This window comes from Mytilus edulis, chromosome 10 (assembly GCF_963676685.1).
Source record: "Mytilus edulis chromosome 10, xbMytEdul2.2, whole genome shotgun sequence".
Taxonomy (NCBI): domain Eukaryota; kingdom Metazoa; phylum Mollusca; class Bivalvia; order Mytilida; family Mytilidae; genus Mytilus; species Mytilus edulis.
The window spans coordinates 67,080,380-67,152,468 of NC_092353.1; the positions used below are offsets into that span (position 1 = coordinate 67,080,380).

Consider the following 72,089-nt stretch of genomic DNA (forward strand, 5'->3'; position numbering starts at 1 on the left):
AAAATTTTGATCATGTTGATTTTAAACCAAAAGAACCTGTAAAACCACAAGAACCTATAAAACCTGAAGAGCCTAAAGAACCAAAAATAGATCCAATAAAAAAAATTGAACATGAAGATCATGAAGATAATAAACAAGCAATAATATTTGTAAGTATTGTAATAGGATTTACAGCACTTTATTTTTTCAAATAATCTCTAGCAGCAGTAAACAATAAACTAACAACTAAAATAAGCAATGCCCATAAGTTGTTTGCAAACCAATTTACTACGTCTTTTGTTGCAGACAATAACCAAGAAACAATAGAACCTATAATACCTGGTAATGCAGCTGCTAATTTTCCTGCAAGAAAAGATAATAATTTTCCAAGATTTTTTAATTGTTTTTTTATCCAGTCTTGTACACCACCACCTTTTGATGGAGGAGAAGGAGAAGGAGAAGGAGAACCAGTAAATGCCTCAACAATAACACCAATAATCATTCCAAAAGCAGTTAAAACACTAACTATTGTTATTCCTTGTTCTCTGAATAATGTTCTTATTCTTTCACCTAATGTTTTGTCTTCGTTTAACATTTTATGTATTGTTTGTTTAAATCTGTTCACTTGACTACGTAGTTTCTCTTTATTAATATTAATTACTTCTAGTCTTGCACTTCTCTCAGATTCTAACTCTCTTATTCGACTACTTATTCTATCTATTTGAAATTCATCATTGTCTTCTTTAGCTTGTTCTAATTTGGCATTTTCTTTTGCTAAGTCTTTATTTGTTTCATTCAGTTTTGTTAATTCATTTGCAATCTCTTCTTTTACTGATGTCATTGCACTGATTATACCATCCATCTCTCTTTTTGTCATATATGTTTGTGTTTCTTCATTTATGAAATATGTTCCTTGTTCAATAAATGAAGTTTCTATTTCTTTCACATGTGTTTCTTCATTACTTGCTATTTCTAATAATTCTTGTCCTTCTTGTTGTGTAGATATTTCTTGTAATGGAATTTCTATATTATCGAGTTCACGAATTGGTGCTTTTATCTTTTTTTGAAAATCTTGAAACACTGATCTACCTTCTTTTAAATAATCAGATATTTTATAATCATCTACACCTAAAATATCCCTGACAAAATTAACACCGTATTCTTTTTGAAGAGTACTAAATTTATAAAACTTTAATACTCCTTTTTTAAAATACGTTAATGCAATATTATTACCCTTTTCATCTTTTACATATAAGATTTGTCTTTCATTATGATCTTCCCTAACAAAAAAACCTACTTCATTACGTGTAGTTTCACCATTTTTTTTATAAAATTGTTTAATCATTTTTTTTGTAGTTTCTTTTTCACGAATTTTAGCTTCATTTTCTGATAAATCTCTTGATTTTTCAAATTCCTTATTTATATTATTTTGAAACTCTTCATCATCTTGAAAAGACGTTTCTTCTTCTTCTTCTTCATCATAATCATTATTTTTAAACTCAGGATTATCAAACTCATAACCTCCTTCAGCCATTTTATTCATCTAAAATATTAGATAATAAACAATAAAAAGAACCTGTTAAAAACAACTTAAGATAAAAATAATTAAATTTTTTATTTAACATTATTTTTACATTTTTTACTAATTTTTCTTTTGTTTCTTCATCCATTTATTTAATTAAAAATTGATTCATAGTTTGGTGGATTTCCCACGTTCACATAGTGGTGATTTTCAACTAAAGTTATTTTGTTTATAAAAATTATAGATTTTCCATTTTTTTTTTTATTTCATTTCTTACTCTATTTTCTGTTTCTTCTATAATTTTTTTTCTTTCATCTTCTGGTAAACTTTTTGAAGTTTTTAAATTTGCCATTTTTAAATTTTTTTTCATCTCATTAAATTTTTCTAGTTCTTCTAAAATAAGTTTAAATTCTTCTTCACTTATTTTATTGTCAGTTAAAGATCTAGAAATTAAATCTTTAATACTATTTAATTTACACTCTGCTAAAGTTTTTATTTCATAATGTTTTTTAGCTTTTGAAGTAAGCTTTCTTCTTATTAATTTTATTACACCCCCAACACTACCGCATGCGACTGCTGTAATCTGTAAAGGTAATAAAATAGGAATAGCAATACCTATACCTGCAGAAATAACTGATGCTGAAATTAAAGTTGTATCTATTCCATCTGTAAAGTTTACTCCTCTTTTATATTTTTTATATAAAGAATTTCTTTTGTCTCTTTCATTTTTTAAAGAATTTTCTATTTCTGAAATTTTTTGTAATCTATAGTTTTGTCCATCTTCTATAGGTAATTCTGGATATAAATCAGGAGCTGTAGGTTGTTTCATTTTTTAAAGTAAAAATTGATTTTTTTATTTTTCTCTTAAATCCCACAGAATTCTTTCTCTGCCTGTTATCCCGGGTTTTTTTTGGGAGTAAGAAAATTTGGTGTTTTTTGGGGTGTTTTTTTGCTTTTTTTTTTTTACTTTTTTTTTTATGAAAATTTAGGGCTCTTTTACTTGAAATGAGGGTAATTTTTTGGGGGTCAAATTTTTTTTTTTGGAGGGGGGTGCTGGAGTCGTTCAAGTACTATACTACTCCCCTTAGGGGAAAAAATGAGTTTTATAAAAAAAAACCAGGATTAAGGTTTTGGTGTGCTCTTTACAAAAAATTTTTTTTATTTTTTTTATGGGGGGTATAAATACAAAGTGTGTTTTTTTTCTTCTTAATTTTGAAGTTAAAAATCACACAAAAAATGTTGGTAAAATTTTTATTTTGGATGTAAAAAGGGTTTTTTTTCTTTAAAATGGGGGGGTCAAAAATTGAAGATAATTTTTTGTTTGTGGGGGGGGGCTAAAGGAGTGGTATATTGTGTGGCAATAGGGCAATAGGTCCGTTAACATGTTAACAACACCTCGATTTTGACAAAAACAGTTAACAACAAATGCAAAAATGCTGATAATAAAAGTGGGTGGAAAAAAGTTAACAGTTTAAATGTATCTCAGTAAGCAGTTAACAACGCCTTGAAAAAGGCCAACATAAAAAGGTATTGTCCCCACCCCCTTCTGTGTAATAGAAGCTGTCCGAAATGAAGGTCGGGGAATTTGGACTGCCACTGGAAAACCGATGGTAAATTAGATTTGTTCATTGTAAAAGGCCATCTACAGACCTCTAAGTTTGTCTTAAAGGCAACCATACCACACCTCCTTATTTCACATAATCATAAATAATCGGTCCATATGTAACTGTAAGTATAATTCACGGATACTGTAAGTAACAGGTCAACTGTATGTATATGATGATTGAGAGATGTCCATGGTAGGGATCATCGTTTAGTTTATGCAACAATTACAAGACACTGTTCATCTAAATTAAATCATGCTCATTAAAGCAGAAATGTTTCTACGAGAGCACTTTAGATTTAGTAAAGGAAATTTTGGTATCGATGAGTCTCTTTGTAATGCATGTATACAAAATTACCTGGAGATAAAGAACTGGAAATATTGTAGTTCTAGATTGCTCTGAAGGCTTAAAGTCGGTGTTTATTTAAAAAAAAAAATTGGGGGGGATTGGGTTGATCCATAGAGAAAACATTGAAATGCTGTAGACCATACATGGGGCAGTAAGTTCATGTTTCAAAACTTAATAAACCTAGCAGATTAATAGCAATATTACTTCACAGAAAATGGAGTGTTGAGCAGAATGCACCAATTTTGTTTTGTCATTTATGCTACTCAAAAGGTGAATAAAATGTAAACTTTTGGAGAACAAATAAATAAGGGAATGCATGTTTTTTTTAAATTTGAGTTCATTATATGCTTTTGAGTTTAGTATGACGTCCATTTACACTAAACTAGTACACATTTTTGTTTAGGGGCCAGCTGAAGTTTGCCTCCAGGTGCAATATTTTCTTGCTGTGTTTAAGACCGGTTGCCGGCCTTTAGTAGTTGTTTTTTTAAATTTGTTAACTCTTTAGTGGGATGTGTCCCTTTGACACATTCTCAATTTTATGTTGTAAAGTTATACTGTGTGACAAAGGATCTTTATCAATTAAGAGACAGCATCTTGCTGCCACAAGTTTGGAAAGGCAGTTTGCATATTAATATTTAGTTGAATTGCATTCTTCTGGCATGCCTCCCATCAGACCTCTATTTTTTCTCCGCCTTCTTGCTCTAATAGACAACAGTTCTTTTTTATTCATGTTTCTAAGAACAAAGACAGAGACTTAATTGCAAGTAGTTTAATATAAATGTTGCAGTTACCTGTGATAGAAAGTGCATGACCAAAACAGTGGCGGATCCAGAAAATTTCATAAGTGGGGGACCACTGACTGCCTAAGAGGGGCCCCGATTTCGTCACGCTTTAGTGATTCCCTATATAAGCAACCATTTTTTTTCTTAAAATAGGGGGGGGGGGGGCCTGCCCCCCCCCCCTAAATCTGCCTCTGCAAAGAAGCAGAGTTACAAAATATTATACATTATCTTACCTCTTATACATTTCTAGGAATATGATTGGTTAAAATCGACCCCGTGGAGACCGTGTATATTCAATATTAGGTTAGTAGGGAGGCGGGGCTTAATTCAATACACAGTAAGTAGTGAATTTACGACTTTGGCACTGTTTGATTATTTAAAAGTATTGAAAGTTATGTTTAATATTGTTATATCACGGTTGTTGATAATAAATAGTTATTGTTTGCAATATTTTTTTAGTGCAGACCAATTAAAGAAGATTCTTAAAATTGAACACTTTAACACTTTAATATAGAAATAAGGAGATGTGTTATGATAGCAAATGAGACAACTCTAGTCTTAATTCAACAAATAAAGATAGTTGGTAAGATAAATTCGTTACATAGTGTGTTAGTGACCTAATATGATATATATGGGGTCAGTAAATTCCATATGGGGTGAGAGCGAAGCGAAGTTACTATGTAACTAATATTATGTGTTCACACTATCTGAATCACTCTACTCAGCTCTTCATAAAATTGCAAATAACAGCTTTGAGACATCAAATATGTTAACCCTGCCTAAATAACTATGACCTGGACATATCACCTACGTCATAAATGCTAAACCAACGTTGATAAATTTGACCTAAAGTTATAAAGTCCTCCTCTATTTTGTTGGTGAAATAAAGAAACACACTTATTTCTATCATGCAAAATACACAAATACAATACGATATATTGATTAATAGATTTTCATCATATTCATAATGTAATGAAGCTTTTTGAACTTGACAAAAAGCTTCTTTTTGAACTTGACAAAAGCTTCATTGTGACTCGTAACTGATATTTTACAGTATCAATATGCAGACAACCTGATAATCCATACATCATAAATAAGTCCAGTGGCAGATCCAGGGGGAGGGTTCCACCCCCCTTTTTTTTGGACAATCAATGCATTTGAATGGGGACATATAGTTGGAACCCCCCCTTTTAAAATGGCTGGATCTGACCCTGAAGTCTTGTATAAAGAAATTGCCAAAAATAATACTAGCCAACGTTTGAGAACTATTTTATTATTTAGTAAGTATTGATACGTCCTCTGAATGAATGATATTTTTACAATAACAAATACAGAATAACAATGATATTTTATTACAAAAATAGAGCTTAGCATCTTCTCTGACCATCACACTGGGCTGTAGTTCTTGCAGGAGGATACAATGTTTTCTTAATGCTTGTGGTATTATACTTAAGTATTAATGTGAGCTTAAAAATTATCATCTTCCGACTTCAATCAAATGATCAATGCAAGAAGAAATTCAGTGCTGTTCTAACTTGTTGAAACATCTCCATCATAAATTCTTAAAGTTGTTCATGTTATTTCCAATACTTACAAAACCTTATTTTTTTCTCTCTCCCTCTCAAAATGTTTTAAATACAGCATTTCAAAGTCATTTTCAATATTTAGCACATCAATCAAGAATAAATATTATTTTTATTTATATAATTTTATAACTTAATATACCAATTTAACCAGAGTTTTTCACAAAAACGCTTACTTTGCAAAACAATTCTCACTTTCTTATTCAATATCTCTTTATTTTTGCAGTATCTTCTTCCAGAAAAAAATCTGAAAATATTCCCCACATAAAAATATTGGCTGTGCCAAAAATATTGAGAAGAAAATTCATACACATTAGAGCTAACTTAACTGCCAGAATTAACAGAAAACTGGTTTCCAAAATTTATATAAACTTACAAAAGTATTACCTACATACTAAAAAGTCTATATATATTTTGCATACAGAACTTAGTTGGATTTCTTTTAAGTGTCAGGAAATTCTATCAAAAATAGTTACAGCATTTACCACTCCTCTATTCTTGGCAGTAACTTAAGTTTGTTTTTCTCGCTTAAAAACCAAAATACAGCACCGTGTGATGGGGAATCTACAGATACATGTACAAAAAACTATAAATACTAGACAGCACAAAATACACCTATAAATATTTTTTGTTCTATAAATCATATATGGGAGCCATTGTAACAAAAAAGCACTTAATATTAGCACTATATGATGCATGTAAGTAAAACAAATATACTAGTAACATTATGTAAGTTATCAAAAAACACGATTCAAAATAAAACTCAAGCGCCAAAAAATGTTTTTAGGATACAAGAGACAAAATGCATTTATATTAAAGATTCTAGAAGATAGGTTAAAGATACACAAAAAAATATAATAAATGCATCAAGTAAGTGAAAAAATACCAAACATCTTAATTGCAAACACACCTGAAATTATCTTCTCTTTTCATAAAACTTTTGTTTAAATCCGTATAATGAAGACATTTTCATTTTCCCACCAATATTATGCAAATGTTTTTAATACTATTGTCCATTCAAGATTTTTTTTGTTGGAAGCATTGGCCAAATATGTATTTCAACTGTCAGAAAACTTCTTTTTTTCTCTCACTTGAATGTTGTCATTTCCTTTTTACAAGATATATATTTTATAAAGAATGAAAATTGTATAAAAATACAATAGTTAGAAAAAAAAAAGAAAATCTTATCATATGCTAAGTGATCATTACTAATTCAAAAGCCCTGCTTAAGAGTTGTCTTAAATGTAATACATGTATGTGGAGAGAAAAAAATACGATCACTTGTGCTCAAATCAACTGATTCACTCTTGCAGGCTAGTCTTTCATACTTGACATAATGTATATCAATTCTCATCTGTACTTTCTTTCAATCATTGATCAAATCTTTTCAGATTCTATTCCTTTCACAGGAGCTATTTTAAGGAAGTAAAAGCTGATCAATCAAAAATGGCTGGCTAAAAATCAAATTAAATATTATGAAGTTGCCTAATTAGAATTTGGACAATAACAATGTAAATAGCTCTCAATATGACCTGATTAAATTGGATCAGCTGCTAGTTACTTTACAACCTATTTCCATACTTAAAATTAACTTTATAAAGCTGTTGTTAGACAAGCAATCTTCAATGTGACAAAACACTTTTTCAACCAAAAAAGGTTGTGGTTAAGTTTTTAAATTTCTAAAACAGTAGCAACTGATTTTTATTGTAAACAGCCTCCAATACACCATTAAGCTTCCTCTTGTACCTATGATCTTAAGAGACTAAACATTCAATAATTTAAAGATTTTCTTATATTTGTATGGCACAGTGAGTTACCTGACAAAGAACATCAGAGATAAAGGAAATAAGTAAATTAATAATGTGGAGTATGAGCTATGGTTGTAGGAAGTCTAACAGTCTATGTATGGTTTTTCACGGGTTTCAATAAGTTTCAACAAAAAAGAAAGCAAATACTTATTATTCTCTGTAAGGTGAGACCCCTTGCTCAGTTTCATTTTTCTAAATTTTGTCAAGATTTTATGAGAAACTAATGTCTTCCCATATCAAAAATGCTTTATCTCTTTCTAAAATTAAGACAATATTTTTATTACAGTAGTATGGTCGTTGGTGTGGCAAGGTTTAGAATACATGATTTAAATTAATCATTGCAATCATGAATATTCTAGGTTAGATGTACATTTTTTTTATTCTTGCCCTGGTTGGTAGTTTGTTTCATTAAGGTATCACTGAAGGATGACTGTAGCGGGTCTCCTCTTATGGCAGTCAGATGCCATCCCCACTCCACCCCACCCCTAATTAAAAGTTATGGATCTGGCACCGTCTATTATGACACTCTTAATCTGAGAAATTCTTACTTCAACTAAATTTCTTTTTTAAACAGCCCCTATAATAATACAATATGAAAATTATTGACCACTTGGTAAGAAGACTTCTATATTCTTAGAGTGTTGTCATAAAAGGTAAGTAATTCATTTTAATATCTTCACCAAAATACAAATAGCACTAATGTACATCAATGTTAACAACACACATTAAATGAAGGAATTCTGAGCAAATTGAAAACTGTTATTTATTATTACTTTGGCATAAATGGAAGTGAAGCTTATGTTGTAATACTATTATGGTATCACTCTTACCTCTCTAAAGTTATGCACTGTTAAAATAAGTCGAAACTCAAATATTTCATATCCATACAATTTGTGAGTTGTTTGTTATACATGGAATTTTAGACCTATTTATAACTATTATGCAAAAGAATTTTGATTAACAAGTCAAAACTGATTGGACACTATATTTGAAAACTGAAATGTAGATTTTCAGTATAAGCTGAAACTGAAAAAGACTTTTTTTTTATGTACAGAATTTATTTCCCCCCAAAAAAGAAAATTTTAAATATTTCTTCTATTACTGTTCATATTAAGATAGGATAAGTTGATTGTTGTTTCCAGTTATGTTCAGTGGCAAATGTTTCATGATTATTCAGGAAGATTGTAAGACTGTGTTGATTCATAATCTAATACAACATACTACATGAAATGCTTATAAAAAAATAACGGAAATCAGTCGGATAAAACAAGAATACAATTGTTTAAGATTTTAGGAGTCCTAAGCTTTCAAAAGATCTCAAATAATAGTTTCAAAAATCATTCCTTCTACATGTGTTTAATTAAAGTAACTAACAAATCCACTCACATCCAAACAGTATCATAGTGTATAAAATGGTAAAATACGGTAATACTAATGTGAAAACAATTTATAAAAAAATATGTATAACAAGCATTTGATAAACACATCAAAGTTGAATAACATTTGTTTAAATGCACACACACAAAAATTAAGTTAAATATTCCCCATTTCCATTCTGAATATTAATTTAAATGTTTTGAAATTATAAATAATTTAAGCTAACTGAAGTTTGTAGAGAAAAACATGAACATGTCGTCAGGTAATCTTTATGTTATTCATAAATGTTTAATACATTATCGTTGATATTTCTCGTCTAGACAACAAAATTTAAACAAGGGATATGTTGAAATGTCCTTTAAATTATCTCTCTCTCACCGGTACCACCTTACACTCAAACCATTCAGTCACAGAATAACTCTTAAATACAAAAATTAAACTTATATAATATAATATTCTTATATCTTTTAATTTACAATTAGTATTCAGGAATGCTACCTTTTATATTAACAGAAAAAGTATAGTGTTACAAAAAAGCTTAAAATATTGTTTTTGGAAATATAAAACTTTATTTAATATATTCATGATACTATTGAAATATCTTAAGGTCCTAGCGATAATCTTGCTTGTTAGTCTTTTGTTATATCATTAAAGGAAAAAACCTAATGGTACAAAAAATGTTCAGGCCTGTTCCTTGAAAAGATTTAAACACAGTGATGGTTTCAGAGGTATTTTCACTCAGTGTTTACCACGCAGAACGCTTGAATAAACCTAGTTATTAATTCATCATAACACATAGTTTAAATCTAACTGGTTATTATGCAAGTTGTATTTAGGATTAATCATATAAAATTAAAACAATGCAATTTACAATGCAAGTCAAATACTTCTATTTTTGTATAAGTAGTAAATCTACTAGTATCTGAGTAAATAATGCATGTAATATATGGCCATCACATGCTTGCTCCCTATACTGAATGGAGAGCTTAGTGAGGTATGGTTTCTTCAGAGTAGACAGCCATCAAGGTTATCATATCCGAGACCTGAAGTAGGCTTTTGCTCTCCTGTTGTGAATGATGTGCGTCATGAGGTATGATTTCGTCAGATAGTCATCAAGGCCATCGTAGCCAGAACCTAAAGCAATCTAGTTACAGTATTTCTATAGTATTATCTAATAAATAAATGTTATATAAATATGGAAGCATTTTATAATATAAAACAATGTGAAAAATTTCAAAAAAATTGACCATAAAATATAACAATTTTAGTGAGAAAAAAATCCTTATAACATATAAACAATAAAGTTGGAACAAATATTTGATCATATAACATGGGAGAAACTAACAAACTGTCATATTTCTATTTTGGTAGTAATTGAAATTTTAAAAGCCTAATTACAAATACAAACATACCAGAAATCAAATACTCCTGATTTTTATCAGGTACTTGAACAAGACATGTAGACCTTGGTAAGAATGGTTGCTTCAAAAATTTGGATAAAAATATAATCAACTTTTTGAAGAGAAAAAAAAGTTATGGAAATGTTTCAGTGAACAATGAATTTGAGACTTTAGTTAGCCTTATAATTGACATACTGTTCCTTTTCACCTACACATAGTACTATCCTGTATAATACATGGACATTTGCTTATCTAATTAAACATTAACACCTGATAAACAAATGTCCACGTTTTATTTCAGGGTTCAATATACACGATGCAAAGAAATGTCAGTCTGAGAAAAGTGGCACTATCTGTATTTACATTGTAACCTGTCTTTCCCTTTTTACTGAAATGGCTGATAAAGTACAGATTGTTGTTGATTTGGTCAACACACATCTGATCATGAGTCCTGAAGGTTAGTATGACCATGCTAGGAAGACAATCACACTGCTGTAGAACTGTTTGACCTATTCTTGCCTCGTCTTTGTGCTAAACGGGAGGCACCAACTGGTTCTAGAACAGGCTTTGGCGAATTGTTGAGAGCATTGAACATAGCCCTAACTTCACCCTGTAAATAGATAATGGTTCTGTATAATATGATCATTGCTAATTTAAATTAAAAAAAATAGTGACATTGTATTAAACTGTTTATTTCAGAATGTTCCTTGTAATAATAACTACATTATGATTATTCTGTAAATGGTAAAATTTTCACTTATTTACTTTTTTTGCAAAATGGAAAATGCACAAAAAACTTTTTACAAATTGAGTCTATACACATGAAAGGCACTTTTTAGTTTATTCATCTAATACTGATTTTCATTTGATTAAGTATAAATCATCTCTAGAAATAGACCTAACTTGTGACAATGTTGTTTATGATTTCAGCAGCAAATCACCCTTCAGTACTTCAATGAGAAGGTGACAATGGGATGGATTTGCTGCAAGTCTTACCTTAAGTGTAGGTCCATTTAATATCAATTGTTTATCTGACAAATCTTCTCGCTGAGCAATCCATGGATGATTGAGCACTTGGGTAGCAGAGAGACGCCTCGATGGATCAACATGTAACATTTTTTGTACCAAATCCTGAAATCACAAACATTTGTTCATCAGTTTCTCATGTATAAAGTTGTTGAATTTCAATATTTCCACTTAACTAAGAATACCTTTTCAGAATTTTACAGCTGGGAATATTTTTTCACATGTTGCAGAAATTTTATTTCAATTTGTTTACCTTCATGTGTTTAGGCACTAAAAATAAATGCTGGCAATGATATTATACGTGTGAAATTAATTTTCAATAGAAGTCACAAGAATTTTCAATTAAGGTGGTACCTAACACTACAAGGAGATAACTCTTGTAAAATCAGATAAACGTTTTAATTACGATGTGTTGTTTAGGGAATATTAAGCTTCTTGATGATCAAAATAAGTGTTTGTCGAACTGCTATATAACAGTGTATTTTTTCTAATAAAACGATTGGTTTAAATTTTTTGAAATTTTTATATTTTTGTCAAAGGGTCAAAGTAAATACTTTGTCAAAATTTTATGAAAATTAAACGAGCCAAATTAATTTTTGGTTAAGGTGTTGGGTACCATCTTAAGTTCAATGGCTATAAGAAGATGTGGTATGAGTGCCAATGAGGCAACTCGCTATCCAAGTCACAATTTGTAAATGTAAACCATTATAGGTCAAGGTAAGGTCTTCAACATGGAACCATGGCTCACACGGAACAGCATGCTATAGACGGACCCTACATTCATGTATCTAAAAAGATGATGCATTTTTCAGGAGATATTTATAGATTATTGTTGATAATCTCAAAGAGACCAATTTTCTCGCTTGAGCCGGTGCGGCAAAAGCGAGAAAAGCAATTGAGTTGAGATGACCAATGATCATCTGTTTATTGCTATTTTACCTATGACGCATGGTCAATTTCAAGTCAATTTCATTAGCAACGCAACATACTCTCTTAGTTCTATCGAAAAATTTTCAATTCACTCGACTCCGCTGAGAAAGGAAATTATCAGTCAGTAAGATCAAAGGGAAATTTCGTATAATAGCATCAATAAACATACCTTTGCTCCTTCTGATACACTATCCCAATTGCCACCACTAATTTTAAACTTTCCAACACCAATCCGGGACAAGATGTCATTGGGGGTGTCATTTGGACCATTTGCAAATGGAGTATGTCTGTAATGAACATAATCATACACCATAATAAAACAGCAGGTATAATTTTAACCGATTCCATTTTTATAGTTTCAAAGTGATTTGACATATTTCAATTACTAAAATGATTGAACTATGTATACATGGTATAGGGGACTGAACTCTGACCTGATGAACTTATACATCTGATTATGTAGTTCCTGATTGTTATATTATTGTTTTTCAAAGTTCAATCAAAATGAATAAAATTGAGAATGGAAACCAAGAATGATTGTTTGATGTCTTTTCCTCATACCTTTAATGGTTTTATCTTGATGTAAAAACTTTGTATGAATTATCAGGATAATTGAGAATGGAAACCAAGAATGATTGTTTGATGTCTTTTCCTCATACCTTTAATGGTTTTATCTTGATGTAAAAACTTTGTATGAATTATCAGGATAATTGAGAATGGAAACCAGGAATGATTGTTTGATGTCTTTTCCTCATACCTTTAATGGTTTTATCTTGATGTAAAAACTTTGTATGAATTATCAGGATAATTGAGAATGGAAACCAAGAATGATTGTTTGATGTCTTTTCCTCATACCTTTAATGGTTTTATCTTGATGTAAAAACTTTGTATGAATTATCAGGATAATTGAGAATGGAAACCAGGAATGATTGTTTGATGTCTTTTCCTCATACCTTTAATGGTTTTATCTTGATGTAAAAACTTTGTATGAATTATCAGGATAATTGAGAATGGAAACCAAGAATGATTGTTTGATGTCTTTTCCTCATACCTTTAATGGTTTTATCTTGATGTAAAAACTTTGTATGAATTATCAGGATAATTGAGAATGGAAACCAAGAATGATTGTTTGATGTCTTTTCCTCATACCTTTAATGGTTTTATCTTGATGTAAAAACTTTGTATGAATTATCAGGATAATTGAGAATGGAAACCAAGAATGATTGTTTGATGTCTTTTCCTCATACCTTTAATGGTTTTATCTTGATGTAAAAACTTTGTATGAATTATCAGGATAATTGAGAATGGAAACCAGGAATGATTGTTTGATGTCTTTTCCTCATACCTTTAATGGTTTTATCTTGATGTAAAAACTTTGTATGAATTATCAGGATAATTGAGAATGGAAACCAAGAATGATTGTTTGATGTCTTTTCCTCATACCTTTAATGGTTTTATCTTGATGTAAAAACTTTGTATGAATTATCAGGATAATTGAGAATGGAAACCAAGAATGATTGTTTGATGTCTTTTCCTCATACCTTTAATGGTTTTATCTTGATGTAAAAACTTTGTATGAATTATCAGGATAATTGAGAATGGAAACCAAGAATGATTGTTTGATGTCTTTTCCTCATACCTTTAATGGTTTTATCTTGATGTAAAAACTTTGTATGAATTATCAGGATAATTGAGAATGGAAACCAAGAATGATTGTTTGATGTCTTTTCCTCATACCTTTAATGGTTTTATCTTGATGTAAAAACTTTGTATGAATTATCAGGATAATTGAGAATAGAAACCAGGAACGATTGTTTGATGTCTTTTCCTCATACCTTTAATGGTTTTATCTTGATGTAAAAACTTTGTATGAATTATCAGGATAATTGAGAATGGAAACCAGGAATGATTGTTTGATGTGTTTTTCTCATACCTTTAATGGTTTTATCTTGATGTAAAAACTTTGTATGAATTATCAGGATAATTGAGAATGGAAACCAGGAATGATTGTTTGATGTCTTTTTCTCATACCTTTAATGGTTTTATCTTGATGTAAAAACTTTGTATGAATTATCAGGATAATTGAGAATGGAAACCAGGAATGATTGTTTGATGTCTTTTTCTCATACCTTTAATAGTTTTATCTTGATGTACAAACTTTGTATGAATTATCAGGATAATTGAGAATGGAAACCAGGAATGATTGTTTGATGTCTTTTTCTCATACCTTTAATGCTTTTATCTTGATGTAAAAACTTTGTATGAATTATCAGGATAATTGAGAATAGAAACCAGGAATGATTGTTTGATGTGTTTTTCTCATACCTTTAATGGTTTTATCTTGATGTAAAAACTTTGTATGAATTATCAGGATAATTGAGAATAGAAACCAGGAATGATTGTTTGATGTCTTTTTCTCATACCTTTAATGGTTTTATCTTGATGTAAAAACTTTGTATGAATTATCAGGATAATTGAGAATGGAAACCAGGAATGATTGTTTGATGTCTTTTTCTCATACCTTTAATGGTTTTATCTTGATGTACAAACTTTGTATGAATTATCAGGATAATTGAGAATGGAAACCAGGAATGATTGTTTGATGTCTTTTTCTCATACCTTTAATGCTTTTATCTTGATGTAAAAACTTTGTATGAATTATCAGGATAATTGAGAATAGAAACCAGGAATGATTGTTTGATGTGTTTTTCTCATACCTTTAATGGTTTTATCTTGATGTAAAAACTTTGTATGAATTATCAGGATAATTGAGAATAGAAACCAGGAATGATTGTTTGATGTCTTTTTCTCATACCTTTAATGGTTTTATCTTGATGTAAAAACTTTGTATGAATTATCAGGATAATTGAGAATGGAAACCAGGAATGATTGTTTGATGTCTTTTTCTCATACCTTTAATGGTTTTATCTTGATGTACAAACTTTGTATGAATTATCAGAATAATTGAGAATGGAAACCAGGAATGATTGTTTGATGTCTTTTTCTCATACCTTTAATGCTTTTATCTTGATGTAAAAACTTTGTATGAATTATCAGGATAATTGAGAATAGAAACCAGTAATGATTGTTTGATGTGTTTTTCTCATACCTTTAATTGTTTTATCTTGATGTAAAAACTTTGTATGAATTATCAGGATAATTGAGAATAGAAACCAGGAATGATTGTTTGATGTGTTTTTCTCATACCTTTAATGGTTTTATCTTGATGTAAAAACTTTGTATGAATTATCAGGATAATTGAGAATGGAAACCAGGAATGATTGTTTGATGTCTTTTTCTCATACCTTTAATGGTTTTATCTTGATGTAAAAACTTTGTATGAATTATCAGGATAATTGAGAATGGAAACCAGGAATGATTGTTTGATGTCTTTTTCTCATACCTTTAATGCTTTTATCTTGATGTAAAAACTTTGTATGAATTATCAGGATAATTGAGAATGGAAACCAGGAATGATTGTTTGATGTCTTTTTCTCATACCTTTAATGGTTTTATCTTGATGTAAAAACTTTGTATGAATTATCAGGATAATTGAGAATGGAAACCAGGAATGATTGTTTGATGTCTTTTTCTCATACCTTTAATGGTTTTATCTTGATGTAAAAACTTTGTATGAATTATCAGGATAATTGAGAATGGAAACCAAGAATGATTGTTTGATGTCTTTTTCTCATACCTTTAATGGTTTTATCTTGATGTAAAAACTTTGTATGAATTATCAGGATAATTGAGAATAGAAACCAAGAATGATTGTTTGATGTCTTTTTCTCATACCTTTAATGCTTTTATCTTGATGTAAAAACTTTGTATGAATTATCAGGATAATTGAGAATGGAAACCAGGAATGATTGTTTGATGTCTTTTTCTCATACCTTTAATGCTTTTATCTTGATGTAAAAACTTTGTATGAATTATCAGGATAATTGAGAATGGAAACCAGGAATGATTGTTTGATGTCTTTTTCTCATACCTTTAATGCTTTTATCTTGATGTAAAAACTTTGGTTGAATTATCAGAATATAAAAGGTGCAAATACTTATTCATGTTTTCCCCATTTTATTGTAGGACATTGTCTCATGTGTTCTAAGACTCCTAGAACAATTTTGACCTTTGACTTGTATTTTCCCCCCTAATACAAATACAAGGTACTTGTAAAGTTTTTCCATGGTATGGAGTGTATTTGTTCAGTTTTCCCCTTAAAAAATTGTGTGTACTTTTGTGTGTAAAATTATCCCCTTGTAAAAATGGAGTTTACTTGTAAAGTTTTCCTCTTGTAGAAATGGGGTGCATGTGTAAAGTTTTGTCTCAAGTTGAAATGGAGTGTACTTTTAAAGTCCCCCCCCCCCAAGTAGAAATGGGGTGTACTTGTAAAGTTTTCCCCCCAGTAAAAATCAGGTGTACTTGTAAAGTTTTCCCCAAGTAGAAATGGAGTGTACTTGTAAAACTCCCCCCCCCCCAGTAGAAATGTAGTGTACTTGGTTAAGTTTTTTCATGGCAGGAATAGAATTTAGTTGTTAAGTTTTCACACTGTGGAAATGGAGAGTACTTGTTTAGTTTTCGCCTGGGAGAAATGGAGAGTACTTGTAAAGTTTTCCCCCCAAGTAGAAATGAAGTGTACTTGTAAAATTCCCCCCCCAGTGAAATGAAGTGTACTTGTAAATGTTAAGTTCCCCCCAGTAGAAATGGGATGTACTAGTAAAGTTCCCCCTGGTAGAAATGGAGTGTACTTGTAGCCCCCCCACCCCAAGTAGAAATGGAGTGTACTTGTCAAGTTTTCCCCAGGTATACACAGTGAGTACTCACCCTGCTAACATGGTATATAACAATACACCCAAACTCCAGATATCACAGGCTGCATCATACCCCTGTCTTTTTAGCACCTTAAAAATAAAGACATATAACGGTAATGATTGCAGTCAAATTATTTAAAAACAAGTCCACAATTCACTTTTGGTTAACATACATATTATTACAACATTTAATTGAAAAAGACCAGGACTAGATGCCTATAATATTATGTATATTCTACTTAACTAAAACCCTAAGGGCTTTTCCTGAACTTTTATTCATGCAAATTATTTATTAAACATGCATTTTTTTTTATCTATATATATTCTTTTAATTGAACTGTACAATACTCATTATACAAATCTGACTTTTACAGTTGTATATAAAGACTATGATTTATAATTATTATAGAATAACGACAGTTTAGACCTTTCCAAGGTATTTGGATAAAATTTTATAGTCTTTTGAAAATGTAGTTCTGAATACAGTAAGAGTAGATAAATCACACAATGTCAGACCCCAACACACTGAGATATCACTCTCCCTGTAGGTGTATTACACACTCCCAAATCCTCAGGTGGGTGACTATACTAAAGTCTACTCTTACCTTAGACGTTAAATATGAAACTGTACCCGTCTAAAAAGAATGTAACCAGTGCAATTTAGTATGATCAACTCAAGAAATAAACACACTTTTGAAGGTTGGGATACACACTTTTTTTAGTAGCCCATGACCATGCATATAATTTGAACACTCTTCTAATGGCTTAGACTAAAAACTGCCCAACCACCTATATTTTTCTTGTCCCTGTTATTTACAAACTGTCTATACACAGCCTGACAACTTATTGCAATATTCTTTCCACGATGCAAGAGGACAAACACATTTTGGCAGAATAATTTTAACAAACATTTTCACTTTCAGTTGCTATTAATAACATTACTTAACATAGTAACATTGTGACATTTAACTTTTTACAACCAGATTTTGTACTTCAGCATGATTTTATGTATTGTTTTTATCCTGATGACGGTGCCCTAGGCACTGAAACATGTCGATCAATATATTGTCCCTGTTATGTTATTTTTGGAAAAGCCTTAAAAAAATCTTTTTTGAGATGCTTTAAGTTTTTAATGTAAATAAATCAGAAACTATATTATGAACAAGATGTGATTTAAATTAGTTCTCATATCTTCTGCTTTGACATGAGATGTTCTCTGACAGCTATTTCTCTCATACACTGGTGATCTGACAAGACTTACATGCTTACTTTTCAACTGCTTACTAAGTAATTTGACATCAGATTAACTACCTAATTTTTCACATACAGATTATATCCGATGAGACATATAAACAAATTTAAATGATACCATAAGACTTTGTTCTTTTACTCTACACAACAAAAAATTGTGTTCTCTTATGAAAGGGCCTAAATATTTAGAGGGTCAACCTATAGAAGTGAGTACTAAACAGTTGGAACAACAGATGATTTTAAGAAGAAATGTTTGTTTCTAGAGGTTCATTATACAAAAGAAGAATGTTTCTAAATAAAACAACAGCTGAAAGACAGGTTTCATATACAATACTTGAAGATTACCATGTGCCCCTGATATCCTGAAATAAGTATTGTTCTCAATAAAAAAAGTTTGTGAGTTTCCAATAAATTCTACCTTTTGTTTTGTTTATTTTTATATAATCACAGACTTGTTATCCTACTATTAATGTTTTAAGGTGATCTAAAACATAATCAATTGATGAAACTATTGAATGGGGATCATTTTTATGCATTATCTATTTCTAATATTAAACATAAATATCGAGTCAACAAAAGTAGATTTCTTTGGAAAAGTGAATTCTTATGTAAAAAAATTCAAATATACAGCTGTTTTCACTCTTTATAGCTATAAAATTGTAGGCTGTCAACCATGAGACCATCCAGGTGGAGCTTAAGACAACAAAAACCTTACCTCGGGTGCTACAAAATTTGCTGTATAACATGGTGTCATCAATAAGCCATTATCTGCTCTCAACTGTTTGGCAAATCCAAAATCACAAATACGTAAACTATCAGGTGAACCACTTGTATCTGCATACAATATGTTAGATGGCTTTAAATCTCTATGAACAACCTAAATTAGAATGCAATAGCTTTAAATCTCTATGAACAACCTAAATTAGAATGCAATAGCTTTAAATCTCTATGAACAACCTAAAGTAGAATGCAATAGCTTTAAATCTCTATGAACAATCAAAATTAGAATGTAACAAATCTCTATGAACAACCTAAATTAGAATGCAACAGGATAATGTCATTTTGTTCAGTTTTTTTTACAGCAAGTTCTTTTATATCCCAAAATTTTGACCTATATAATAAAACTTTTATCTTTATTTCTTTAAAAAAAAAGAATACATATTTTTTTCAACTCGACACTTTTTTCAAATCCCTGAAAAAAAATGTTGGTTATTTCTTGCAAGATCACATTGTACAGGGCTACCAAAAGAAATGTTAAATATGACTTAATGGAGTAACATGCTGAACTTCATCTAAATGTTCTAAATTTTCATATTCTTATAACTTCATTATTTGAAAAAACAAAACATTTAACTGCCTTCCCTTAGTACCTTGTATGATCAATGCAACAGCCCTAAATTAAAATCAGTCAACTCAATTTTTTCCTACTACTGGTTTTTGAGAACATGATTTTAAAAGTTCATATGGCTTAAAATACAATTCAATCATATTTTTAATGCCTTAAGTGGCATATCAACAATCAATAGACTTACCCCATTAGAATGTAAATATTCAACTGTTTTCGTAACAACTTGTAGAACTGCACTAGCCTCTCTCTCAGAGAAAAATTTTTGCCGTAATATTTTGTCAAGAAGTTCTCCTCCTTGCATTAATTCTGTGACCATGTAAACTTTATTACCATTATCAAACACCTACAATAATTTGTTTGCAAACTTTAAATCATAAATGGTGAACATACTAGATAAACACATACAAAGGCTTTGTTTTTGTAATAATTTCACTATGAAGATATGACTTGCAGTTGTATTTTTATTGACTCAATGACTTTCAGTACTTTATCATGACCCATAATACAATTCAGATAACTTTTAAAGACATTTGTTGAGGACTGCCTATTGATCTCAATTCTTTTTTATTTTCATTATATCTTTAATTGCTTTAAATTAAAACAAAAGTCAAGCACAATTTGTTAATCTGAACTATCAACTTTCCAAAATGGCAAAAAATACTCTTTAATATAATTTACTCTTCTATGGAAAGCAATCAATTATGTAGTTATTTGCATAAGAATAGTTTAAACATATTTATTTATTGTGGATTGGGAAACAAGTTTTGCAACTTATATTAATCCCTTTCCACTTTGCGGGTGCGAGTTCTGCCTTGTAGCGGCATTAGCCTACTCTTTTTCGAAATCTACAAGGGTGTCTTTAACGTGCAAGAGATATGGCTCTCTCTTAACACCGGGTCAGCCATTTATCGTCCCCTTCCGACGGACTAGCATCGTTTCCTCAAGACCATACTCGCAAATGGTGTCGTGGGAGAGCTGAAAATTGAATTCCTGAAATTTTCATCCCAAACTGGAATCGAACCAGGAATTTTTGTGTTAGTAGTCCGATGCACTATCCACTACACCACGGCTCTCTATTATTACGGTTATTTGCATTAGTTGTGTTGTTGTTGATGTTTTTGTTTCTAGAACAGGAACTGCTAAACTAACTTTTCTAAATACTTACATCACGTAATCGAATTATGTTACGATAGTGACCAAATCGTAATAAAATTTCTACTTCTTCTGAAGGGTCCCTTTTTTCTTTTTCCATTATCTGAAATACAAATAAACATATTCGGAATTCAGATTTTAGTAGGAAATAATAGTCTGTGTGAAACTTTTGAAGTAAAAATGAAGATTTTCAATTTTTCCCCCCAGAGTGTCCTATATAAAGTGAAAAATATTATAAGACAAAATTTCACAATTAAATAAAATGACTTCCTATAATTCCATAACAAAAATAAAGTGCATTAAATCAGATATATATACAGTTTTTTCCTGTCTAAATCTTGGTCTGCATATTATATATCTTCTAGGCATAATAAAGCTTTTGAAAAAATTTCATGAAAGTTTGACAAAGTTAATGATGTCTAAAAAAAACTTTTTCCACCGACTGAACCTTAAATGTTTACTCTGCTACCCACACTGCCAAGGATAGACTGTAGGATCACTATGTACACTTCTGTGACATAAATGATACAGTCTCCAAAAAAAATCAAAAAAATCTTTTCTATGTTATGATTATCTAAAACAGCCATATATACATTCCTTAAAAGCCTTCCTATATTTTAACAAGACCTACCTTTACTGCATAACTCTGCCCTGACAACTTGTGGATACATCTCTTGCATACAGAGTAAGAGCCTATTCCTATATCCTTAAATATATACATAAATAAATGTAAACAGCTGTGCTATGTTATTCACCTGATCCAACAAATAAGTAAAATTTCCGGTATATAAATACAAACAAATTCCAATTATGGTACAACATGATTTTTTTTTTTTACTGAAATCTGACAATTCAAGTCCCTTATTTCTGGAAGAAATGGAGTTTCCTTTAAAATTTGGAGCTCTCACAAACATTTTTGACTAAAGCAATAGACATAATAGAGTAAATACCTTATTTCAAAAAGATAAAATTCCTGTCACTCTAGAACGACAAGGCCAAAAATATTTCAAAATTAAAAGTGAGCTTTCTTCTGTAAATTCTAATGTATTGAATTTACATGAGAATAAGTTAAATCAAATTTGAGTTATCATATGCAGTGTGACCATGATGCATGCTACACCTTTATTTGTGCATAATGTAATTATTGCCAAAAATTGAATGGAAGGCATTTAACCAGAAGTAAATAAATTATCCCCGGCTTAGTACATTTCTAGGATTTTGATTGGTTAACGCACGTCATAACAAAACCAATCGCCCCTGAGTGTTGCTAACCCATATCCCCGGTCCTACATTGCTACCCATTACATCGGGGAAATTCACACGCGTTTTCCTTAGTTCCATGGTACCCTGTACACCCTTGGATGTGCATCCAGTGGCGGATCCAGAACTTTTCATAATGTGGAGGCCCACTGACTGGCATAAAAGGGGGCCCGCTCCGGTCATGCTTCAGTGATTCCCTATATAATCAACCAAATTAATTCCCACGAAAAGGGGGGCCTGGCCCCCCCCCTCCCCCTGCATGCGCCTATGGCATCAGGGTGTTCTTGGATACTTCAGGGTGTTATCCATATCTACGGATATGAACGTAGATAACTTATAATGTCCCTGTAGAAAAACAACATTAAATCTTACCTCTTTCATTTCATATTCTTCAGAAAATGATATGGCCTTGACACCAGGCAGCTATAAAGATACAAATAAACATTAACACAAATATCTTATTTATTACTGAGATTTATTTCAGGTTTTGCTAAAAGAATGCATTCACTCCGGTCATTAATGTTGAAATATGAGGTACCCTTGACAGCTGTTAATTTAGTTGTGTATATATTTAAAAAAATGTGTAGTCATAAAAGCTCCAATATTCTCTTTGTTTTGAAGATATAGTCTCGGTGTTAAGCTTTCAGTGTCTAACCACCTAAACGTACAACTGACTGGTGTAAGCATTCCCACAATCATGCTATGAAAGTTTTATTTTAAATGATAGTAGTCTCAAAATCTCTATACCAAGAGTTTGTTACAATGTTGTCATTGACTGAGAACATCCTATTAATAAATAAGAGATGTTTACTAAACTAATAAATCAAGTTCCAGTGGGAAATTTGCAAAAATTACCAGTTGGGCATCTAAACAATATAGAACTTTTTATGTGAAGCTCTATGTGGTCCAGAATCTAGATAGCAAGTTGTGAATCACATATCTTTCAAAACCAAACAAAGGTTAATTGTTGGTTGAATTCTTTTTGAAAACTGTAAACTTACATTTTTAAGATTGTGATTGTCCAATAATGGATTCTTAACCTCATGGTTGTCATCTAGTAAAGCTGGTGCCACAAAACTGAAGCCTCTGAATAATTCATGAGCTGTAGCTGATGGTGGGATACCAGGGGAATCTACAAATAAGACATTTCTAGGTTACACAAATTGTTTTTTTGATTACTTATCTGCAACATACTGTATTTTCATCAAATAAATGAGCACAAACAACTCATAACTTATTATTCTGTTATTTCATGCTCTTGACATTTTAATAAAAAATCATCAGATTTATCTTTTTTTTTACTCAATAAAGTTTGTAGACATTTAATATACCTTTAAAATGGTACTCATCTACACATTATTTCGTAATGTAAACAATATCAAAGATTAACAATTGAATGAGTTAATATCTGAAATTGTTATACAATTGTCACAGTTTAAACAGCACATTTGGCAGAGTGCATCTGATGTTTCTTCAATGACTAATTTGATTGATTTTTTTTTATGCCACTTTTAAGCACCCCATTTAGGCTATTTCGTGTCTTTTTATTGGTTGAAGAAGCCGGAGTGCCCGGAGAAAACCACCGACCTATAATTAGAAAACTGACAAGCCTAGTTAAATAAGATTTGAGTTGAGTGCTTCCACACAAACCGGGTTCAAACTCACAACCTCAGTGTTGACTGGCTAATGATAACATTAATCCATCTGCACAGAAAACTTTTTCATTTTAATACTAGTCCGGAAACTAATTATCAAAATTTGTCCCTTTATGACTAGTCCGAAATCAATATTTACTAGTCTGGGGCATCGGACTAGTGGCTAACTGTGCAGACTGCCGGGCATTAGTAGCTACTTAGACCACTCGGCTACCGAGACCCCCTTCAATGACGAAGGTCTGTTGTACAGTGTAAACAAATTACCTTTTGGAGTTCTGGATGTAAATTCTTGGTCAAAATAAAAGGCATCATCTGTTTGTACTACTGCTGGCTTAAAAGGTGGGTTTAATATTTTTTTATACAGTTTATCAAAATCTATGGTGGAAAAAAATGGTTGTTTCTTCATATCTTCTATGCCATTGGCACCTGTCCCTAAATAGAAAAGTTTGTCAAGATTAAAATTGATATATCAGTGGCAAAATAAAACATGTTAGATTTTCTGACCAGAATAAAAATCATGAAAAAAAATAACCAAGTAATGAGAAAAAGAAAATGAGTTGTCTAGCTGATACCACAACAAAATAAGTCATTCTTTCCTTCAGAAATTTCAAACTAGACATAATGAATATATCTGCAAAATATACTTAAAACAGACCTTTAAAGGGGTACTAGCTGTCAAATTCATGTTTACCAATTTTAATCAAATTCTCATATTTGATTTATAACAATGTAAAACATTTATCCAAACTATTAAAAGTCTAAAATAAACAATTAACAGGGCATGGGCATGAAAATATGTAGCTTTGTTTTGTGTGTATTAAAGTCTTTACGCCATCTAGTTAATATTCTAGTCGAACTCTTAAAGTCATTCAATGACCATATAAACGATGTACACATAAATATAGATATAAATAGATTAAGCAAACTCGTGCTGTTGGATTATTCTAGGTCTATTAAAATTCATATTATAGATGAAAAATAAATGTTTATCATCGTTATTACCTGTATAAGAATGATTTTTTGTGGATCGAATCAGTCAATCAAATGATTTAAATTTGTTTCACTTTCAATGTTGACATTCTTTTCCTTTAAATAACTTAACACATACAATTCACATGTTATCCATTGCAAGCTAAGGGGTTAAATTGAAGTTCACATGAATACGGATTTAATGAGGTCTAATTATTCACTTGCAAGTGAATAATTCATAATCAATGATGTTTTTTTTTAGCTTATTTTGACAAAATTGAACCATACTGGATGATAAAAGTGAATTAGTATTTCACTATTTGCATTTCATTAGTGATTGGGCAAAACAAATAATATATTAGATTTTTATAAATCTTGTAGCTAGTGGCCCTTTAACATGAATAGAATTTTGTACATAACTTACCTAATCTATTAGCTGGATTTCTTTTGAATAAACATCTTAGTAATCCTTGAGCTTCTGGACTTAAAAACTGTGGCATTCCTAATTTGGCTCTGAAAATATTCAAATATTGTAAAATTGGCTCTGAAAATATTCAAATATAGTAAATAATGGCTCTGTAAATATTCAAATATTGAAAAAGTTGGCTCTGAAAATATACAAATATTGAAAAAATTGGCACTGAAAATATTCAAATATTGTAAAAATTGGCTCTGAAAATATTCAAATATTGTAAAAATTGGCTCTGAAAATATTCAAATATTGTAAAAATTGGCTCTGAAAATTTTCAAATGTTGTAAAAATTCAGTTGAGAATTAAAAAAGATCTCTTTATAATATACGTAACAGAGTATGAAATAAACACTTGTGTGTAAAAGTCTCAATCCTTAATAATCAAATTAACTATAAATGTATAAATTTTTTACTCAGTGTTTCCGGAATGACTGTGTTTGAATGAATATTGGTAAACATATAGTGGTTAAAATCAACAAAAATTTAGACAATGTGGACAATATGAACATTTAAAATCAATCATTCTATAAATGATTTCATCTCCTGACCTTTTATAATTGTTAATTTCAATAATATAAATCAGTGAGAACTAAGGACATTGAAGTTTTCAATTTGCAAGAAACTGTTTTTTTATTGAGCTTACTTCAATATTTGAGTCATAGTTTCCTTTCTGTTGGACCCTTGGAATGGTAAAGCACCTGTCAACATTTCAAACTAAGAAAAAAGAAGAAAAAAACATTATTCTAAAAAATATATACTGTAAATTAAGAAATTATTGTCAGATTTTTATTATTGTGTAAATACGACAGAGTTGAAAACGCAATAATTTAAACTTGCATGTTGAAATTTTTCATATGAATTAAACAGTATTTTTTTCAATGTCGCATAAATTAAAATTGCAGTTAAGTCCAAAATGACTAAATCACATTTATAAATGCACGCATTAATTTCTAAATTTACAGTAGTCAATAATTTCATATTTTCTTCACATTAAGTTTATCAAGCCCTGCAGATTCAATAAAGGTTCATACACTTTTGACTGTTTTGTATAGTTTACATGTTGTAGTGTTGCCATCTGCATTTAACTTACATGCACATAGACAAGACATGGGCATACCAAAAGTGGTCTCCCTTGGACAGATTTAATCAACAAGTAATTATAAATCTATGCAGAAATTTAAAAGCCAACAGGCGATGATTGAGGGGATAGAAACAAATAATCTCTATGAAAAAGAGAAGTGCTAATGCTTAAACCTTTGGAAACCAATTATCGGGGGGGGGGGGGGGGGGGGGGCTGGGGATCTCAGGTGCTCTGGAAGGGTAACAGGAAATAGTACAAATCGTTTACATTTACATTTGCTGGTGAATCACTCTAAAATATATCTCTACATATTTTTCGGGTATTGTATCATAGGTTAGTTAATCAGTATTATCAATCACCTTTTTTCAATGTGAATCACTCTACACCAGAAAAATTTCTTAACACTTTGTGAGTACAGTCATAAGATTGTATTTCTAACAAATAGAAAAACCCCATCAACTTACCATAAGCACACCGTATGACCACCAATCTGCTGCAGTACCGTGACCCTTTCTATTGACAACCTCAGGGGCCATATACTCTACTGTACCGCAAAAAGAATAGGTCTTCTTTTCTTCAAATACAGATTCTTTACTCAGTCCAAAGTCCGTTAATTTGATATGACCATCTGAATCAAGTAAAATGCTGAAAGACAAAACAAGTTTATACTTATTCAAAGATTTCATCGTGTAACTTTTAAAAGTTGAACCAACTTGAATACTACTATTCTATATGAACATGTAGAAAATGGATAAATATTAAGGAAATTTTCAACTTTTCTCGGTGATGTTATCATGGTTATTACGAACATTATGAATATTCTTCCTACATTAAATTCTGTAATATAAAAAAGAAGATGTGGTATGATTGCCAATGAGACAACTGTCCACAAGAGACCAAAATGACACAGACATTAACAACTTTAGGTCACCGTACGGCCTTCAACAATGAGCAAAGCCCATACCACATACTAGTCAGCTATAAAAGGCCCGATAAGACAATGTAAAACAATTCAAACGAGAAAACTAACAGCCTTATTTATATAAAAAAATGAACGAAAAAAAATATGTAACACATAAACAAACGACAACCACTGAATTACAGGCTCCTGACTTGGGACACCAGCATGAGGTCAATTGGCTCCAATTAAATTTGTTTTTACTGTGACATAATATTAGCATTGTGACATAGGCATTAGACAATGTCTAGGAATATGTTGAAAGTCGTCTATACTCACTTCTCTGGCTTCAGATCTCTGTAGACAATACCAACTGAATGTAAATGATCCAAGGCCATAGCCAGCTCAGCCAGGTAAAACTTCACATCCTCTTCAGTAAACATCACCTAATATATATATAAAAATTAAACTTACATTTTTACAAAACAGTTTACTATAATTGATTTTTGAAGGCGTTTTTTTTTTACCAAAAAATTATTAGATTTGATTGCTCGCAAACCACAAAATAAGAAAAAAAATGGCTCAAAAAAAAAATTTTAGTTTTAAATATTGCTTTACTGAAAGTTCAGTATTTGTCAAAAAAAAATAGAAACAATGATGACCATTGTTTTTAATCAATTCTGGAAAGTGTCATTGAAAAACTTAAAATTGATGGTGAAGAAATTCTCATACAGCTTTAGGAGTTGTAGCTCAAAAAGGGTTTGAATAAAGACCACATCACACAAAGTATTTAACACTAAGGATACTCTAAGCTCTGATCATTATAAATCAAACATAATCTATATGAAAATTTATTACAGAAACGTTTAATAAAATTCAAGTTTCATCAATTTTAAAAACTAAATTAGACACAATGTAATCATTATTGGTCTTCCATTGGTTTTTTTTCCACAAGTTTGTACAAATAAAACAAAAATTATTTTAAAAGTTCATAATTTTATTCAATACCTACATTAATCAACAAACTATCCATCTATCCATTAAAATCAGGTATTCATTAAAATAATTTATTGAGATGATATGATTTTTAGAATTGGCATCATGTATTTTTGACATGGCTTACCTCTTTAGACAATCTTGTAAACAGATCACCACCTCTTAAAAATTCCAAAATTAGGTACAACTTTCCTTCTGTCTGAAATGCTGCAAGAAATAATAGAAGAGCAATTGACAAATGGACCCCTTCTTTATTCAAACATAATTGTATGAGTTTAACTGTACATTTTTTCTATCACAGCAACAAATAGGGAGTAAGAATGCAAACAATAGAAATATACAAAATATATTCAGTGTTCCAGCTAGGCCGTTTTCAGAGGACGCGGTGCCCGCCCTTTCCCAAGTGCCGCCCTGTGCCCTTTTTACAGTTTGCAGGGTGCCCTGCCTGTTTTGAAGATCGATTGTATATTATTTTGTTTGTATTGATATGATCCGCTTATTACTTAATTTTACCTGGCGAAAAGATTATGACTTTGTTTACAACCCCAAGCTAATCAATGGTTACAGCTGGTGTCATAATCTGTTGTTATAGGTATTCCGTTTATCAGATGGGTCATTAATGATCATCCACATTAATTCATTCAAATAGAATCATTCAAATAGAGTCAGTCGGCAATTATCTTTGAAGAAATGTGTATACAAACTTGGGCACAATTTGCAATGTTAACTGTAGTTTCATGGAGAAAAAGTAATGCCAAAAAGTGAAAACCATAAACAACTCGTGGAAGACATCGTTTTACTTGTTCTCTGTGAAATAAATAGCTAATTCAGACATATTTGTTATTGACTGCCCTCATTTTTGATACGAAAATAACAAAATGGGCTGCCATATTGTTGATCCTATTTACATCTTCTACGTACTGTTAATAATCCTCCAAAGAAGGAGCCCCCACCCGAATAAAGAAAAATAACTCAATCTGATTTTTTCCCTAGCATTGAGTAATTACCCACTTAACATATTCTAAAATATGTCTACATACTTCTTTCTTAAGAATATATATGTTTAGGTATTTTGAGTTATGGGAAAAGTTAAAGAGAGTCTTAGTAGCAGTGTTGGTAGGGTGCCTTGGTCATCCTTTTCCGTTTTCTTTATTTTTAATACAAATTTTCACTTTTGCTATATTGCCATTAAGCCCAGCAGAGGTAGAAAGGTGAAACTGGTAAAGTGTTTCAGACCATAGAAACAGAAAAAAGCAGGGTACCTGTCAAAACATGCTGCATATAAAGCTTAACTGTGCCAAGTACACGAAGTAATGATTTAAAAACTTGTGTGACAAGCTGCTTGACAAGTTTTTCAGCCTAAAAAGTAGAAAGATAAGAGTTCTATACGGGCTAATGATGTAGTTCTTGTATAACCAGTGATTTCAACAAATAAACACAATGTTTTATTAATATTTGTAATAAATATACCCTTTTCATATTTTCATACCACGCATTAAATGCCCTTTTTCAGGATTGGCACCCTGCCCTTTTGAAATCCTAGCTGGAACACTGATATAAATGTTCTTGTACAATGTATGTGTAATATATTATGTATATATATAACAAGTCAAAAAGGGTACAACATCACCATTAAATAACTATAAAATGAACAAATATTAGATATTCCGGACAACTGATATCCTTTTTCAATAATAGCACGATGTCAAATGAATCATGTAAAAATATTCAAAATGTCTCTTCAGTGATGTTAGGGATCGAAACGGTATTTGGAAGGCCATAGAAAAAGTACCCTCATTTTTAGATACTCTTGAATTTTAAGAGTCAATATAGGATGAACGAATCATATAAACCGGAGGGAAAATATGATACAAGCCCCATTTATATATATATATTGCAATTCTTTTTTTAAACTTTCTTATACATGGGTTCATGAAATAGTGCCTTAGCAAGAACTCGGTGTATTTGTAATTTAATTAGATCAAGCTTAATACAAAATACTATGTGTTCTAAAATATAGTAACAATCTTACCATAGTGCAGTCTCACTACAAATGGATGATTAATGTCAGCAAGTATATCACGTTCCATTTTTGTTCTTTGGCGATCACGAACTGAAAACAAAAATTAGCACAATAAGAAATCAAAAGAAATTAAATAAGTTAATTCAACTTTTTCTAAATTGAATCTTCAAAATTCATGAGGAATATATTAATTGAAATAAAATTAAAATATATAATCAACTGTCAGAGTTGATAAGATTTTTTCTGGTTCGATGTATTCCTTTTACCAAAGTCATTTTGGCTTCCCTTAATACAAGCTGCAGTTACTGCAATGAAATCAAGGCATTGAAAGGAGTGTTTAATTCAAAGATATTAACAAAACTAAACAATGCATACTTAATAATCAATCCTAAATGTAAATTAAATTTATAGATATCCAAACTGAGAGATGCCAAAATTTTGCTTGACTCTTGAATTTCATTGTATGTATTTCAACAGTCAACTATTATACAGTACACAAACATTGACAAAATCTAATTCAAGATTGTGTTTTAGAGATGGCTAACTAGTGTAACTATCAGGGTTTTCTCATGGTCTTGTTTTTATGTCAATGTGTTGCCCGATAATGGTAAAGGTTAGAAAAGCCTGAAATAATCAACAAGGTGGACAATGTCACCCCTTTATGATTCTTTACCAAACTTTGTTAATGGACTGACAGCCTAAACCCCATTGGTTATCAATTCCTAATCATAATAATATTTTTTTTTAGTTTTTAGTCCGACTGTAAACTAAATAAAATGCCTTAATACCCCGGTACAACATGTACAAGCAATGAGTCTAATAAATAATTCTGTATAACAATTCAATTAAAAATAAAAAATATACTCAAATTCTCAAATCGAATTTATAGCAATAAAATACCTTTTAAAGTTGCCTTTTTCAAAACCTTCATAGCGTACAAGGTACCAGCATCCGCTCCTTTTATTTTTCTCACCAGGAAAACCTGCATATAATAAAATCAATGTTAAAGGGAAAATTCACGATTTTTTACTTATGGTTTAAATATGTTCATTATGACATAATATATATATTCACAAAGTTTTATCGCTATATGTGCAGTAATAAAGGAGAAATTCAATAATTAATGAAAAAATATCAACTACTTCCTGTAGGTCGTGACGTTTTCTCCTGATTTTTGCATGCCGGGATTTAAAATACAATCATTAAAAGTCTTGGTTTTTAATCATATTTTAACGTAATCGTAAGCGCGCCGATGACTTATGCTTTATCTAATAACCATCCGATAATAAGAAGATAAAACGCACAGACGTTCAATTGTACTCATTCGTGAGATAAATTATCTATGTTAATCGTATATATTCGAATTATTTTTGTAGACAACACAAAAAGTTATAAATTTATTTTTAATAAAATCATTTTCGGACTGATAAGGTGAACAAATTAAAGTACAATAATCTGTAAAGACAATATGTTGGTGTACTCTTATTGCCCTTTTACTATCTCTGCTATGACTAGGTTTATACGATGTGTGTATTCACGGTTTTGTGGCAATACTCGTAGATGGCTTGTTGAAAGGTAAATTGTTATTTGCACTTCGGTATTTAACCACCCCTCTAGGGCACACCTTGCCAGGTGTGACTGTCTATTCGGATCAGTGGGAGCATTTAATACACACATTAAAAATACATATTCAAGTTGGTGACAAATAAAAATTGGTCGCCGTGGAATTATTTAATTATATTTGGTGCTATTATTTATTTGAATTCAAATAAGTTAATTTACTTAGAAATACACAATTTTCGGTTAAAGACGGGAAACTTTATTCATATGTCAGAATGAAATGATATACAAGTCTTGTCCTTGATTTATGTCTCATAAAAAAGGGGGACTTAGAAATTAGAAATAGCTTTACTAAATCATTTTTATTTGTCTTTATTAGGCGAAAAAATCATGTACGAGAACACTTACATTTAGACTTTTGAAAGCCATGTATTAATTAATATCTGAAACTATCTGAAGATAACTCTACCGAAGCGGAATATAATATGTACGAATAAAGAAAAATTACTTTTGTACTTAAGAGGTTCAAAAAGTTGACAGGAAATTTAAGGATCTTCATGGAATGGAATCGATAAATTACGAATAGATATTCTTTTCAAGTGTGAAAAACGTCAACCAAATTTATTCATAATCGGGAACGTCCTTATTAAAATCTGAGACTACTATAATGTGAAAAACGTCAACCAAATTTATTCATAATCGGGAACGTCCTTATTAAAATCTGAGACTACTATATTAATCGTAGTCTCCCAACGTATATATATACTTAAATAATTATTTGACCAACGATGTCAAAATTAAAAGACAACGAATTTAATGTTATCTTTCCCTATTTTTGAATGTTATTATAAGTCTGTTCAACTTGCAAGAATACCCCTAAAGCGGACAAATATCCGACAAGCAGTTTATTCTTTAAATTGCTGTCATTGAATATCAAGAAAGAAAATAAATCCCGAAATTGATACTCAATAGTTTTCCTAGAAAATATTCACATCCCTTGGGGAATATTAGTGTACGTCCAGTTGCATATATTTTACATGAATGTTGGAACAATTGTGATGATGACGAATTTCGTCCTTTATTCGAGAACAATCTAATTGATATATAAATCTGTGAGTTTACTATGTTCTTAACTTCGATGAACCAAAGCAAGTTATAAATTGACCTGTATTTAAATCAAATTGTTTCTTTTTTTTCTTCTTCTTCTTTTGGTATACAATAGTCTATCGAATTCGTTGATTACATACTGTTGGCATACGTGGACTAGTCTATTTACAAAACTTTTACCACAATTTACACAAAATGTATGTTTCTTTCTTATGTTCAATGTATACATATTTTAAATTGCGCTACTGACTATAGTTCCGTAACTTTCTACCCAGGCGTGTGTATACACAAATCGTCGACAAGTGCGCACATTTTTTTAAATCAATAATTCTGGTATGTTCCAATCTGTCCTAAACTATTGACAACGAGTATATATTACATTTTCCCAAATTAATCCTTGGAAAAATATGTAAATAGATTTGTATTTCTTCAAAACAATAAATTTGTATTATTTTTTTTTTTTATAAATAATATTCTTTACACCAGAAATGTTATTTATAAACTAGCGTATGAGTTCAGCAATGACTAGTATATTATATCACTTTCGGACACGCAAGACAAAAATGTGTATTATACATGCACCTCATAGTTTAAAATGGCAAGTTATAAGTTACGGTCGTGTACACTGATCACTACCTACAGAAGTGAAACGATGCATGAACTTGCAAGCCCGCCGGACAGGAAATCGATTGAATACCTGCACGTGTCACCTTACACCCCTTCCAATACCTTTGGGAGTAATACCTTTAGCCATGCTGGTGATCAGATGAGGGAAGATCCGAATTTATTTAAATAAAGTTTATCACTTTAAAGAATTATGAACGAATTAGATTTTCGAAAACAATTTCCACGGAACACTTATTTATGATTTGAACTTTGACTTTTTAACTAATTACAATATTATCAGTTTAAAAATAACAGACTATATGGTTATTTAAAAAAATAAGACCATTTTCCGTATCAAGTTAGTCAGTCAGATAAAACAACCGTACGATTGACAAGATATCGACACGCAATTACGACTACATCGTTTACTGTAGTTTTGTTCCTTTGTGGTTTATAGACATATCGGGATTTTTCATCGGAGAAGGTGACAAGATGGCGGAGCTCAGAGAACTGATAATAAAAATTTAAAATCGATGGTGATCTCTTATTTAGCGGAATAAAACTTTAATATCTATAAATTTGAGCATTTTTATACAGAATGGACATAATATCAATTTTTGATTTTTTTGCGAAGTTTCCCTTTAAGAAGTAATGACTTGCACATCAAATAAAGTTATAAAGGTAAATAACTAAAGAATGGTTAAAATGATGCTACCCAAATTTGTTCTTGATTTATGGCGGCAAAATGTTTATTTCATCACACAAGTATTGAATTTCCTTAAAACAGCTATCATATTCATGATTATGAACATTGGGATGTATCAGGCAACACTTTCTTCACTTTTAACACGAGTTCAGTTTATTTTTCACTTTACAACGGAAATAAAATGGCTTAGGGTTGGCGCTCAAAATAGGGTTGGTTGGGTAACCGTAAACAGACATATATTTTTTTTGGCCTAATAAGCATTGTGTATAAGTTTCCTAACATTAAGTTAAGGCAAACTAAATAAGAGTATGGAAACCAACATTAGGAATATGGACGTACATACAGATAGACAAGGGTAAAACTAAATCCCCCTCCCTTACAATAAAAAAAATACATTAAAAAACACTTGAATATATATAGGTATCTTTGATCATTGAAAAAAACAAAATCTATAAGACATTTAGTCATGTCAGTGGCATTCTGCAATACATGTAATCGAACAAACATTTATCTATTCCAAACAAATCCTAAATAGTCAAAATATTGTTAGAATATTGTACCTTTCCAAATGATCCTTGACCTAGAACCTTGAGCAGATCAAATGTAGATGGATCAACCTTTTCTCCATCCTTTGTTAATTCAGTCAAACAGATATTTCGCATCTGTGGATCATTGTCATTCTGTGGATAAAAACATATTATTCTTTACAAAGACATCAGTTTAAAAATATAGCTTTAAAACACACATTTGAAAATGAATTACCACCTTTTGAATACAAAATATCCTAGGTTTGAATTTACAGTTCACATTTTAATAGTTTAAAGAACATTATCGCAAAAAAATCATGATTTGCAGTCAAAACATGGTCTATAACAGAACAAATAGTGCACCTGGAAAATGAAACCAGTCTTACCTCATCTATAAGCATATCTTCAGTTGATCCTGTTTCCTGTAACAGAAAAAGTGATTTACAATGTAAGTTAAAATCTCTTTTAAAACCAATTAATAATTATAGTCTGTCTGGCTATTTCTAAAGCTAATTTATTGGTAAAGCCATATATATCTATTAAATATGAATCATCTGCATTTGTGTTTTTTTTTATAATTGGACCCCTCTTTTAAAAAAGTTGTTCCAAATATGATGAATATTTTTCCCTTTTAAGTTTTTCTACAACAGCAAAATGACCCCTTGCACAGTGGTAGTACAGTTCCTAATTTGAGAAATATTCCTCATTCAAAACAGACAGCTTCATGAACAGTTATGATACATTGTTTTGGACCAGTGTGCAAATCAATAGAAATAATACAGGTTAATTTGTATCAAAAGAAGCAATAGTATTAATTAAAGCTTTGTGATATAATTTAAACATTTATCAATAAGGATGGTAATTGGAATACATGTTTAATTTTTTTTATACCATGCTTCTTCAGAAAATGATTGAGATCAATCATTTTGTTGTTGCACAAGTCTCAAATTTCTCTGTTTATATTTTTGGTCCTTTAAATGATTATTTTTTGGTGTTCTGAAGCATCTTGTTGGAATGTTACTTACATATTCATAGGTCACTACAAAAGTCTTGTCGCAGATTTGTTGAAACTTTAATTCTTCAATGCTAGGGCACAATAGAGGGTTTTATAAAAATATCTTTGACTTATATCTCTATAAATATGTTAATGCCTAAGGCCATTTATCAGACTGGTTTGGAAATCATTTGGATGGCAACCGTTTGGTTTTTAGGAGAAATAAAATAGATGCGATATATATTTTATATAATTTGACTAACAACATCATTGTCCGCCACTTCCATGGGCTTCCATGGATCAGCGTTTACTGCCAGTGGCATGCTTGGGCTGTAAAGAGGAATTTTGATTAATACAATATCCCCTGTCAACTTTCTTCCATTAAAATGGCGGCTTCCGACACGAGATAGAGGCCACCCACACTTCCGGTATGCGGAGAAAGAAAAGTGACAGTTGGCGGGAAATTAAATATTCGGCAATATGGTTTTTTTTTACAAAATTTAAGTTTGCATGATTCTACTACTTTACTTTATCGTCGAAAAATAAAAATTGTAAACAAAGTAAAGGCAGTGGCTTATTAGCCTGTTAGCCAGCTCTGATTAAAATATCTTACTATAGACCAAATTCGGGCAATTCTCTATAATTGCTGGTGCCTGTATATTAAAGTGACAATCAGAAATTGTATATTTAGATATACATTTCCTTGCTGTAAAATAGCCAATTCTGTAGAAAAATTATATTTTGCCCGTTTGAATTATAATTGAATATTTTACTCAGAGCTAGCCGGCAAAATTACAAATACCGGTAAACTGGTTAACCACTGCCCATGTGCCCAAAGTAAAATATGACAATAAAGGATCGATGTTACATATTTCAGAATAAGTTTTTAGACTAGTTTATAAGAATATATCAAAACATCATAACAGCAGAGACATATGAAAATAAACTTATCATAGATACCATACCAGGATTGCCTGAATTTTGTATCTGCGACATACAAAAAGATAGATACCATACCAGGATTGCCTGAATTTTGTATCTGCGACATACAAAAAGACTCATCAGTGACGCTTGGGGGGGGGGGGGGGCCACGCTTGAATAGACTGAAAAAAGGTAAAAAGATCAAATAACTGAGTACGAAGAGGACCCAACATTCCTAAAAGTTTTGCCACCTAAGGCAATCTATTCCTGAGGCTAGAAAAGCCTTAGAATTTCAAAAAAATTAAAATTAAAATTTTTGTAAACAGTTTATAATAACTTTATAATAATGACGATATCAATGTTAACTTATGCAACACAAAAGTGCTGACTACCGTGGGCTCGTGATAGCATCGGGGAATCAAAACTCCTCCAGCAGTAGCATCGATCCAGTAATTGTAAATAAACTCATCCTATATATCACTGAGGATTGAAATTTTGTATTAACGCTAGACGCGCGTTTCTTCTTCAATGGACCTAAATGTTTCGCACTGTTGACAAGAAATAACATGAACACAATTTTCTTATTTTGTAGTTTTTCTCATCATGACCAGTGCACTTCAGTGCCATATAACATTACAAAGCAGAGGTCATCGTCATTTTGAATAATTGAAATGTGTATATACTAGTAATATATATCGTAATATATATTGTATTTTAATGTATGAATGTATGAATGTTTGAGGGCCTCAATGAAAATTAGACTAGTTCTTATTGCGTTACCCTCTTTAAATAAAGATTTTATTATTATTATTATTATTATTATTATTATTATTATTATTATTATTATTATTATAGATGGTTTGTCAGCTGCTGATTCACTGGGGCGGATTCAGTCATTTAAAAAAGGGGGGTTCCAACTATATATGCTCCCATTCAAATGCATTGATCGTCCAAAAAAGGGGGGTTCCAACCCCCGGCCCCCCATCCCCACTGGATCCGCCACTGATTCATGCAGCTTCCATTATGATAATTAATGAGCTATACTCATGACAAATGCATAGCAGCAAAGAACTATACATTACTACATTGCAAGATTCGTCAAAGAACGATAATCTAGAACTCAAGAAAGCAAGTGATAACTGAGAAACAGAGGAGATCATTTTATAATTATCGCGGGAGATATAGCATTAGTCATTAATCTGTCCAAAAAGGAAAATTTCGATTGATGTGCAATCTGTTTCAATCCCATGATCATCAAACTTCTTATATTTCTAATTTCTCATCTTCATTATTCATTAATCATATCGGTTTTTGATGGGGTATTTTAAAATTCTTGCAGCAAATATTTATCATTGTTTGTAGAAGTCAATTCTTGTAAGATCTTGTAAGTGTCTAAATCCTTTTTTTGTCAATTTTTTATAAAACCTGGCACATATACACCTCTATGATCTTTTATCATTCAAGAAGATCAAAAATCAGACCTTCGCTCCTTGAAGAATCACACAAATACATTAAAGACGATATCATCAAACTGCAGACTTTGGTCAAGTTTGGTGGACAAACACTCGATATTCCAAAGGGTACTTATGACTTTGCATCCCGGCTCAGATTTGTTCTCGGCTCAGATTTTTTCCCTTACTCCGATCGAGAAGAATTCACAAAGCACCTAAAAAAAGAACAAAAAAAGATAAAGCATTTTGCCAAGATCTGTTATTTTACATTCAGATATGTTGATAATGTACAGTAACTCAATAACCCGCATTTGAGCGATTGATTGCATCACATATATATCCCAGTGAACAACACACAGAATGCTGCCAAAATTAAAAGGCCTGAATTATATCTAGTTTTTTTTCTTGAAATTGACGACCTAGAACTAGGGTCTTTATCTTAAACGAGTCAATTTCAGTTTCCCCTTTAAATTAATTAATTGTCAACTAACCTTTGCCATATCGAATGATGTTTACATATAATACATTAAGGAAGGCAAACTTAATGCGATATTAAAAAAGTGTAAAACGATTAAATAAAAAAGTAATCCTGACATCCGAATAGTCTTGATGCTGTAATAATTGTCATTAAATTCATTATTTAATTATTCGAATATTTTGCAGTATCCGTCAAGTAGATTCTCGGTAGCGTGCTCGCCTCTAATGCGGGAGGTCGTGGTATTAAACTTCATACTCAGATTTTGAAAACATGATCATAAACAGATCTATTGGTATATTTACTACTTAAGAAAGAGACCGCTGATATAATTGAGCTGCAACTCTCTAAAACTATACAAAGTCGGAAATATTTGTGATATGACGTATAAATGTAGTGTTTTGTACTTTCTAAATTTGTCCTTAAACAACCCTTTTTCCACAGAAAACGCTACTTTTGTTTTTAGAAAATATCAAAAAGCGGTTCATTATTCATTATGATGCTAGTGTTTATTTAGTTATCCATAGCATGTGATGTCATATGGTGTCGTTTTCAGGGGCGTAGCTAGAAAGAAACGATGTGCAAAAATTTTGGGACCCTTTTATGCAGAAAAATGTTTTTTTTTCGGTTTTCGGTCATAGGACTGTTAAAAGATATTAAAAGAGGAGCTATATGTAGATAGGACTTATAAAAAAATTATGAATATTAAACTATTAATTAATCTTCTGAATAAAGTAACACATATTTGTGATATAGAATTTACTTAAAATTGTCCAAAATCTGCTCTTCGGGTCTAGGCAGAAACAAACTTCTGTATTACTTTAATTGTCAATATTCACACTGAAATCCCGATGAATATGCAGTAATGCTAGTAACTGTCGTTCATTGTTGATCGTACATTTGTTTTCAACATACTTAGTACACTGATGGATCTCCATGGTAGCACTCGCGAGATGTTATGAACCAGCGTACGTGTTCAGCATCGAGCGACCTCCCAATTGAATTCGTCAAAATCACATGCCAGGTCAGTTTCGTATGTCTCAGATAATGTTGAGATTTTTTCGTTTGTTATATTTCTTACACGATGGAGCAGATACAGCGCAAAAGTGCGATTTTCTGATAATACTAGACGCGACTCCACTCTCCAGTTCCCTTGTCATATCATTTGGTCTATGAACGCAAAAAATAATGAGACTTTCCAATACTGTTTTGGCGTGTTTGCAGGGTGATTGGCTCTGGTAGTCTGTCGACCACATCGCCTCGGCATATCGAGGGGTTCTGATAATTCTGATAATTCTAATGCCGATTGGTACATCTCGATCATTCCAAACTGATGAACCGTGCACTGTAATATGTGCTCCAAAAACTACATTTCTTAGACTGAGTATTAATGTGACAAATTCAAATCTAGTAAAAGATACAAGTTACTGTCCGATTTTGTCATAATCTCCAATGAAACTTTTATTTTGAAACCAAATGCCGTTATTTAATGATATTTCATCGGCATATTTCATCAATTAAAAAAGTGACAACATAGGTGTTTCCTTTAACATTCGATCTATAAATTTTTATTTTGCCATTTTTTTTTTGCATGCCGAATCGATGTGCACGCAACTGCGTGTTAGCGTATAGGCAGCTACGCGCCTGGTTTTCCATATTATCTGACAGAAATACAGATAATGTCGTTGTTGAAACATAATTCGTATTTCAGTTTTCCCTTGAAAACGCAAAGTTGTGCTTGTCGATGTCTTTGTTGTTTTTTTCCTTTTGCTTTTCTTGTTTTTATGTTTTGATGGTATTATGACATTATTCAGTGGGGAAAAACCTGACACACATGAAATATTTAATTTGACATCACATCTGTTTGAATATAAAACAAAAAGGATATTTACGGCAACTAATGATCTATGTTTGTGGTTTATTGTTTATATTCAGTTAAAATCAAAAGCAGTTACCTTATACAACAAATCTTTAAAAGCTTGTTTTAAGCTACAGAGATGCTTGTCATCATCTAACCCTAGTATTGCCACTTTTTTACATCTTTATGTAAACAGAAAGTCAAGTAATATTGCTGTAATGTCAGAGCTTGGTAGATTTCCTATGCAGTGGCGTAGCTAGGTCATTTCTACGTGTACGCCCAAACCTCGGTGAGGCCAAATAAACTGCTGGTTGTGGATAAGCAGAGGCATGACTAATTTCAGCTGATCTTCTGATTGCAATCCCTCTGATATCCAATTTATCATAAATAAATTGAAATATTTATATTTTTCCGTGTTTGGGTACAATCCGATATAAATCAAAATTGATACAGGGTTTCATATGTGTAGTGCAGTGGCAAATTTAAAAGGGACCCATAATTTAAAGAATACGCATATTTCTTACTTAATAGATTAGAAAGACCAAAAGAATGACAGAACATAGAAGTATAGAAATGATGCAATCCCCCCTTAAAACTTCCTGTTGGCCCCAATCCAGACCCTCATATATCACTGTGACATATAGTTTTGTTTAATATATTTAACTGTTTTTGTATTCAAAAGGAATATTTTATTTCTGTACAAAGAGTTGTTAATATCCGAATGGACAATATATACCATGCCCTGTCAGCCGAAGTCGTAATCTAATGAAAGAAAGTATTTGAAAGATTGCCTCCCTGTGCATTCGGTTATTAAACGGTGGCCAGATCGTCTGCTTTAAATTGCCCAAAAGAAAGTCCGCCCTTCGGTATAAAACTTAAAAAATGAACGAAAAACTTTTTGCTTCAGAATTTAACCATGAAAAAAAACTTAAATTTGACGAGGGTTTCACAAAGTAATTGATATGTAATAAATTTTAACCTTCGACTGTAAATGCAAAAAGAAATTCCTTTAATTCATAAAATGCGGGAAAATTCATCATATATAATTTCGTCATTATGCTCTGAATACTCGTTTGACCAATAACATTTTTTGTCCAGCTACAGTTTACGAAGGTTTGACAAAGTTATTGTTATCTTAAAACTTTAACTACATAATGCACCTACATGTACATAGTTATAATTTTGGCACCGCCGACGAAATTTAGGATCAAAATGTCTCCCTTTCGCGACATAAATGTCAATGGCTCGACCAAAAAGGCAAACCACTTATCGAATCTTAGCTCATAATTAATTGCTTAAAAAAAGAAGGGAAAGTGAGTATAGAATTCACGGTCGATTTAGAATTTGACAGAAAAAAATATGATACTAATTTTTGTCACTTTTATTCTCAATTACAAGCCATTGAAGAAAGACTTAGAAGGTTGATGTACTGTTAAATTTTTATTTAGATGATTTTTTTTTACGAAATTCAAGTGTACGCCCGGGCGTTTTGACGTAAACGTAGCTACGCGCATGCTATGTATTTTACTATAATTTTATCAATGTTAAAATATTGTCATAGACTGGAACATTTGAAAGAAGGATTACTATTTGATGCATTTATATGTTGTAAACAGTTACATAGCTCTAATGTAAATACATGGTATTCTAGTATAGATTATATTCAGAGAGAGATTGAATTACCAAATTTTGACCAATCAATTGGTTCTTTATGTCAGTATGTTAAAAATAAACTTTGTAAAAGTTATTTCACATTTTGGAATAAACTTAAGTATCAAACAATTAACTCCCAAAAAGGGAAGCTTGGTACTTATTTTTCTATAAAAAATTGTTTTAAAAAAGAAAAATATTTAGAATTGCAGGACTTCAAAAAAAGACAGTCAATTTGTAAATTAAGAATAAGTGCTCACTCTTTAAAAATTGAGACAGACAGATATTCAAAAAAGCATATAGAAAGATCTCAGCGTCTTTGTTCTAATTGCTCACTTGGTAAAGTTGAAGATGAGCTTCATTTCTTATTAGAATGCCCTCTTTATGATATTCAAAGGGACGATTTTTTTTAAAGACATTTCTAACAATGTTGTAATTTTATAAATTTAAATAAATCTTCTAAATTTTTATGGCTCTTGACCCAAGAAAATGTTACTCTTATGGAAAAACTGGGCTGTTATATTTGTGACTGTTTTGAATTAAGGAGATCAGGTATGAACACTGACACTAAGTCAAGTAAATAATTTGAGAATAAATACATATACATGTATAATGTAATTTTATTATTCTTTTATTCACAATATATACAGTGTATGTGGTTTTTAGCTTGATTCTGACCAATGCTTATATTCCAAATATATATGTATATGCCTCTATTGTTGTTGTTACCAATTATGTAAATCAATTGTATCTGATTTTATGCCGCCCTTTATGGGCCCTGTAATTTGGGAAATAAAAATATTCTATTCTATTCTATTCATTTAAATGCATTGGTATCAACGTGATGAACGCAGTTACTATCATCCCAATATGGCGGACACAAATATAGGGAAATTTTATAATGCCGATTTCTCCACTTTAACAGCTTATTTTCAGATATGTATTATTTCAAGAAACATCTTTATAAACCTTGCCATTGAAATATGTTTTTCGGACAGGTTGGAAAAGCAACAAGAAGGATCAAAATCGAGATACAAAAAATTACGATGATGATCGTAACTTTTATTTATTTTTTATCAACGATGATCGTAACTGTCTGTTCCAACGAAGCATTTTCTGATAACGTCCTATTGGTAAGTGCACAAATGGTTATGACTTCGCGAGATTTCGTTATTTTTTTGTTATCTAGTTCAATCTTAAAATGCATTGGGGGTTAACAACTTCATATTGATTTCATATGTTTTATATAAAAAAGGGACAGTTCATGTTAATGACCAGTTTGTTAAAATTGGAGATTTTTTACTTTTTTTTACCTTTACTTTATAGGGACAATAGTACCTTTCGAGGATCTGGTATTTTTGGGGAATTCAGACTTTATAGTTTCTTTTATTAACAGATTTACTACTTTTAAAGAAGAGGTTGAAAAAATAAAGCATTAAGAAGTGTAATCATATCTGTTGAATGACAAAAAAACCAATGAAACCGTCAATAAAGGGAGCTACTATTTGGGGGAGGGGCTAGGATGAATAATTTAGTCAGGCCTGCATTTTTTATGTTAAAATCTCTATCCTTCTTTTTTATTTTTACTCTATTCGGTCCCGTTTTTTTATCCTGATTTTTTTTTATATAAATTGTCATCCTGCCTTTTTGTTTGGCCAAGATGTTCATCCGGGCTTTTTTTTACTCAATCTCCTGTCCTGCCTTTTTCCAAATTTCATCCCCCTTTTAAAAACCAAATGGTAGATCTTCGACTAACTTCAATAAAACATGTCATATACCGTATAAATGTAATTTTTGCGCCTGTCCCATGTCAGGAGCCTCTGGCCTTGGTTAGTCTTGTATTATTTTAATTTTAGTTTCTTGTGTACAATTTGTAAATTAGTATGGCGTTCATTATCACTGAACTAGTGTATATTTGTTTAGGGGCCAGCTGAAGGACGCCTCCGGGTGCGGGAATTTCTAGCTACATTGAAGACCTGTTGGTGACCTTCTACTGTTGTTTTTTTCTATGGTCGGGTTGTTGTCTCTTTGACACATTCCCAATTTCCATTCTCAATTTTAAAGTTTGATTAAGAAAAATCAAGGCAACAATTTAAAAGCGATAGAAAGTCATCAAAATAAGAGTAGCAAACACTCATATCCAAATACATCTCATTACCGCAAAAGCAAGGCACAAATTATGGATTTTCCAGCGTTCGTTTCAGTACACTATTTTACATGTTATATTTTGGTTCTTGGTTTGTACTGGTATTTAGGGTTACACTAAAGACCTGAAAGTGGACCTGAAAAGACCTGAAAAGACCTGAAAAGACCTGAAAATATACGACTAAAATTATTCAAATTGCAATAACTTTTTTTATTATTGAATGGAATTTCTTCAAGTTGGAATTTTATTTATTGTAAATATTTATATTTCATTAAAATTTAAAAAAATTAAATAAAAAACAAGTATTTGATGCCAAAAGTTGGACCTGAACGGAGAAATGAAAAGACCTGAAGGGACCTGAAAATCTATGTCGGACTAATTCTAACTACAATAACTTTTTTAATATTCAATGGATATCTTTCAACTTTTGATTTTGTGACACAAAAAGTTCAATATAATGATAAAATTAAAAAAAAAAAATATGAAAAATACCATTTGGGTGTGAAAACTCGGAACTGAACGGAAATTTAAGTAACATAAATTTGCTTGAAAAGACTGCGGTCAGATTTATTCAATATCTTTAACTGATTTCAATCATTCTCCTTGAAATATGAATTTTGTTATAGGAAAGGTATAATATATCATTGAAATTATAAAGAATCTTATCGAAAATATAATTATTTAGTTACAAATTTCGGACCTTGTCGGTGAAATAAAAGACATGAATGGATTATAGGGGTAGTTGTATTTAAACTCGCAAAACATTGTTTTCCTATTTGTTTCTATTTTAGACAAAAGTCTATTGAAGAGAACGAATGACTTTATATTTATACAGGAACATATTTGAAAAGAAAGTACATTTATACGAAAATATGATAGGGTGCGAAGCAAAAAGAGGAAGAGTTACATGTAGCAAATGGAGTCATCAAACGTGCGCAGGGGTTACCAGTGATTGGTTTTGTGATGAACATAGGCAGTGTATTTAACTTCATGAATATACAAACATTATATTAGAGTAAGAGTCAAGTTATATGTGATTAAAGTAGACTGTGAATAATATTGCATTTTAATGTTTTTCAGTTTTAGTGTACTTTTACAGTATGTAAACGCATTTTTCTAAAGGCAGATTTTTTTTATTCAATATTTTAATTAAGTATTTTTTAATACGCTATTATTCTAAAATATTAACACTTTTACAGTATGTGGAGTCACTCAGTTTTCTTTTTAATGAACAAAAAATCATTTTTTAAGTATTTTTAAGAGGAATATTAATCTTGGATTAAACTTTTTTTAGATTTGTATTATCATTTTGTTTTTATAAGCGTAATTACATGACAATTAATAAATTTGTTCTATAATATTTGTTTCAATTAGTGTTTTCATTGTTATTTATAATGTGATTTAATTGTGTATAATCATGTATTTATGTGTAACTGATAAAAAAGCATTTTAAGCTAATCGTTAACATTAAATATTTTTATCACAAGTTGCTTTTGACTCTTCTTGAATAAAAATGCAAATGTTTTATAAGCTATGTTGAATTAACTATATATATATCCAGGTTCATTCAGGACTTCATTTTTCATTCAACAGGTCCGACGTTTGTCACAAAGTGCAGGTTCCAGACTTGGGACACCACAAAAATTGTGACGGGGTTATTGTAGTTTAAAGACACCAAACCTTTTTTTCAATTATTTATTTCTATGGTATATCTCTTTGACTTATAAGTTTTGACATCCGAGTTTTGATTATTCTTTGGTATCTTCAATCTTTATCATATTAGTATCTTCTGTCAATAAAAATTAGAGAGATGTGGTGTGATACCAATGAGACAGATCTCTACAAGAGACCAAATGACATCGAACATGAAAAGTTATCAATCATATTTTTCGTCTACGTTTATAATTTTCGTTTTAAAATAATGTGGAATTTTAGGCTCATTCAGATTTTGAATTTTCCGTTCAGGTCCGAGTTTTGACACCCCAACAATATTTTTCACATATTTTTTTTTCATATTATCATTATATTGAACTTTTTGTGTCACAAAATCAAAAGTTGAAAGATATCCATTGAATATTAAAAAAGTTATTGTAGTTAGAATTAGTCCGACATAGATTTTCAGGTCCCTTCAGGTCTTTTCATTTCTCCGTTCAGGTCCAACTTTTGGCATCAAAAAATTGTTTTTTATTTAAATTTTTTAAATTTTAATGAAATATAAATATTTACAATAAATAAAATTCCAACTTGAAGAAATTCCATCCAATAATAAAAAAGTTATTGCAATGGGAATAATTTTAGTCGTATATTTTCAGGTCTTTTCAGGTCTTTTCAGGTCCACTTTCAGGTCTTTAGTGTAACCCTGGTATTTAGCTCTTTAGTAAGGAGATAAATATATGACAACTTCCTGTTCATTTTTCTCACGTTGTTTTCGTTTTGCATTTAATTCAAGTGATTTACCATCAAAATTATACTCGAGATGTCGATGAGAAATCTAAACAAAGCGAGAGCTCGCTCTCACAAAGAAAGAAGTCAGGTAGGATACTAGGAATCTGATGCTTTTCACCCTCGTTCGGTAAACATGGTAAACCGAAGCCGAAGGGAAAATTCACAAAATAAACGTATTTACACTTTTGGTATTTAGCTGTATTTTGCCTCCGAATGACCATAGATCTACTCCGAATCACCTGCATTTGACCTGTCCACGTCTCTATCAGTCTATAATCTATCAAAATCAGCTTAGACATCTTACAATGTCTTACTCTTTATATATAGACCTCTACTATCATGAACTTGCAGGAAGTGTAAATGTCGCACAGATGCAATAGACATGATAGACCTAATCGCTATTTGGAAATCTGTTCATCTTGACCCAATACGCGCTATTTATTTGTTCGCCATTACTGGACATCACAAAAGATACTGTTAAATTTTGAAGTCATGAAAGAAAATATCTGACGCCACAATGGAAAAGTGATTGTTGTATAATGCCGAAAGGGGACAGATTCTCTGGTCAAGGATGAAGCGGGACATATTTCGAAATAGTAATAAGGTGTACCAACTGATTGATTTGTGATTATGCCCCTTTGAGATGTTTAATTTTTTTTAGGAAACGTCCATTGATAACAGAAAAATAGTGAAAAGGTACATTGTATTGTAAATGTACATCCCTGACTACCCATGAGGGTCTTTCCATGGTCAGTTAAAGTTGAAGAATTTATGTAATTTGAAATTTAAGCAATTATAAGAAGTTAATATTGAAATAGTTATTTTTATACGACCGCAAATTTTGAAAAAATTTTCGTCGTATATTGCTATCACGTTGGCGTCGGCGTCGTCGTCGTCGTCGTCGTCGTCCGGCGTCCGAATACTTTTAGTTTTCGCACTCTAACTTTAGTAAAAGTGAATGGAAATCTATGAAATTTTTACACAAGGTTTATGACCACAAAAGGAAGGTTGGTATTGATTTTGGGAGTTTTGGTCCCAACATTTTAGGAATTAGGGGCCAAAAAGGGCCCAAATAAGCATTTTCTTGGTTTTCGCACTATAACTTTAGTTTAAGTTAATAGAAATCTATGAAATTTTGACACAAGGTTTATGACCACAAAAGAACGGTTGGGATTGATTTTGGGAGTTTTGGTCTCAACAGTTTAGGAATTAGGGGCCAAAAAAGGGCCCAAATAAGCATTATTCTTGGTTTTCGCACAATAACATTAGTTTAAGTAAATAGAAATCAATGAAATTTAAACACAATGTTAATGACTACAAAAGGAAGGTTGGTATTGATTTTGGGAGTTTAGGTCCCAACAGTTTAGGAATTAGGGGCCAAAAAGGGACCCAAATAAGCATTTTTCTTGGTTTTCGCACCATAACGTTAGTATAAGTAAATAGAAATCTATGAAATTTAAACACAAGGTTTATGACCATAAAAGGAAGGTTGGGTTTGATTTTGGGAGTTTTGGTCCCAACAGAATAAGGGGCCCAAAGGGTCCAAAATTAAACTTTGTTTGATTTCATCAAAATTGAATAATTGGGGTTCTTTGATATGCCGAATCTAACTGTCATGACTGTGTATGTAGATTCTTAACTTTTGGTCTGTTTTCAAATTGGTCTACATTAAGGTCCAAAGGGTCCAAAATTAAACTTAGTTTGATTTTGACAAAAAATCAATCAGTTAGGTTCTTTGATATGCTGAATCTAAAAATGTACTTAGATTCTTGATTATTGGCCCAGTTTTCAAGTTGGTCCAAATCGGGGTCCAAAATTAAACTTTGTTTGATTTCATCAAAAATTGAATAAATGGGGTTCTTTGATATACCAAATCTAACTGTGTATGTAGATTCTTTATTTTTGGTACTGTTTTCAAATTGGTCTACACTAAAGTCCAAAGGGTCCAAAATTAAACTTAGTCTGATTTTAACAAAAATTGAAATCTTGGGGTTCTTTGATATGCTGAATCCAAAAATGTACTTAGATTTTTTATTATGGGCCCAGTTTTCAAGTTGGTCCAAATCAGGATCTAAATTTATTATATTAAGTATTGTTCAATAGCAAGTCTTTTCAATTGCACAGTATTGCGCAATGGCAAGAAATATCTAATTGCACAATATTGTGAAATAGCAAATTTTTTTTTAATTAGAGTTATCTTTCTTTGTCCAGAATAGTAAGCAAGAAATATCTAATTGCAAAATATTGTGCAATAGCAAGTTTTTTTTTTAATTGGAGTTATCTTTCTTTGTCCAGAATCAACTTAAATCTTTGTTATATACAATATACAATGTATATTCACTTTTTACTACCAACTGATAAATTAAAATAATCTTTACCATTCAGTGATAACAAGCAGTTTTTTTACATCTTATTTCCTTATCTTATCTAAAATGTTTTTAGATAATGTATGTTGGACATTTGCCAGACATGACTATGATGTCATTTTCTATTTTTATTTGCCCATTACTTTATGTAAATAACTTCATTGGAAATTTGCCAATATAAAATGTTGCTGATGAAGTTTTTTTTATTGTTTTGTACAATAAACAATGTATATTCACTTTTACTACCAACCAATCTTTACCATTCAGTGATAACAAGCACTTTATTTTACATTTTAATATTTTATGATGTATTTAAAAGAGTAGTTATTGTTGCAAACTCCATTAGAAATTTGAATTGATATCAGTTTTGGAAAAAAGGAAACGGGGATGTGAAAAAAGGGGGGGGGGGGGTTAAATTTTTCTCATTTCAGATTTCATAAATAAAAAGAAAATTTCTTCAAACATTTTTTGAGAGGATTAATATTCAACAGCATAGTGAATTGCTAAAAGGCAAAAACAAACTTTTAAGTTCATTAGACCACATTCATTCTGTGTCAGAAACCTATGCTGTGCCAACTATTTAATTTTAGATTTAAAAAGTTTGAAGAAGAAATCTTTAATTGTAAAATTTGTAAAATCTTGACATTTGTTTTGTGTAAAAAAAAACCATGTAATGTCAAAAATTTGATCACAATCCAAATTCAGAGCTGTATCACGCTAGAATGTTTTGTCCATACTTGCCCCAACTGTTCAGGGTTCGACCTCTGCGGTCGTATAAAGCTGCGCCCTGCGGAGCACCTGGTTAAAATATAGTTTATTTGATTATCCTAAGAATGTCATAGGGTGAAACTTGCATCTTTATATCTTATCTCAGATCCGTGTTTAATTGCCCACATAAATTTTCTATAGTAAAGAGTTAAGTATTTGACCGTTAAATTTAATGTATAATGCAGCTGTGTTTTAACTGGTATCATTTCCAATTAGAAGCCGTATAATTTATGTCTCTGTTTGTTTATATTCTGCCCCTATAGTTGTGTGGTCTGGGGATGAATGACAATTTTATGTGTGAGAAAGTGATGAAAGTAGTGAAGGCCTTCACGAGAATAAAACTGGGTAAATGTTGAGATGCGGGAGAGTCGAGAATAGTTAACGAGAATGAGTGGATGTATCTTTATATAAATGTAAATTAATTCAAGTGTATATTTTTGAACTTGTTGATAATAAATTTGTATATATCTGAACACAGTCTTAAAAGCCAGTGCCTAATAACAGCTCCGTGACAAGAACATGGAACATTATAATCATTTAACATGTTTAAGGTTCATTTTCTAATTTAGGGTCAAAGAACTTGGTAGACAACTAATAGCAAAATATATAAAAACTAAATCAACTCTTTTTTTTCAGCCTCAATATAGAGAACATCTGGGAACCCTTGAAAAGAAAAAAGATTACAAGTTGAGAGCAGAGTAAGTTGTGTTGTTATGTAAAATATATACATTGTTATAACCAAATTATCCATTTTACATTTCTGTATACCATGGCATGCAGCACTTTTCCTTAGTGGCTTTTGCAGTTAGTAATTGATAGATTATTTGTGGATGTTACGTACTAAACAATAAAGTACTGTGCTCACAAGAAGTCTTCTTTTAAGAAGGTAGTTAATTACAGACAAATCATCGTAATTATCTTTATCCTTATGGACCTGTCTTTGGTGTACTTACATGTACAATCCATACAATGTTAATAATGGAATTTTAACTTTTAGCTCACCTGGCATGAAGGGCCAAGTGAGCTTTTCTCATCACTTGGTGTTTGTCATCCGTTGTCCGTTAACTTTTACAAAATCTTCTCCTCTGAATCTACTAGGCCAAATGAAACCAAACTTGTCCACAATCATCATTGGGGTATCTAGTTTAAAAAATCTTGTCTGATGACCTGGCCAACCAACCAAGATGGCCACTATGGCTAACCAGATGCTCCGCAGGGCGTAGCTTTATACGACCACAGAGGTTGAACCCTGAACGGTTGGGGCAAGTATGGACACAACATTCAAGCTGGATTCAGCTCTAAATTTGGATTGTGATTAAATAGTTGACACAGCATAGGTTTCTGACACAGAATGAATGTGTTCTAATGAACTTAAAATTTTTGTTTTCTCTTAGAGCAACTCACTATGCTGTTGAATATTAATCCTCTCAAAAAAATGTTTGAAGAAATTTTCTTTTTTATTTATGAAATTTCAAATGAGAAAAATTGAACCCAATTTTTTTAATCACATCCCCCTTTCCCTTATTCCAAAACTAATCTCAATTAAAATTTCTAATGGAGTTTGCAACAATAACTACTCATTTAAATACATCATAAAATATTAAGATGTAATAAAACTGCTTGTTATCACTGAATGGTAAAGATTATTTTAATTTATCAGTTGGTAGTAAAAAGTGAATATACATTGTATATTGTATATAACAAAGATTTAAGTTGATTCTGGACAAAGAAAGATAACTCCAATTAAAAAAAAATCTTGCTATTGCACAATATTTTGCAATTAGATATTTCTTGCTTACTATTCTGGACAAAGAAAGATAACTCTAATTAAAAAAAAATTTGCTATTTCACAATATTGTGCAATTAGATATTTCTTGCCATTGCGCAATACTGTGCAATTGAAAAGACTTGCTATTGCACAATACTTAATATAATAATTTTAGATCCTGATTTGGACCAACTTGAAAACTGGGCCCATAATAAAAAATCTAAGTACATTTTTGGATTCAGCATATCAAAGAACCCCAAGATTTCAATTTTTGTTAAAATCAGACTAAGTTTAATTTTGGACTCTTTGGACTTTAGTGTAGACCAATTTGAAAACAGGACAAAAAATGAAGAATCTACATAGATACACACTTAGATTTGGTATATCAAAGAACCCCATTTATTCAATTTTTGATGAAATCAAACAAAGTTTAATTTTGGACCCCGATTTGGACCAACTTGAAAACTGGGCCAATAATCAAAAATCTAAGTACATTTTTAGATTCAGCATATCAAAGAACCTAACTGATTCATTTTTTGTCAAAATCAAACTAAGTTTAATTTTGGACCCTTTGGACCTTAATGTAGACCAATTTGAAAACGGGACCAAAAGTTAAGAATCTACATAAACAGTCATGACAGTTAGATTCGGCATATCAAAGAACCCCAATTATTCAATTTTGATGAAATCAAACAAAGTTTAATTTTGGACCCTTTGGGCCCCTTATTCTGTTGGGACCAAAACTCCCAAAATCAATACCAACCTTCCTTTTATGGTCATAAACCTTGTGTTTAAATTTCATAGATTTCTATTTACTTATACTAACGTTATGGTGCGAAAACCAAGAAAAATGTTTATTTGGGTCCCTTTTTGGCCCCTAATTCCTAAACTGTTGGGACCTAAACTCCGAAAATCAATACCAACCTTCCTTTTGTAGTCATTAACATTGTGTTTAAATTTCATTGATTTCTATTTACTTAAACTAAAGTTATTGTGCGAAAACAAAGAATAATGCTTATTTGGGCCCTTTTTTGGCCCCTAATTCCTAAACTGTTGAAACCAAAACTCCCAAAATCAATCCCAACCGTTCTTTTGTGGTCATAAACCTTGTGTCAAAATTTCATAGATTTCTATTAACTTAAACTAAAGTTATAGTGCGAAAACCAAGAAAATGCTTATTTGGGCCCTTTTTGGCCCCTAATTCCTAAAATGTTGGGACCAAAACTCCCAAAATCAATACCAACCTTCCTTTTGTGGTCATAAACCTTGTGTTAAAATTTCATAGATTTCCATTCACTTTTACTAAAGTTACAGTGCGAAAACTAAAAGTATTCTGATGACGCAGACGACGACGACACAGACGACGACGCCAACGTGATAGCAATATACGACGAAATTTTTTTCAAATTTTGCGGTCGTATAAAAATTAAAGATAAGGGTTAAATGTAGATTTTAGCTTATATTTCTGAAACCAAAGCATTTAGAGCAAGTGTGACATGGAGTTAAATTGATTATCAGGTCAAGATCTGTCTGCCCTGAAATTTTCAGACAAATCAGACAACCTGTTATTGGGTTGCTGCCCTTAAATTGGTAATATGAAGACACAATAAAGAATATGATTTCATGAATATTTAATAAGTTTGATATAATAAGGATAATTTTTCCATATTGCAGAAACTATCAGAGAAAACAGAATACTTTGAAGTCATTGAAAAGAAAAGCCCTTGATAGAAATCCAGATGAATTCTATTTTAAAATGGTCAAAACTCAGAAAGTGGTAAGTTAATTTAAATATATTTCTTATGACTGTGAAGTTATAAATGAAAAATAATGATACATTTCAAAACGAGTTAAAGCAGTTCTATTTGTTTGTTAGGAGATAAGCCACAGGTTTAAAATTTTCAATATATGTTATCACTGGTGTCAATTCATAGAATTTTCATAGTACATTTTACATATTTGTTTCATATAAACACTGGTAAAAGTAGAAATAATAGGAAGTTTTTGAATCAATTTGAATTTCGAAAAATATATATATGTCTAATATAGAGGGTGCAGATTTGTTTTACAGAACAAAAAATAATAGTCAGTTGATATATTTTCCAGAAAAATACTGCTTCCCTGAACAAATTGTCCCTATTGTTAAACAAAACAGAGATACATTGTATATACAATGTAAGTCATCCAATATCTAGAATAATTGTTAATGGCTAGTCTGACACTGTTAAGAAGTTTGTATGGTTATACCCTTTCTATCTAATGTTTTTATTAGGATGGAGTGCATGAAAAAAAAGAAAGCAGTGAACCTGTGCATACAGATGCTGAAATCAAACTTATGTATTCACAAGATCAAAGATATGTCACTATGAAAAGAACATCTGAATTAAAGGTAAATAATGTATATTACTTTCACTTTTTACAACAAAAGAATACCAGTATAGAGAATCCAGGGAAACTTTCATTTACAGTTTGATGTTTTTTTGCATACCGGTACAATTTTTCATGTTAGTGTTTTTACACATCAATACATGTACCGGGTATATGTTCAAAACTAAAAACTTCATATTTTTTCTTAATAATTGCAAATAGAGATTATTTGTTTTTGATATGTCAGCAATTTTGACCCCGTCTCTTTTAACATTTCCATTGACAGAACTAAATAATAAAAAAAAAAATCTAAATTATTCAGATAGTATACAGGCATATCCATCTAAGCTATTACATTTGAACAATTTAAAATTAGCAGCTAACAACTTAAAAAAAAGTTTCAGGTTAAAATTCAATTGCAAGAAAATAAATGAACAGATGAATTGCTTTCACTTCAATGAATCTCCTTTGCCTATCTATGTATTTTGATTTCTTCGAAAAAAAATATAAATCTCCAAATTTGCACATGATCATCAATAGTGTTGGCACAAATCAATAGCTGTTACCTCAAAAAATTACTTGCATTATAGATCAAAAGAAATACAAAATTTGTCTATATAAAATTACCTGGAAAATATATATCATGACTGACAAACACATTTAATAATTTTTTGCCTTTATCCTTCTTTCCAGAAAATAGAGAAATTAAAGAGTTCCTTGCATCTCCTTGATAGTGATGAGAAACCTAAAAATAAACATATCATTTTCGTTGATTCTAAAAAAGAAGGTAAGTTATCATGGCAACCTCAATTTGTCAATAGCATTATTCAAGAGATTTTTTTTTAAAATTTATTAATCATTTATACTGATAAATTTCACATGAAACATCCAGAGATACCTTTTCTATTCATAAATTCTTATTTAAAATGCTATCTTAACCAAGACTTTGGACAGTTTTTCTGTAATTTTGATTTTTTGAAAAAGATCCAAGAAAAGTTGTTATTTTGAATTTCAGAAATTTTCATACATAAACAATTGTTATATTTAATTGGTACAGTTTAAGATTGTCCACTTGATGTTTTGGATCTTAAATAATATTTTTTTCATTGCCCGTTTTAATGGAACAAGAAAGTGTCAATCAAATATTTGGGACACATAACTACAATAAATTTCTAATCTTTCCAGCAAAAGAATTTGATGCTGCAAAGTATTTCAATACACATCCCTCGTTAGTGAACAGGACATACAACAGACCAACGACTGAAATGTTAAAGAAAGGTTTCCATAACGACAATATGGATGAAGCAACTTTACAGGTTAGATTTTTTAAAAATACAATAAAGAGAGATATTACACAAGCTGTTACTCTACCAAAAAACCCATAAGGAATCGCTTGTAGCTCTGTTGTTAAAGTCAAGCTGTACATAGGTCCCCAGTGGCCTACTGTCCTAAAAAGCTGGTTAATACTGAGGTTGAAAGTTTGAACCTAACAAGTGGCAGGCGGATTTGATTCCAATCTCTATTGACTGGGATTGTCAGTTTTTCTTCCAAAGATGGAGGTTCTCTCCAGGCACTCTGGAATCCTCCACTAATAAAAACTTACCATCACAATATATAGCCAATAGTGCTGAAGTCGGGTTGATCATTAACAATTGATCAATCTGTACAGGATTTTGTTTTATCATTTAAAATTTGTTTCATTTGATAAAACTGTCTATACATAAAACGTCTTGAGTCTGAAGTAAATGGAATTAAGCCACCTAAAAAAAGAGTCTTTTAATTTGATAATAACATTGCATGTCAAATGCCTGTTTAAAGAAGAGAATCAAAATTATTGTGTATTTCACTTATTGATTTTTTATACGACTGCAAAAATAAAAAAATTTTGGTCGTATATTGGTATCATGTCATCGTCGTCTGAAAGCGGATGGTTTCCGGATAATAACTTTAGTATAAGTAAATAGAAATCAATATAATAAACACAACTATTGTAACCACAAAAGGAAGGTTAGGATAGATTTTGGGGGTTATGGTCCTAATGGTTTAGAAATTAGGGGCCCAAAACAAGTATTTATCTAGTTTCAGGACAATAAGTTGTGTATAAGTATTTCAATTGCTCTGATATTGTACCACAATGTTCATACCATATAGAAGGTTGAGATTTATTTTAAAGGGTTATGGGTCAAACAGTCTAGGTTAGATTTATTCGCAGGCTCAACAAAAATAAGGAGAAAAATCAATAAAAATATTCCTCTCGATGCTATCTTTTGATTGTAAGAAGCTTCTGTCTGTTTTGTTTATGCATCTAATAAATGTGTTAAAAACTTTAACTGCAGACTGTATGCAATGTTTACTGGAAGAAAAACTAAGTCCATTTATACTTACAATCAAAAGATAGTAATGAGAGGAATATTTTTATTGATTTTTCTCCTCATTTTTGTTGAGCCTGCGATTAACAGCAAAAGTAGGCAAGACACTGGGTTCTGCTGATTTTTAACAAATTGTTCATGTTTGCAAATATGATTACTCATTGTAATGTACCGTATGTATTCATGGCAAAACTTTGGAAGACTTTCATGTCTATTTACTATTCCATATAGTAGTTACTAATGTATTCATGACAATTGTTTTATTATAGGAAATTGCTGATGAAAAGAAAAAGAAATATAAACAATTGAAAAAGCGGATAGAGAGAGAAAAAGAACTTCATATCATCTCACAAAAAATGGATGTAAAGAAACATTTATTAGTAAGTTCATGTGACAGCAAATAGTATGTTTATTAGCATAAAGATGACAAAATGATGGAGTAGAATTTTGATATTAGTTTGTCAAACACAATGAAGTTTATTATCTTAATTTACCTAAAAAATAATGTTTTTCTGTCTTCACCTGGCATTGCCATTTGCTTTCTGGATTTTATGTTGAAATATGGGTCAATATCCCTTGTGCAAATTACAAATAGAAATAAAAAAAAATCCATTTTTAATATTGACATGATGCTATTCCTTTAGTAATTGACCAAGTTTAACCATCTGTGCTTTTTGAAGAGAAGAAGACGGACAATAAGATGTAAAAAAAAAAGTAATTTAATGTTTGTTAAAAACTCATGGACCAATGATATTTTCTCAAAATTCTTAAATTGAAATCCACAAGTAAAAGGAGATGTGCTTTTGTATGATTTAAGCAGAATTATAACAATAATAGTCAGCTATCTGTGTGAATATTTTTAGGATAAAAAAGCAAAGAAGTTAAAAATGAAAGATGAAACGAGGGAAGCTCCTGCACAGTACAGATGGGTATTCAAAAGACAAAGATGAGGAAAATATAGACCTTGATGGATGTTCTGAATGACAGAGTATTCAATAAAAGTTTCCATCCTTAAGAGGATAAGATTGGGAAATGGTAGTGCATTTCAATAACCTAAAGCATTGTTATGTTATTTGAGTATGTTTTGTACATATTACAACTCAGGATCTGTTATATATAAAACATCAAGACTATTTATCTAGTGATTTGAATTGCATCAGAAATAAAAATGACATCTGGTTGTATTTATTTGTGCAATAAAATTAAATTTGTTATTCTGAAGTTATTAAAATTTTTCATAAGTCTTGCAGTTACAATTTACCTTTAATGAAAAAAAAGGTTTAACCCTTTCCTCCATAATGACGCCTTTTGACGTCTACCCCTTTACTCCATAATGACACTTTTTGACGCCTTTGTAGTACCTATTTGAAACGACTTGCCTACAACAACCTGTATCAGACTTAATAAAAATTTGTATCTAATATAACAAGAGTGCACACGCTGAAATGTCTCGCCTTCTAAACTAATCATTGATATTATGTTGATAGTCCTAAGTATAAAGCTAAGCTTTATTACAACTGTTACATAAACTTAACATTAACCAAGATAACTAAACCAAGACCAACGAACCTTCAAAATGAGGTCAAGGTCAGATGAACCATGCCAGGCAGACATGTACAGCTAACAATGCTTCTATACAACATATTATATAGTTGACCCATTACTTATAGTTTAAGAAAAATAGACCAAAACGCAAAAACACTGTGCAATGAACCGTGAAAATGAGGTCACGGTCAAATAAAACCTGAGCGACTGACATGAAGATCATAAAATATTTCCATACACCAAATATAGTTGACCTATGGCATATAGTATTAGATAAAAAGACCAAAACTCAAAAACTTAATTTTGACCACTGAACCATGAAAATGAGGTCACGGTCACATGACATCTGCCCGCTAGACATGTACACCTTACAATCATTCCATACAATAATATAGTAGACCTATTGCATATAGTAAGAGAAAAACAGACCAAAACACAAAAATTTAACTATAACCACTGAACCATGAAAATGAGGTCAAGGTCAGATGACACCTGCCAGTTGGACATGTACACCTTACAGTCCTTCCATACACCGAATATACTAGCCCTATTGCTTATAGTATCTGAGATATGGACTTGACCACCAAAACTTAACCTTGTTCACTGATCCATGAAATGAGGTCGAGGTCAAATGAAAACTGTCTGACAGACATGAGGACCTTGCAAGGTACGCACATATCTAATATAGTTATCCTATTACTTATAATAAGAGAGAATTCAACATTACAAAAAAATTGAACTTTTTTTTCAAGTGGTCACTGAACCATGAAAATGAGGTCAAGGACATTGGACATGTGACTGACTGAAACTTCGTAACATGAAGCATCTATATTCAAAGTATGAAGCATCCAGGTCTTCCACCTTCTAAAATATAAAGCTTTTAAGGAGTGAGCTAACGCCGCCGCCGGATCACTATCCCTATGTTGAGCTTTCTGCAACAAAAGTTGCAGGCTCGACAAAAAGGATATTCATGAGAATATCTAACTGGAATTTAATTGATGAAATATTTGTTTTTGCAATGCATTAATACTTTAACACTGATGATTTTTTTTTACTGAAAAAATCCTATGCGAATTAAGCATTTGAAGAAAAAAAATCCATGGAGGAAAGGATTAAATGTATATTGCTAGATGCCTTTTTGTCTTGCCTTGACAGTCCCATCAGTCATGCTCCATTGACTTTTGCTAAGTTTACATGTATTAGGTTGTGATTAGGTCATTAGTGGTAGGTCAATAGTATTTGGTATGCAGTTGTATAAGCATCAGTACATATCATTTCCATTAATTTGGTCTTTACCCCTCAGTCATGGTCTAGTGACTTTTACACTTTTGCTTAGTTTACATGTATTAATTTGTGATGAGATTAGTCTAATATAAACCACTTATGTTATATCAAATAATAAATTTCTATGAAGATCATACAACCCCATCCATTGACTTTGAAACTTTTACAGTTTACAGGTTAACTGGTAGGTTTAATTAAAGGGAATGACCTATGATTAGTCAATGGTGTATTGTATGGAGTTGTATTAGCATTGGCTTATCTCATTTCTGTGGGGATTGTTTAGCCCTGTATCTTCAGTGATTCGTTTAATATTTCTATTTCATGTTAAAGACTTGCTATTTTAATTTCAATATTTGCATAATCAAAATACCAACAAGGTAACAGTCAAGAGTCAGATCCAGGATTTTCGGTTAGGGGGGTTCAATTAAAATTTTTTGAGGTAAAATTATTGAAATATTCTTCTAAAGTGGGTGCAATGTAGATATCTCGCCTAGCCAAGCGTGGAAAGAAATATTTTGTGGTAAAATTAGTGAAAAAATTAAAGTTTCAAGCTAAAACCACCACAATCCATCCCTGACAAGAATTTTAAATCGCCATAATAATCAATAGTTTCAATATACAATATAGTACATATAATTATGCATGCAATACAAAATATATAAGTTAGGAGGGGAGAAATGTGAAGAGGAGCGACTGACAGATGCAAAGTGAGACCATCTTACCTGACCAATATTAAGATTTTGCAAACGGACTCACTGATAAGGTCTTTGCATCGGAACTAAACACATTTATTCTAAAAACAGTTGTTGGCATGACATGGGTTATGTTCTTCTCATATATGTTATGATGGTATGATACTAAACCCCTAACGGGACGGATTGTGCCTGATGTTCATATGATGAAATCATAATCTTTCAGTCAGTTTAATTGAAGTCTGGAGCTGGCATGTCAGTTAACTGCTAGTAGTCTGTTGTTATTTATGTATTATTGTCATTTTGTTTATTTTCTTTGGTTACATCTTCTGACATCAGACTCGGATTTCTCTTGAACTGAATTTTAATGTGCGTATTGTTATGCGTTTACTTTACTACATTGGTTAGAGGTATAGGGGGAGGGTTGAGATCTCACAAACTTGTTTAACCCTGCCGCATTTTTGCGCCTGTCCCAAGTCAGGAGCCTCTGGCCTTTGTTAGTCTTGTATTATTTTAATTTTAGTTTCTTGTGTACAATTTGGAAATTAGTATGGCGTTCATTATCACTGGACTAGTATATATTTGTTTAGGGGCCAACTGAAGGACGCCTCCGGGTGTGGGAATTTCTCGCTACATTGAAGACCTGTTGGTGACCTTCTGCTGTTGTTTTTTATTTGGTCGGGTTGTTGTCTCTTTCACACATTCCCCATTTCCATTCTCAATTTTATTGAATTTCTCATTGTCATTGTCTTTTCATATCTGTTGTCAATTTTTTTATGTTTGGAGGTTGTGCCAGGCTTTATATATACTGTTTTCGCCAAAAATCTCTTCAATCAGGGCGAGATGCTTTTACAAAGTTATGTTTAATTTCTCGGGATCCTGTGGAATTTGAAAGTATGTGTCGGGGGGGGTCTTGACTGATTAAACATAATTTGGCAAATTTTTAGGTTGCAAATGAGAAATATATATAGACACAGAAATATTAAACAATGATAAAAATTAATAAACTAACCTTTCACTTGAACCAGTATTTCTATCTTTCATTAAGTAAGAATCTAACCTGGACTGTTTTCAAGGCAAATAACCAACCCAACTGAGGGTAGGGGACTTTCAAGTTCTTTGTTAGAAAGTGAGTTGGGGATGTTTTTGAACTTCAATTATCAAAGAAGTTGTTTATAAAAAGCTTAATGTATCAATTACTTTTACTTTAACAGCTAAAAGCCTATAATATTTGTCATCAAATGCAGCACCACGTTCTGCCAGTGAATGTTTATTATTTCCCTCATGAAATCTGTTCTATATATTTGAAAGTAGTAGGCATCTCAAATCAATTAGTCTTTGTCATAATTCTGCAGATATAGCAGAGTCTTCATGAAAGCAAGCAAAAAAAAATAAAATACAATGGTGTTTAATAGTCCCTTTTGGCTTGTATGATCTATAGAACCATGTGGGCTGTCATTATTTGATGCATATAGGCCAAAATTTGCAGGATTGATGTATGAAAGGTATTCTTCGAAAGACTAAATGTTTTATAACAAAGGGGATCGATGATTTGCAAAGCCCTCTATTGAACCTCATCAATGTTATTTTGGTGGCAAAATAGCAGAACTGATCAAATAGTTCCGTAGGAAATATCTGACAATTTTAACGAATCAGAGCGTGAACAGTTCCTCCTTATGCAGTCTACCTGAAGAGGGTTCAATTGTTGAGACATTTTTTTTGTATTATAGTAAACAAGACAAGTCTGTGTCTGTCTGTTGTTTAGATGATAGCTTAGTGAATATAAGCAAACCTAAGTTTGATGTAATACCTAAAAACTAATAAAGGCTAGATTCCTGACTATAAGGAGATGTGGTATGATTTGTTCATTGTTGAAGGTTGAATAGTGACCTATATTTCTTTATTTCAATGTCATTTGGTCTCTTGAGGGATGTTGTCTCACTGGCAATCATACCACATCTTCAAATTACTAAATATATGGAAACATATCTCATACTAGCAGGCTTCTACTGAATATGCATGAAATATTTGCAGTCACATGTCTATTGGCTAATTCCACAAATCTGATGTGTACTTATAATCAATAAAACAATTTTTTTTTTTTTTTATTAAGAGTCTAAGAGGGTTAAAATATCTTCAGTTTTTTTCTTCTTCTTCTTTTTCTTTTTCTTCTTTTTCTTTTCACTATTTTGTTGTTGTGAATTGTCTATAGATAAACCTCCCATCACCATGTCCACATCCTGGGCATCCTCGTCAACGAATTGTTCCTCCTCTTTTATGTCCCCGTCGCCCTCCATAGTTACCCCTACTGGAGCTCTATCTAAGAAATGCTTCCTCACTGAAATAAACATACTGGTAAATAACCCTTTGTTCAAGAATTGGCAAAGTCTGAAGTCTAAAGCATAAGTAGATACCAAAAGGTAATATAAATCGAATAAAACTGCAGTAAAAGAATCAATCACAACAGTTGAAATTTAAAAATTGATTATCACTGCTGTTTTGATTTCCAGGATACTTTGCATTGACTTTTTATGCAAATACCATAAAAAATTCACGGAACAATGTATTTTTCAAAGCAGTCTCACTTGATTTTGATGCAATGTTTTAAAAGTCTTTTCATCACCCATTGTTTTATGAAGTCAGAGCAGGGAAATAACTAGATTTCTTTCACATAAAAAATTATCAGTTTATTAGTAACCAATGTTATAAATATTTATATCACATTTGTCGTTGTTTTTATAATATTCATGCAATTCACATCTACGTGTAATTACATAGGAAACAACAACTGTCTCAAAAGAGTGACTTTAGCAATACAATACACCTAATCGCTATTAGACTGTCATTACTGGACATCACACAGGTTTCCATAAAATGTTGACATCATAATACAAAATATCTGACGCCACAATGGAAAAGTGATTGTTGTATGACGTCAGCTAGTTCAAGTGGGACACATTAATGGGTCAGCCGTGAACAGTGTTTTAAGATGTATAGCTGCATGGAAAATGCTTTTCAATTACATGAACAAGAATGACACACTTTATAAAATATGGTTTCTATGTTTTCCTTACAATAGGAAACATTTTGATAAATATTTTTAAAATCATTTAGTATCATTGAATTTTTACAACACATTTTTTTATACAGTTCTGTGCCAAACCAAAGCATCAGACTTTTTTTTATTTTCCAACATTTTAAATTTTAAACAATGTTATCTTGTGGTAACTATATGCCTGTATCCTACTAACCTGCAGCACTTTCTCTAATATCCCAGACCCTCATTTCTCCTCCATCCCCACCAATAGCAAACACAAAAGGAGCCTCAGGGCAGCACTCGGAACAATATAACTGTCCCTAAAAACATTCAGTAATGTCATTCAACAAGATTGCAAAATAAGAAGCCATGATGGTATCTCATGGATTTGCATTTTTTCGTTTTCTATTGATTATAGTGTTGACAAGTTTTCTTCAACTTATTTTTTTTAAGAGTCCATATGGTATGTTTCCCCTTTTGAGTTATTTTGTATGCCACCATACTCAACACTGTTGATGTCAGATCTTTTATTAAAACTATCAGTCCCAGAGGACATCACCAGCTCTGTAGATAGTAGTTCCATACTGACATTTTTTAGTTTAAACATATTCATCATAACATGTTATTGCAACTTATATTATTGAAGCAGCATTAGTCTGCCCTTTTTCGAAATCTACAAGGGTGTCTCTTAACACGGGTCAGCCATTTATTGCCCCCTTCCAATGAACTATCAGGGTTTTTCAAGACCATACTCACAAATGGTGTGAAGGGGGAGCGAAAAATGCAGTCCCTGAAATTTTCTCCCGAAACCAGAATTTAAGAATCTTTGTGTTTGTAGTACGAGGTGCTAACCACTTCACTGCAACTCTCATTATATATAACTTACCTGTTTTAAATTGTTTTTGATAAATTTAGAAATTACTAAGAAACAACGTTTCACCTTGAGGCAAAGTTGACCTTATATGGATATGTCCTTTTTCGTGATAAAACTTATCACCAGCTCCTTGTTTCAAACATCCTTGGCTTTTAAATATTCAGCTTTGGGTGTCCCTGGTGAAGGTTAATCACAACAACACTTTGGAGATATTGAATTTACAAAGTGTTATTTTCATTATTTGAAGTCATTAACAGGACGATTCAGACTTATTCATAAAGCTGTTGATTGTTACAACCATATTATGACCTCTTGGTGTGTTTTTTGTGCTGTTTGTTTGCCGTTTCATGGACTTTTTCCCCATGGCTCAATATTAAATACATTACCATTTTAAGATTTCTTTCTAACACTAATGATCTTATCTTATTACCATTTTAAGATTTCTTTCTAACACTAATGATCTCATCTTATTAGCATTTTAAAATTTCTTTTTAACACTAATGATCTTATCTTATTACCATTACAAGATTTCTTTCTAACACTAATGATCTCATCTTATTAGCATTTTAAGATTTCTTTTTAACACAAATGATCTCATCTTATTACCATTTTAAGATTTCTTTCTAACACTCATGATCTCATCTTATTAGCATTTTAAGATTTCTTATTAACACAAATGATCTTATCTTATTACCATTACAAGATTTCTTATTAACACTAATGATCTTATCTTATTACCATTACAAGATTTCTTTCTAACACTAATGATCTTATCTTATTACCATTTTAAGATTTCTTTCTAACACTAATGATCTTATCTTATTACCATTTTAAGATTTCTTTCTAACACTAATGATCTTATCTTATTACCATTTTAAGATTTCTTTCTAACACTAATGATCTTATCTTATTACCATTTTAAGATTTCTTTCTAACACTAATGATGGTTTATTGTCCTGTACATCCCATACTTTAAACATTTTGTCTGATGATGTTGTCACTAACAGGCCTGGAACTTTATAACTCTGTGATATACCTGAAATACATCATAGACAATGAATGACAATGTTTGTAGGTAGTAGTCACCAGTTATTCATAAATCTCTGGAAAACTCCTGTATATGTAATTTAAAGAAAATGTCCATAGTGTAACAGTAAATATCAAAGAACAGTACATAAGGAATAGCCATTATCTTGCTGTAAGCGATTCAGATTCAGTTACTTGTAAAAGACCCCAAGGAACTGTTAAAATAAAGAATATAAACAATGAGGGATGAAAAAATTGTTTTCAGTTTACATAAGTTGTGCCATACCTGTAACAGCTTCATCATGTGCTGACAGTGTAAACAATTGTTTGTCCATACGGGAATCTATATAATATATCACACCTTTATCTGTTGAGGCCTACATAATAGAAATTAATAAGATAAAACCTAGTAAAAAATATTTAATGAATTGTTAAATAAATAACTGATAATATCAATGAAAATACCACATGCACTGCAAAATTTAGCCGTTTTACAAAATTGTTAAAATGTAAACTTTGGGTTGTTTATTTGAAAGTAGAATGCTTCTGCTACATAAATGTGGGCTGTTTTGGCAATACAATGCACATATATCGGGTACTAGCATCATAAAGTCATGCTAAATTACTGAAATCTTCACAGTTAAATTTTAGACGGTTTCCGTCTTAAATGAAAGTGGCCGCATTTGTGTTCATTCTTAATATTGAAATGTAAGTTGTATTTAATAATAATACATAAACATATATAAAGGTTGAGGATGAAAGTGGCCGCATTTGTGTTCATTCTTAATATTGAAATGTAAGTTGTATTTAATGATACATCATGTAATACATATATGAAGGTTGAGGATGAACACGGATGCGGCCACTTTCATTTTTGACAAAAAACATCTGAAAAGTGACATTTTTTAGCATATTTGATAGATTCTTCATATTCAGCAGGCAGAGCTCTTTGTTAGAGAAGGCTGTAAATGCTTACTGTAATGTTTACTATAATAACAAAAAATTCAAAAGTTAATAGAAACAAATAAAATGACAATTTTCTTCTCAATTACGAAGTGTTTTATTTTAAAAACACCATTTGCATAAGGTTTCAATTTATCTATTACATAGTTAAGCAGAACAATTAGATATCAAGTTGATGACATGGGTATCTATCAAGTTGGATGTAGAAAATGCATAACATCCGATTTTTTTGCAAAAAATACCAAGGATGGAAAACATATCAATCTATTAGTTCAGTAATTTTCATGTCTGCCCTTCCATTATGTGACTCAAGTAAAAAAATCTAAAAAATGGGTAACGATTGTATCGAAAAGAGAAAATCGAGTGCACCTTTTTATGTTCGGGCGTGTTTGAGTTGAATATTTTGTCTTGAAAACGTACAAGGCAAGAATATTTGATACATCATCTTGCTTCAGATTCTACCATTTTTATATATCAAAGCTACAGGTTGACTTTATAACATAAAAAAATTGCAGTACTAAAAGATGAAATATATGGGTCAAGTGAAATACCTTTCTAATGAATCATAAAAACAGAGTAGGTGTGTTTGAATAGCTTTTTTTTTACTAAAAGTACTTGACGACAGTTTTTCAAGTTGGATGATGAAAATGCATATTTTCGAAAAAAAATAACTTTTTGTGTGTGATAACCAAGGTTTATAGTCTTCAACCACTAAAAATATCTAGTCTGCCCTTCCACGAAATATTTAATTAGAATTTTTTTAAATGTTTATGAATTTTCGAAAATTCCACCTGACAACCAATTAGATAATAGTTTTAAGTTGAATCAATGCAGACAAGATAATTAACTGATGCTCATTAGTTAGTAGATACATTTGTCTTTTAAAATACAACTGACATATAAGGATCGTAATGGTGCTATGCAGAAAAATTTATCGGTTTTCAAGAGCAAAGTTGGCAGCACGTCATCCCTACAATGGCTTCCATTTCTACGATTGTGACAATTAACTGGCGTAATGGGGAGATAATTTTGACGAAGTAGAATAATGACTGCAGGCCTGAATCAGAGCGTTTTTAATGTTAAAATCTTTCCAATAAACTAATTGAATCAACTGAAATAGGCACTTAAGTGTTTAAAAAGTGTCCAAAATCTTTAGTCAGATGAACCTGAAATTTGAGGCCAAAATCGGCCCTTACCAGACCTACTCCTTTGTTGAAGTTATACCTAAAGATGCATTTTTCATTCTTTTACAACGCTGATTAAATCTATGGATTTTTCAAAGATAATATGACTATTCTGCCTCTTGGTATATTTATATTACCAAGGACTCACACCAGCGGCCAATTGGGGCAATTCTCACCCATCACTTCCCTTCTTGACTGTAAAAAGAGATATTTAGTCAAAGGCAATTTTCAATTTTTACCAAGTCGATGAAACAGCAATTTTTCATTTAAAAGTAAAGAAATTCAAATATGACCTTTGACTAAAATTGTTTATCGCAGATAAATTAACCCACATATTCTATAACACTATCAATAAAGGATGAACAAAAATACTTACATAGAAATTAAAAGGTTTATGTGTATCCCATAATACTCTTTCTATTTCTCCATTCAGATCCCAACTTTTGTATGTACTATTTGGGTTTCTACAGTCATAAACTTTAGCAGTACTGAAATAATTAAATGATACAGCATTGATAATTAATTCTGATGCAACTTAGTTTGTAACATTCATTTTAGATTGGATATTGTCACCAATTTTCATGTCATCAATTCACAAAACATAAGCGCAAGCCAAAGAAGTATGATAGATTTTAAATGTATGTTTAATTGTTGTTTTTGTTTTTTTCCATTAGAATAGTGATAACAATATCGTGTTTTAAGCTTTGGCGGCTTCAATTGGTGATTTGATGGTCACCAGTACCTTTTTACTGTCTTGGCTTACGCGTTGCCAGTAAACTTAATTTGGGACCATCAATTGATACCATTGGAGCTTAAAATACTATACAGTAATCTCCTAATTCTCAAGCAGATATGTTAACACTTCAGGTAATTCTGGAAATAGTTCTTCAGTTATGCTTTATGCTAGGTTGGGCATAAAAATTTGCGTCTGGCGACACTAAATTCTGTGTTATATGAAAAGAATTGACATATGCTTTTAATATTTTTCTATTGAACAAAACAGGAAACATCACATCAACAAGCAAACCATAAGCATTCATGTACAAAAATAGTGTGTGCATCAGGGATGGGCATGATTACTAACAAATGTTTTTTAATTCTCAATGTTTAGTTCTTAAGATGAAAAAAACGTACTTGTCAAATGACCCAGATAACAATGTCTGCTGTTCAAATGGGTGCCATTTCACACACTGTGCCTGTATGAAAGAAAAACAATATCTGCGTTATAATTACATTTTGTTTTCTACATTTGCCTTTATCAAATTTTATGAAATGAATACAATACTTTTATTCATGCAATTTAATTTTTGTTAACTTCTGTTTTGAGTTTTGATATGTATATTCTTATTTTAAAAACATAATCCGTAACCTATTATTTAATAATTTTGATCGACTTTGGTTGTTTGTGATGTATATAGCCATAATAGGCCAATTTGGTTTTTATGCTCTCACAAGTTTAATATCTTAAAAGATTTCCAAAATTAGAATCACATTTGAGAATACACAAGGTCAGAAGATATGGATTGTTCTGTTCTTTAAATCTTGATATCCCATTAGATATTCAACCTCTTTCCAAAATGTAACCCCTCCCTTAAAATTCATGGCATTCAGAATATATTTTTATTCTTTTAAATTTCCCATTAAATGTAACAGATAAAACCTAAAATGTATTGTCTTTTAAGTTGATAGTTGATTTCGACTGTCTGCTTATTTGCAACTTTCAGGTAAATTTCATAAAATGTGAACTTATATACTCATTCTGGAATAATTTTTTTTCTCAAAAACCTAACATTACCTTCTCTGAAGAAATGCGGATGGCTTAATATATTTGGATCAATACAAAATTAAGAATATCAAACCAGAAAGAACGAAATACACATAATTTACAGTGAGTTGTTTGACCTATAAACATGTACCTTTTCCTTGTGTTGTGTAATTGAGGTAACAACTTTTCCTTCCGTTAAATCCCATAATGCAACAGTAAAATCAGCGGACGCACTGGCTAAAACATTCCTAAAATACGAGTAACAAAATTGAAAATCATGGCTTGTGTGTTTCATTTATACCTACAGCATGTCATTTAATGGATAACAAATTCCTGATAAAATATTTAAGAAATTTAAAAAAAAAAAATAAACCATACAACCGTATCTTGACCTATAATGGTTTCCTTTATAAATTGTGATTTGGATGGATAGTTGTCTCATAGGCACTTTTGATATAATTTGATATACCACATCTTCTTGTATCTATATAATATTTCTAGAACTATCTTAAAACTAGATGTGTCAAAGCAACACGAATGGCCCCGTCCCAAAAAGTTGAAAAATCTGCAATCTGAATAACACATGTAGACACAAACATGATGGTAGTCTCACATATCTAAAGTCAGCTCAAAATCTGGAGGCGTATAGAAAAAAAGTCTGGATAACTGTGATTTTCAACAATTTATCAAATTCCAAAGCCCATAATTTTGGCAAAAATTAGTGGAGCGGAACAAAACTTATACTTGATCTGTAACTCATCATTGTTAACTCACATACCAAACATCAGCTCAAAATCTGGAGGCGTATAGAAAAAAAGTCTGGATAACTGTGATTTTCAACAATTTATCAAATTCCAGAGCCCATAATTTTAGCAAAAATTAGCAGAGCGGAACGAAACTTTAACTTGATTTGTAACACAGCATGATTAACTCACATACCAAAAATCAGCCCAATATCTGAAGGCGTTTAGAAAAAAACTCTGTATAATGATTTGTTGCGGAATGACGGAATGATGGAATTTCGGAATTACTGAATTTCAGACAAGGGTAAAACTATATGGCACTGACAACTTCGTTGCGGGGCCATGAAAAGCCTTGCTTCCAAAACCTCTTCTTTTAAAATTTGCTTCTTGTTTGAGAGTAAAGCTTTACAAGTAAATATTAACATTCATAATAGAAGCTTTACCAATTTCTGAGAACCAGCACTTTAGGCTATTAGTTGGTTTTGTACGGAGAGAACACTCTTTAGATATATTTTCTATAGCTTACCTTACTGCAGAATTCCATGATAAATCTAACACAGCATCTGTATGACCATGACCACTTGCCTGTAAGGAAAACACTGACATTAAATGATGTTTGACTTTCACAGATAAGTTTTATACACAATATAACAGTTGTATCCTATGTGTAAATACTTCTCAAGTGTTTGTGTTTTTATTGAAGACTTTAATTTAAGGTTGAATTGACAAAAACATAAGACTTTGTAATTGGCAATATTTTAAAAATCAATTTGACTAATATCGTTAACCAACTAATTTTCAAGCTACTTTAGAGAGTATAAAAATAATGCAAATATAAATCATCACGAATAGGTAAAGCTAGGACTTTTCCATCATCACAAATAGGTAAAACTAGGATTTTTCCATCATTACAAATAGGTAAAGCTAGGATTTTTCCATCATCACAAATAGGTAAAGCTAGGATTTTTCCATCATCACAAATAGTTAACGCTAGGATTTTTCCATATTCAACTACACCATGTAAATTTGGGAAAAGAGAAATTAAATCTGCAAGAAATGGGCTAAAAAGTGCCAATCACGAAATAAAGTATCCACGAAAAATAAGTTGGTGTACAGTATACCAATCACTAACTGCCAGTTGTTGATGGCTTTTGTCCAATGTCAAAATCTATTCAACATTCATTTAATCGTACAGCGTTAACCTCGATAAGTGGTAGAAAACTCAAAGCCATGTGTAAATATGTGAAAATGTTAAAATAGGACCATAATATTTTACATGTTAGTGTTTTTAGCTTAAGAACTACACAGGTCCATCCCATTTTTGAAGATTGTTTGATTGAACATACCTTTTTACTTTTCTTTTTCTTGGCTTTCTGTCCTAATACTGTGACTGGTTCTAAAGAATCTACAACATCCAGGTCCCAGATCTCAATAATAGGTTCCATAGATCCGACGGCTACAAAACTACCTGTAAACAAATCAATTAGACTAAGCCATTATGTATATAGCCATCGATCCAACAGAAACAAAACTACCTGTAAACAAAACAAATCAAACAGACTTAGCCATTATGTGTATAGCCATTGATACAACAGCAACCTATTAACAAAACATATCAAACAGACTAAGATAAAACTACCTGTACACAAAACAAATCAAACAGACTAAGCCATTATTTGTATAGCCCTAAAAAAGTAACACAACATGTTATAAATTGCATGTGTTCAAAACCCTGATCTAGATGTACCTGCATCAGACACTCTCAAAGCCAAATAATTGAAAGCCAATGATACAAAAGAATCAAAACAGTTATGACTGAAAAACTAAAAATAACATTCAATTTCACCCAGACACCAAATAATCTTTGACATTGAATTTAATAGGTCCAATATAAGAATATACTGACATATACATGTACTTAGTTTTACTGTGCATATTGTTGAGTTTGTTTTTTCTACATTGGCTCGAGGTATAGGGGAGGGTTGAGATCTCAAAAAACATGTTTAACCCCGCTGCATTTTTGCGTCTGTCCCAAGTCAGGAGCCTCTGGCCTTTGTTAGTCTTGTATAATTATAAATTTTAATTCCTTGTGTATATTTCCGAGTTTAATATAATGTTCATTTTCACTTAACTAGCATAAACATGGTGCGGGAGAGTTTAATATACGCCGCATTGAAGACCTATTGGTGGCCTTTGGCTGTTGTCTGCTCTTTGGTCGGGCTGTTGTCTCTTTGACATATTCCCCATTTCCATTCTCAATTTTACTTAGGCAAACAGGCTTTCAATTGATAACATTTAAATCTAAATGCAAGGTTCATTTCTAAATTCAAACCAATATTGGAATCAAATAAAATAACTTTAGGACTAGTGGTCTACAAAATTCTATATCACATGTACATGTGCATCTACCAAAAATAGATTTCATCCTTTAAAGTTATATCTAATCTACAAACCTGGTTTATCTTCACCCACATCAAAGTTCATCCATTCGACAGCCAGTGGAAAAGACGATATCATTATATCATGGTGGATGTATAAGTTGGCATTGTCTTCATTGTATACTGAAACAATCATATATTATCATATGTTAAAATTGTATACTGAAACACTCATATATT

The 72,089-nt window shown here is 31.2% G+C and overlaps 4 protein-coding genes across 4 annotated transcripts in view; 1 reads left to right on the forward strand and 3 right to left on the reverse strand.

Moving 5' to 3' along the window:
- Window positions 1-218: 218 nt before the first annotated feature.
- Window positions 219-2,330, reverse strand: LOC139492922 (uncharacterized). Its single transcript, XM_071281071.1, has 3 exons — window positions 1,779-2,330; window positions 261-1,522; window positions 219-225 (listed from the first exon to the last, which is right to left on the reverse strand). Exons 1-3 carry the CDS (start codon window positions 2,328-2,330, stop codon window positions 219-221), a joined length of 1,821 nt encoding a protein of 606 aa, XP_071137172.1.
- A 3,158-nt stretch (window positions 2,331-5,488) lies between these two features.
- Window positions 5,489-36,196, reverse strand: LOC139491720 (ribosomal protein S6 kinase 2 beta-like). Its single transcript, XM_071279550.1, has 21 exons — window positions 36,038-36,196; window positions 35,167-35,202; window positions 34,814-34,933; window positions 31,175-31,256; window positions 30,284-30,364; window positions 28,379-28,458; window positions 27,595-27,701; window positions 26,822-27,002; window positions 25,920-25,990; window positions 25,230-25,318; window positions 24,101-24,268; window positions 23,183-23,313; window positions 22,554-22,604; window positions 21,553-21,627; window positions 20,935-21,024; window positions 19,954-20,112; window positions 19,137-19,298; window positions 17,184-17,260; window positions 12,529-12,646; window positions 11,400-11,534; window positions 5,489-11,013 (listed from the first exon to the last, which is right to left on the reverse strand). The coding sequence occupies exons 1-21, from the start codon at window positions 36,095-36,097 to the stop codon at window positions 10,888-10,890; spliced, it is 2,199 nt and encodes a 732-aa protein (XP_071135651.1). The 5' UTR covers window positions 36,098-36,196; the 3' UTR covers window positions 5,489-10,887.
- A 10,452-nt stretch (window positions 36,197-46,648) lies between these two features.
- Window positions 46,649-57,572, forward strand: LOC139491721 (probable U3 small nucleolar RNA-associated protein 11). The gene is made up of 8 exons (XM_071279551.1): window positions 46,649-46,808; window positions 50,491-50,552; window positions 53,297-53,399; window positions 53,895-54,011; window positions 54,683-54,776; window positions 55,175-55,305; window positions 56,628-56,738; window positions 57,222-57,572. The coding sequence occupies exons 1-8, from the start codon at window positions 46,752-46,754 to the stop codon at window positions 57,306-57,308; spliced, it is 762 nt and encodes a 253-aa protein (XP_071135652.1). The 5' UTR covers window positions 46,649-46,751; the 3' UTR covers window positions 57,309-57,572.
- Window positions 57,573-61,967: 4,395 nt separating this feature from the next.
- The window catches only part of LOC139491722 (periodic tryptophan protein 1 homolog), a 17,043-nt gene continuing 6,921 nt past the window's right edge, over window positions 61,968-72,089 (reverse strand). The window contains exons 6-15 of the mRNA XM_071279552.1: window positions 71,925-72,032; window positions 70,818-70,939; window positions 69,998-70,056; window positions 68,880-68,976; window positions 68,098-68,159; window positions 67,340-67,451; window positions 65,103-65,193; window positions 64,705-64,826; window positions 63,131-63,236; window positions 61,968-62,217 (exon numbers count right to left, since the gene is read on the reverse strand). Coding sequence (XP_071135653.1) covers window positions 61,988-62,217; window positions 63,131-63,236; window positions 64,705-64,826; window positions 65,103-65,193; window positions 67,340-67,451; window positions 68,098-68,159; window positions 68,880-68,976; window positions 69,998-70,056; window positions 70,818-70,939; window positions 71,925-72,032 — 1,109 coding nt within the window. The 3' untranslated portion in view covers window positions 61,968-61,987. The remainder of the gene's footprint in view (window positions 62,218-63,130; window positions 63,237-64,704; window positions 64,827-65,102; window positions 65,194-67,339; window positions 67,452-68,097; window positions 68,160-68,879; window positions 68,977-69,997; window positions 70,057-70,817; window positions 70,940-71,924; window positions 72,033-72,089) is intronic.

Bases quoted from the DNA above. Each gene is read 5' to 3' on its own strand.
- LOC139492922 (XM_071281071.1), bottom strand. From the start codon at position 2,330: ATGAAACAACCTACAGCTCCTGATTTATATCCAGAATTACCTATAGAA. The intron at 1,523-1,778 runs GTAAGAAATGAA...CTAATATTTTAG, and splicing joins TAGAAGAAACAGAAAATAGA to ATGAATAAAATGGCTGAAGG.
- LOC139491720 (XM_071279550.1), bottom strand. From the start codon at position 36,097: ATGCCACTGGCAGTAAACGCTGATCCATGGAAGCCCATGGAAGTGGCG. The intron at 27,003-27,594 runs GTGAGTATAGAC...TTTGTCTTTCAG, and splicing joins AGAGATCTGAAGCCAGAGAA to CATTTTACTTGATTCAGATG. The intron at 21,025-21,552 runs GTAGGTCTTGTT...TTTGTATTTCAG, and splicing joins GGCAGAGTTATGCAGTAAAG to ATAATGGAAAAAGAAAAAAG.
- LOC139491721 (XM_071279551.1), top strand. From the start codon at position 46,752: ATGTCGATGAGAAATCTAAACAAAGCGAGAGCTCGCTCTCACAAAGAA. The intron at 54,012-54,682 runs GTAAATAATGTA...CCTTCTTTCCAG, and splicing joins AAAGAACATCTGAATTAAAG to AAAATAGAGAAATTAAAGAG. The intron at 55,306-56,627 runs GTTAGATTTTTT...GTTTTATTATAG, and splicing joins TGGATGAAGCAACTTTACAG to GAAATTGCTGATGAAAAGAA.